This window comes from Vanellus vanellus (genome assembly GCF_965231255.1).
Source record: "Vanellus vanellus genome assembly, chromosome: 18".
Lineage (NCBI taxonomy): Eukaryota > Metazoa > Chordata > Aves > Charadriiformes > Charadriidae > Vanellus > Vanellus vanellus.
In genome coordinates this window covers 676,249-743,166 of record NC_138923.1, presented here as the reverse complement: position 1 = coordinate 743,166, position 66,918 = coordinate 676,249, and the positions used below count along the sequence as shown (strand labels likewise).

General features: G+C 60.2%; 5 protein-coding genes across 6 annotated transcripts; 4 read left to right on the top strand and 1 right to left on the bottom strand.

Annotated features, from left to right (window-relative positions):
- Window positions 1-13,595: 13,595 nt before the first annotated feature.
- On the top strand, window positions 13,596-16,838 carry AJM1 (apical junction component 1 homolog; the record flags this gene model as incomplete). The annotated part of the gene is made up of 1 exon (XM_082492631.1): window positions 13,596-16,838. The coding sequence occupies one exon, from the start codon at window positions 13,596-13,598 to the stop codon at window positions 16,836-16,838; it is 3,243 nt and encodes a 1,080-aa protein (XP_082348757.1).
- A 1,200-nt stretch (window positions 16,839-18,038) lies between these two features.
- Window positions 18,039-19,496, top strand: PHPT1 (phosphohistidine phosphatase 1). The gene is made up of 3 exons (XM_082492589.1): window positions 18,039-18,202; window positions 18,465-18,589; window positions 19,097-19,496. The coding sequence occupies exons 1-3, from the start codon at window positions 18,061-18,063 to the stop codon at window positions 19,187-19,189; spliced, it is 360 nt and encodes a 119-aa protein (XP_082348715.1). The 5' UTR covers window positions 18,039-18,060; the 3' UTR covers window positions 19,190-19,496.
- A 3,493-nt stretch (window positions 19,497-22,989) lies between these two features.
- MAMDC4 (MAM domain containing 4) lies at window positions 22,990-34,233 on the top strand (the record flags this gene model as incomplete). Its single annotated transcript, XM_082492437.1, has 29 exons — window positions 22,990-23,029; window positions 23,670-23,783; window positions 24,176-24,349; window positions 24,550-24,675; window positions 24,968-25,113; window positions 25,254-25,338; window positions 25,580-25,708; window positions 25,945-26,091; window positions 26,291-26,385; window positions 26,683-26,841; window positions 27,522-27,606; window positions 28,061-28,210; window positions 28,377-28,484; window positions 28,679-28,810; window positions 29,043-29,173; window positions 29,274-29,379; window positions 29,689-29,805; window positions 30,027-30,161; window positions 30,276-30,406; window positions 30,484-30,700; window positions 31,119-31,256; window positions 31,363-31,484; window positions 31,602-31,692; window positions 31,964-32,110; window positions 32,434-32,568; window positions 32,821-32,948; window positions 33,044-33,158; window positions 33,286-33,461; window positions 34,043-34,233. The coding sequence occupies 29 exons, from the start codon at window positions 22,990-22,992 to the stop codon at window positions 34,088-34,090; spliced, it is 3,627 nt and encodes a 1,208-aa protein (XP_082348563.1). The 3' UTR covers window positions 34,091-34,233.
- Window positions 34,234-35,528: 1,295 nt separating this feature from the next.
- Window positions 35,529-38,990, bottom strand: EDF1 (endothelial differentiation related factor 1). Its single transcript, XM_082492787.1, has 5 exons — window positions 38,858-38,990; window positions 38,626-38,677; window positions 37,404-37,564; window positions 36,677-36,770; window positions 35,529-36,101 (listed from the first exon to the last, which is right to left on the bottom strand). The coding sequence occupies exons 1-5, from the start codon at window positions 38,933-38,935 to the stop codon at window positions 36,040-36,042; spliced, it is 447 nt and encodes a 148-aa protein (XP_082348913.1). The 5' UTR covers window positions 38,936-38,990; the 3' UTR covers window positions 35,529-36,039.
- A 2,861-nt stretch (window positions 38,991-41,851) lies between these two features.
- TRAF2 (TNF receptor associated factor 2) lies at window positions 41,852-64,906 on the top strand. 2 transcript variants are annotated; one of them, XM_082492805.1, is made up of 10 exons: window positions 41,852-41,881; window positions 43,201-43,421; window positions 44,056-44,134; window positions 44,492-44,590; window positions 54,881-54,952; window positions 57,395-57,469; window positions 58,128-58,487; window positions 59,622-59,799; window positions 63,352-63,500; window positions 64,271-64,906. In XM_082492805.1, the coding sequence occupies exons 1-10, from the start codon at window positions 41,864-41,866 to the stop codon at window positions 64,487-64,489; spliced, it is 1,470 nt and encodes a 489-aa protein (XP_082348931.1). In that variant the 5' UTR covers window positions 41,852-41,863; the 3' UTR covers window positions 64,490-64,906. The 2 variants fall into 2 exon arrangements, with proteins under 2 accessions (XP_082348931.1, XP_082348932.1); XM_082492806.1 differs by lacking the exon at window positions 41,852-41,881 and adding an exon at window positions 42,642-42,647.
- The last annotated feature ends 2,012 nt before the right edge of the window (window positions 64,907-66,918 follow it).

The window sequence follows — 66,918 nt, the reverse complement described above, 5'->3', positions numbered from 1 at the left end:
GGTTTGCCTCCAAAACGAGCCTTCAGCATCTCAGGTGTGTCACACGTGCTGCTGGCCCTAGGGCGGCTCACCGTGAGTATCCAGTCTTCGTCTTTCGGCCACGTCGCAGGGAGGATGCTGAGCAAAGGGAAATAATCCCCTGGCACCTTCCCAGAGCCGTTGTGGCTGAACCCGGTGGGTCCCCGAGGCTCAGGCAGACGTTGGTGGGGTGAGATGTGGGGTAGTCGGCTAAAGCTGCGGGTTTAGGCACGGAGCAGCCTGTGGGAAACCGGGGCAGCGTTACGGGTTCAAGCAGGTGGTGTTACCTGTATGCACGTGTGCTCTGCTCCGAGCTGTGTGCGGGGCACTGCCGTGGGGCAGGTAGCCAGCCTGTGAACCTGTAAAACTCCTCCTTACCTCCAAATTGTCGGCAAGGCGGGAGCATGGAAGGGAAGCAGTGGTGTGGCTTTCCGTCACCGCAGAGGTGAGATGAGGGGAGGAGGAGGTGGTCTCCCAGTGGCAGGGGACACCTGAGAGATGCCGGTCTCCCCTCTTCCGTATGCCTCTCCCCGCTCCAAGGTAACGCGTGTCGGCTCTGGGAGCTCTGCCTGCACCTGAGGTTTGGCCGGGGTGGCAGCTGCAGATGGAGAGCGTGCTGGCGTCTGCAGGCTGGCTGCGGGAGGGAGCCAGCAGGCTGGGAAAAGAGCAGGCTTTTTCCCGGAGCTGGTAGGAGAAACACCCCTTCTTGTGCCATTGGCAGGAAACGGCTCCGTGGAAGGGCACGAGGTGGTGGGCTCCCACCCTGGCCTCGCTGCCTCGGGCGCTACCCAGAGTCGGGGTCACCAGCCCAGCCCTGGGGAGGTCGGTTCGTGCGTCACTGCGGGGGGCTGATGGCTTTGGGGGATCATAAGCGACCGGTACTGGCGTGTGGCATTGCTTGGGCAGGCTGGAGCGGTGCCTGGCAGCCCTGTCCCGCGCTGGTGCTGCCCGCTCTGCCTGGGCTGCTGCGGCACAGCTCCCACCGCCCGCCGGTGCTGCGTCCCACTGGCAGGGCATGGCTGAGACCCCTCCTTGCGGGCACCGTGGGGGGAGAGGGCACCTCATACAGGCGTCTTCTTGCCTCCGGCATGCCTGCAGGTCAGCAGATGGGTGCCCTGTGCTCAAGCTCAAGATTCGTTGCCTGCCAGCCTTTGGGGACCGACCCATCGTTCCCAAGGAGGCAGGCGGGAACGTGGGGGTTACAAACCCTCTTTACAGACGGGGCCCCTCAACCCAGCAGCTGCTTTACAGACTTCACGCTCGCCCTCTTCTGCCACCAAAACCGCTGGGGGCTCCAGCTCCCTCCCCAGCCCCTGGAGCGGGCAGCAGGGCCTGGCTTCTCCCTTGGTTCAGAGCTGGGGGAAGGGAGGCGATGCGAGGGAAAGAGGAGAGAAGCTGGAAGGAGGGGAGAGCCCCCCTGCACCCAGCCGGGCGTCACGCTGACGCCAGCCAGCTCGGCTGCTCCTCGCTGGGGGAAAATGTGAGCGTCGCCCCCAGAAAGGAGCTGCGGGTTACCCAGCGGGCAGGCAGGGCAGCAGCCAGCAGCCCAGTCCAGCCCAGCTCAGCCCTGCCTGCTCCCAGCTGTGGGATCCCCACGTTGCCTTGGAAACAGGGGATTTCGCAGCAGCTTGCAGTGGTGCTGCCTGCAGTGGGGTGGTGAGGGGAGAGGTCTTCCCTGTGCCCATGCCACTGTCTTGCCCTGTCCTGCCCTGTCCCCCCGGACCTGCCTGTGCTGCTCCCACCTCATCCCTTTCCCACGGGCAGGGGAGGGCGTGAAGGCTGCCAGCCACCGGCTTTGGCCACCCCAAAGCCGCTCTGCTGGCCCCGCAGCAGATATTCTGTTCCCCAACGGGCTGCGGTGCACTGCCCGCCTTGGCTGCCCACGCGGTGAGGATGGCAACCGGGGAATGATGAGCCCTGGGCGAAGGGAAGGTATCAAATATTAATCCCTGCTGTAAATTCTGCAGTGTGGGAGGGAGCGGGGGATCACGCAGCACGCCTGACGCCTTCCCAGTGCCATCCATGTCACATGCAGGTCCCCAGATGGGCTCTCCCCCGGGCCTCTGGGGGCATGGCAAGATGCTGGGTGCTCATCACCCCCGTTTCCCACGGCACGGATCCTGCATCGCCTCTCAATGCTCGGTATGGAAACCCGGTCTGCTCCTATAGCTGCACACTGGGGTCATGCGGATGTCTCTGCTGTGTCCGGGAAGCCAAGCGAGACCCAGAAGCCATCTCCTCGCCTGCCTCACCAGAGCTGCTCACGCTTGACTCGAGTTGTGCCCCGGCCCCGTTTCTCGCCGAGCTGTCACCCCGCGGGTGCAATCGCCCTGACGCTGGGCTCCGTCTCGCGGGTGGCCCCGAGGACAGGCTGGCGGCTGCTTGTGCCGCGCTGTCGCTTCCCATCGCAGTCCCCGTGCTGAGCTGCCCAGCCCGCGCTGGGGCTGCTCGCCTCTCCTCTCCTCTCCCTGCTGTGCCATCGGGGCCGCCCAGCCCTTCAACGACAAAACCGATGTGGGAATCTCCGTGCTAGGCAGCAGCATGTCCTGAGCTGGTGGCGGGGATCTGCCACGTCACACGCGCACCAAAGCCCAAAGCAGCCCATGGGGCAGGACCAGCCTGCCCTGTCCCCTGGGCTTGCAAGAGCAGCCCATGGGAGGGTGGCTTGGCTGCCATCTCCCCAGGCTGGGCATTTTTGGGACCTGCCAGCTGCTTGGCATCTCCCAGCCTGTTGTGTCTTGCTGAGCAGGTCCTAGAGCGGGACCAGCACTGGCCTGGCTGCCCAGTCCATAGGGATGAGCGAGTGGGTTTGCAGCATCAGCACAAGGCTGGGTGAGGATGCGCCATCTCTCAATAATTAGCCCAGCACGCGTGGCAGAGGTGAACATCATTTCTTTGTGGTTTACGTCCTTCAAATTATTTTTCCCCAGCTGATTTCTGAGCTCCTCTGAGGAATCAGCTCCGTTTGCTCCCTCGCAGTGGGCCATGCTGGATTCCCCTGACACCATCACACCAGTGCCCCAGTCCCGCTGCCAGCCTGGGGCCGGGAGGGTCCTGGAAAACCCCTTTATTGGATGCCTTCCCTCGCTGCGTGCCTCGTTCTGCCTGTACCTGCTTCCCCGGGGAGGCTCTGGCTGTCCTGGCTGAGTGATACAGCATTTTCCAAATGCCCAGAAAGGTCTCTCCAGCTTTGAAACTGCCCCATACTGGGGCAGACAGGGCTGTCATCCTCCACCCATGTGTGCGTGGTCCCCACCAGCCTCCACTGTCCCTTGCCACGTTGCTCTGGCTTGGCGAGTCCCCACTCCTGCGTGACAGCAGAGCTGGGGCCAGGAGGGCTCTTGGCCCAGCAGGTCCCAGGGTCAGCGTCCCCGGGACACGTGTGGGGGGACCCCACTTTGGGTGGCGCCTTCCTGCTCTGAGCTGCGCCAAGGGGCACGGGGGGCTGGCGTTTGGGAGGTTCGATATCCTGAGCCAGGTGGGTATTGAATCTCAGGAGCGAGTGGGGCGAAAGCAGGGCTCGGGATCGGGCAGGCGGCTGCTGAAACCAGCCAGCCCCAAAACCTTTGGGTTTTTTTCCATTTTCCTGCCAGGCAATGCTGGCGCTGGCTCACCCCGCTGCTGCTCCCCAGCTCCCATGGGGACATGCTGGTGGGAGAGAGGCACCGGTGAGGATGTGCGGGAGAGCCGGGGACAAAGCGGGGCTCTTGGTGACACCAGGACCGGCAGGACGGTGGTGAGGAGGTACCCAGCTCCGCTGCAGCTGCGGTGGGACGGGTGGCCTTCGAGGACAGGGGTGGTTGGTGGCCCACAGGCTCTCTCGTCAAGGGGACATCTCAATGACCACATGGCCTTGCACAGGGAGGGGAGGTACAGACCTCACGGGGCGGTGCTGGAAATGGGGGCTCTGAGCATCCTGTGTACAGCAGAGCAGGATGGGGGGGACAGGGGGACTCCATGGGTCCTACCCGCTGGACCAGTCCTTGGGGAGGCCTGGCGAGACCTCCCCCAGCCTCACAGGCTGTGCAGGACAGACGTGAGCCCCCATGTTCCTCCCCCAAGCTGAGGTCCATCCTGCTTTGGGGCTGGCCAAGAGCCCAGTGTCACCATGGACCCCCGGTGTGACCCATGGGCACGTTGTTCCTCTGTGCCTCAGTTTCTCTCTTGGCTGGGGCACGGCAGAGCTGAGTCTGTCACCCGCAAACACGGTGACCGGTGACACGCTGTATAGTGACAGGAGGTGCACAAACCAAGCCCTCAGCCCCAGCCTGGGCTGCCCACCCCCAGCCCCCCCAGCAGAGCCAGGGCACACCACAGCACCGCACGCACCGGCAGTCGGTGAATGATTAGCGTTAACAGCTACAGCTACAGCTGCCTGTGCAGCACAGGGGGGTTTCTCCCCGGCTGCCATCGTAGAATCATAGAGTGGTTTAGTTTGGAAGGGATCTTGAAGATCATCGAGTTCCAGCCCCCCTGCCATAGGCAGGGACACCTCCCACCAGCCCAGGTTGCCCAAGGCCACGTCCAGCCTGGACTTGAACACCTCCAGGGATGGGGCCTCAACAGCCTCTCTGGGCAACCTGGGCCAGTGCCGCATAGTGAAAAACTTCCTAATGTTCAATCTGAACCTGCCCTCTTCCAGTTTGGAGCCATTCCCCCTCGTCCTATCGCTACATGCCCCAGTAAAAAGTCCCTCCCCATCTCTCCTGTACACCCCCTTTAGGCACTGGAAGGCCACAATAAGATCTCCCCGGAGCCTTCTCTTCTCCAGGCTGAACAGCCCCAACTCTTTCAGCCTCTCCTCATAGGAGAGGTGCTCCAGCCCTCGGATCATCCTTGTGGCTCTCCTCTGGACACGCTCCAGCAGGTCCGTGTCCTTCTTATGTTGGGGACTCCCGAGCTGGATGCAGTACTCCAGGTGGGGTCTCACGAGAGTGGAGCAGAGGGGCAGAATCACCTCCTTTGACCTGCTGGCCACACTTCTGCTGATGCAGCCCAGGATACAGCAGGGACAGGGGCAGGACTGCGCTGCTGCTGGGGAAACTGAGTCACAGGGGTGCAGCACACAGCTCAGCTCCACTCCCCGTTGGGCCTGGGGGTGACCCAGCACCGAGCAGGTGGAAACCCCAGCAGAGGAGGGGGTTTGCCCCCACACCAGCCCAGTCTGGCTTCTCCTGGCCCCCAGTAGCGAGCAACAGCAGGGCAGCCAGGGCACGCACCCCGGACACTGGGACAGGACCTGCTCCTGCCTGGGGATGGGCACCAGGCTAGTGCTTTCCTCGCAGGGCTGCGGGAATGAGCCCTGGCTCATGTGGTCCCTCTGGCCACTCACTTGTCCCCTGACAGCAGGACAGGGGCCCCCGGCAGCTCGGCTGGGGACAAGCCCAGACCTGCACAGCCATGGCAGGGACCCAACCCCACCGTCCTCTGTGCAGGGGTAGGGGACAGTCCCACCCCTCCCCGTGGAGCCCTGCTGCCAGGGGCTGTGACAAGGATTCCCCTCCACCCGAGGGGCTGCCACCCCTGCGGGCAGTGGGCACAAAGCCAGGGGGCAGCCCCCCACCCCTGCCCAAGGGCCACCCCAAGGCTCCTCAGTGCCCGTGGGGCTGGGCTGGGGCTGTGCCCGCTCCCTGGGTGCCCCAGACTGGGTGCCCGGGGGTGCCACAGCCCAAAGCCGCAGCGTGCGCCGGTTGGTGCTCGGAGAAAGGTGTCAGCCGCTGCCAGACCCCCTCTGCCCGGCTCCCAGCGAGCCCTTAATGGCCAGTACAGCCACAGCCTCCCACTCCCACCTCCTCCCGGGGGATCTTCCCCTTCTCCTCTCCCCCAGGCTGCCCCTGGCTTGAGGAGGAGGAGGAGGAGGTGTCCACAGCCCTCCAGCATCCAGAGCCCCAGCACATGCCATGGCACTGCCATCTCCGGTGGCGCAAAGACATGCCCATGGTCCAGTTGGATCCCTCAGCGCTTTCCAACCTGAAATAGCAGCCACACGGGCGAAGCAGATGGTCCAACCATCCCTCGCCACAGGGCTCGGGGGGACACAGTCCAGCCCGCTCATCCCCTGCCCTTGGGCAGCCACAGAGCTCTGGGTGGGTGACCTCAGTCTACACAGGTGTCACCCAGGGCCACAGCTGCATGGACAGAGGGTGGCACCACGGGGAAGCCCTCAGGGCGGACATCTCTGTGCCCACCTGGTAGCAGCATCCTCTACACCAGGATGCCATGCGTTCCCTGGGCTCCTGCATCATTTGGGTGACTGTGCCCATGGGGGATGCTGAGCTCTGGCACACCCCGGGCAGCGAGCTGACCTGCCCCGTGCTCCCATGTGCATCACTCACCACGTCACGAGCCTTATCAGTGCTCAGCTCTGGCGCGGGGCTGGCTGGCATGGGGCCGGCAGCAGGCAGGGAGCAGATGGAGCAGCGCGGTGGGGGCTGCGGGGGCTGCAGGGGGAGGAAGCTGGGGGCAGCGGGAGCGGCCGAACCAGTAGCCCGATCACTGCATCCTGCAGGGAGGAAAATGGAAGCGCTGGAGGAGGACAGCAGGGCCTGGCTGAGAGTGGCCCCAGGACCTTGGGGGACTGCTCGCCCCCATCTGTGCAGCAGGGAGAAGCTGACCCCGCTCCCCGTCTCCCCCCCCTGCAGCCATCACATCCCGCTCATCTGTGCAATGAGTTCCTGGGGCTCAGCCCGGTCCCAGGGAGGGTGGGTGCTGCTGGCCCCAGTGGGCTCAGCTGTGCCCACAGCATCTCTGGGAGCAGGGGGGGCATTTCAGTGCAAAATGCATCAGCCCAGGCTGCGTTCCTGCAGGAGTCACAGCAACACCAGTGTGCTGCAGCCCCCGCCCTCACCCCGGCACTCCTCTGCCCAGTGCAGACACGGGAAGCTGCGGAAGGATGCTCCCGGTGCCACAGCGGAGGGAGGGAAGGGTCTTGGCTACAGAGGATTTTGAAATCAAGCAAATCGCGGTACACACCCGCCACGCAGACACACGGGGGACGGCCGACCTCAGCTCTGGGCTTGGAGCCATGTGAGCTCCCAGTGGGTCCTGGGTACCCGAGACCCCTTGCTGGGGCATCCTGCAGGTGTTGGGCCCCTCAAGCCACACTGGTGTTGCCTTTTGGGGCTGTGAGCAGTGGAGGTGGGCTCGAGGAGGTGGGAGATGGGGAAACCGAGGCAGAGATCCGGCTCATGTGCCAAGAGTCGGCAGACGCTGCCGTTGCCCGTCTCGGCGCGTTGCCCGTTGCATCGCTGAGCATCCCCCCGTGGGGCTCCGGCCACCACAGGCAGAGACAGCCCCGGCGCTTCTGGGAAAACGAGGCCACTCCATGGAGGAGCTTACCGGGGGATTTCGCTGCCCAGTTGGCCACAGCCGGGCAGGGCCGCGGTGATGTGCCAAGGTCAGGCGGGATGTGGTGCCGGCGGGGACGGGCCCGGGGGGCTGCCGGCACTGGGGGGGCTGCCGGCACTGGGCAGGGACCCACGGGGGCACGACTCCCTGCAGGGTGGTGGGCTCATGGTCCCCGACGTGGGGTTAACCCCCCCCGGCACCTCTCCGGGGGGCGTCGGTGCCTCGTCCGGGGACACCGGGGGTCCCGCGGGTGCGCACACGGGGTGCGGGGGGACTCCCCCGAGGGATGGCACCGGGAGAGGGGCACGGGGCGCCGGGGGTCCCCCAGACCCCGCCCGGGGGGTCCGGCAGTGGGCGGGAGATGCTGCGGGGGCGGGGATGGGGCCGGGGCCGAGCGCAGCCGGACCGGGGACCGGGGACCGGTGATGGGGACCGGGGCCGGGGGCGGTGCCGGTGGGTGGCTCCCGGTGCCGGCCCCGCCGGTAACTCCGCCTGCCGTATTTATGGGAAAACAAGCGGCGGCGGAGCCGGGCGGCCGCGGCGGAGCGTCGGGCCGGGCCGTGCCGTGCTGTGCCGTGCCGTGCCGTGCCGTGCCGTGCCGTGCCGTGCCGTGCCGTGCCGTGCCGTGCCGTGCCGTGCCGGATCGGGCGGAGCCGGGCCATGGCCACGGCCACGGCCACCGGGGCGGCGGCAGCCCGAGCCTAGCGCGGCGGTGGCGGCGGGGATGCGGCGGGGGGGCCGCCGGGGCGGCGGGCGCGGAGCAGGTAAGGGGGGCCCTGGGGCCTGTCATACTCCCGGGGCACCCAGAACGGGCCATCCCCCCGCCATCCCCGGCCCATCGCATCACATCCCAGCCCCCCATGCCCTTCCCCCGCCCCCGAGCCCTCATCTCATCCCCCCGCGTTCCACATCCCCATCCCCATCCCATCCTGCCGAGACGCTCCCATCCCATCCCCTCCCATCCCCCTATGCTCCCCCCATTTCCCCCCATCCCATCCCCCTGTGCCCCCTCATCCCATCCTTCCAGGCCCCCCGGAGCCATCCCCATCCCCTGCCCCCGGGCCGAGTCATCCCAACCCATCGCACCCCATCGCCCCGTGTCCCCCATCCCCATCGCCCCGTGTCCCCCATCCCACCCCGCCGCAGTGCCCGGGCCGGGCCATCTCGCCCCGGTTCCCGGCGATGCCGGCCCCAGTGCGGGCTCAGCGCCCTGCGCGGCCCAGCGGGCCCGGTGCCGCCCGGTGCCGGTGCGCAGCGTGGGGGGTGTCCGGGATCACCGCCCCCGGGGTCTGCGGGGCGCGGCGGCGGCGGCAGCGCCCGGGACAGCCCCGCTCCCCCCCGGGCACTGCAAACCCCCCCAGGGGTCCCCCGGCCCCGGGGTGCCCCCAGCCCCCCGACCTTGCCCGTTTGTGGGTGCCCCTCCAGGGTGAGGGGCCGGGGCCCGGCCGGCAGAGGGGGGGTCCTGGGGGTCGGGGTGTCCCTTACTGCCCCTGGGGTGCTGCTCACCTGGATGCCAGCACTGGGGGTACCCTCCTGGGCTGGGGGGGGGGGGGGAGGGGGCTGCTCACCCCGGCAGGATGAGCCCCTCCAGGGGTGCAGGCAGGGCAGGGGGGGTGCTGGGGCACACAGGGGGCTGTGGCCATGCAGCCGTGTGTGCAGGAAGCCCGGGGGGGCTCTGGGCAGGGGCTGCGGGGGGGTGCGGAGGGTGCCAGGGGCACAGGGCGGGGGGGGCACAGGGGGTGTGTGGAGGGGCAGTGAGATGTGCATGGGGGGGCATTGCCATGGGGGCACAGGGTACTGTGTGTGTTGGGGGGTGCCCTGGGGGTGGCACAGAGGGGGAAGTGTCTATGCCACATACACAGGGCAGGGGCTTGGGGGGCACTGGGTTCCCTTGCTGCAGGCAGTGCCCGGGCAGCACGTGCCCTCCTGGCACACACACGGAGCACACAGGCCTGTGCAGGGCCATGGGCTGGCAGTGCCCACGGCTCAGCGTGCGTGGGTACTGCACCCGTGGCAGTGCACCGGCGGTACCTTCAGCGTTGTCTGCACGAGCACGGTGGTCGCCGTGCATGCGAGATGCTGCCCTGGCCGTGTTCCCAGAACCGGGCACCGCCAGCATGCTCGGGGCAGTGCGGGTGCTGGCAGTGCCCGTGGGGCCGTGCGCAGGCAGTGCAGTGCAGTGCGCTGGGGCTGCCTGCGGTGTGGTGCAGTGGCAGCGTGCTCAGTGCACTGCATGTGTAGGCAGCGTGCTGGCGGCATACCCCGTGCAGTGCGCCCAGGCAGCAGGCAGGCAGGCAAGCAGCGCGCTGCCCGTCTGCTCGGTGGGATGTGTGCGGGCAGGGTGTGCAGCAATGCCCAGGTAGCGTGTGGGCAGCGTGCACGGGGCAGCGCAGCGGCAGTGTGACAGTGCCGGGTGTGCAGGCAGCGCCCTTGCTGTGTGCATGGAGCAGGCAGCGCCCAGGCAGTGCCCTGGCAGCGCGGGCAGGCTGTGTGGGGCAGCGCACTGGCAGGGCGGTGTGTGCACAGGCAGCGTGGGGACAGCGGGCTGCCAGTGCGTGGGGCAGTGCCCTGCCAGAGTTGTTCTGGGCAGCGCGCAGGCAGTGTGAGGGCAGCGTGCTGGCAGCACGTGGGGCAGCGCGTGGGGCAGTGCCCTGGCAGCGCTCAGTTCAGTGCGTGGGCAGCGTGCCCGGTGCAGTGTGTGCAGGCAGCGTGGCGGCAGGCTGCAGGCAGTGTCCTGGCAGAGCACTCGGTGCGGGGCGGGCAGGCAGCACCCTCGCCATGGGCATGGGGCAGGCAGCGGGGGAGCAGCACAGGCAGGGGTGCTGCAGTGCCCGGGCAGCGCAGTGTGCACTGGCAGGGCACTGCACAGCCCCACTGCACAGACCGCACGTGCCGCATGCAGGCAGCGACCCAGTTCCTGGCAGCCTCTCGTGGGCCCCTCCGGCAGCCCGGGGTCGTTCCCGGCCCCCGGCACCCTCGTGCTGCTCCCGCGGGATGAAGCTGCCGGAGGGCGGGTGCTCATGTGTGGCATGGCGGGAGCGGCGTGCCGGGCAGCATGGGGTGCCAGGCTGGGGGCGAGGGCAGCCCCCACTGCAGGCAGGGCCCCACGGGCAGCGGTGGGTGCAGGGCTGGGTGCTGAGTGGGGTGGGGATGCATGGGTGCCACCGGGCCCTGCAGCAGTGCCTGGTCAAGCTTGTGGGCTGGCGTGGGGTGTGGGGGGGGGTCCCTCTGGGTGCTCCCTGGCAACACTGTGGGTGTGCTGGAGGTGAGCTGCTGTGCCGGGGACAGGCTGTGCAGAGGTGTCCTTGTGTCCTGCCCAGCAGTGGGGGCACGGGGGTGCTCTGCAGCAAACCACCTGGGCCCTTCCTTGGGGTGGGGATGTGGGCACGGGGCTGGCTGTGTCCCCAGGGGCTGTGTGCCCCCAGGGCATCCCCCATGCAGGGAGCCCGGTGGGCACCGGCAGCCCTGAAAGCACTGCCAGCCAGTGTCAGCATCCCCAGGGTGACACAGTGCGGGACCCTGGGCAGGGAGACCGGTGGCCACCGAGAGCAGGCAGAGCTGGGGGTGAAGCGGTGCCCCCGGTGCCCACCAGCTGGGGGTAGGAGAGCAGAGGGGATGCCAAATCTTCTCCCTGCAGAGGGGACTCAGTGTCGGGGGCACGTGGGGTGTGGGAGCGTGGCGGCACCGGGCACCAGCAGTGTTGGTGAGGCCATCCCGGTTCTGCCCCCCCGATGAGCTGGGGGTGCCGGCAGCTTTGCGGGTGCTCCGCTCTCCCTGCGGTGCTGCAAAGCCCCGGCTCCCACGGCCCCCCGCAGCACCGCCGCCCCAGCAGCCTCCCCACGCACCCACGCTGTCCTCGAAGAGGAGGAATAATCGGGAGAAACCATGGCAACCCCGGGCGGCGCTGGGGATGCCAGCACTGCGCTGTCCCCAGGTCCCCCCGCTGCCACGGCCTCGCCTGGCTCTGCGGGTGGCAGGGTGCTGCCGGGCTGGGCGGGGGACATGCTGGTGCCCGTGGGATGCAGTGCCCACATCCCCCGGGCACAGGGATGCACACAGTGGCCTCGATGGGCTACAGTTTGGTTTGGCTCAGCAGGGCTGTATCTGTAGGGCCTCCTTGGGGTGTTTGATGTCCCCCCAAGGTAGCCCCGGCAGCCACCCCCCCGCCATGGCCGGGGGTTTTGCAGGACCCTCACGTGCCTCTTTTATTTTGCAGCGCTGGGATGGAGCCGTGGCGGCGCCCTCGGCCAGCTCAGCCCACCCACCCCCTCCCTGCTGCCGCCGGACCAGGTAGGACCGTGGGCCGCGGTTCCCTGCCCGCCAGCTGCCCCGACACCACAGTGATGGGCCTCCTAACGCCGCTGTTGGCATCGCCGCGGCGTGGGGTGCTGCCCTCCTGGATCTGGCCCAGCTCCCAAGTGTTGTAATGCAGCAGGGGCGATGCTGAGCCACAGCTATGGGTGCAAACCCGCCCCCCTGCCCCCGAGGCAATGGGATCCCCATCTCCTCCCGGCATCTGCCTCTCCCCGGCCACTGGCCTCCACAGCCCCGTCGGGGACAGACACCCCCCCCAACCTTCTGGCTTCACCTCAGCTTCGGCATCCATCCCCTCCAGCTTTGGGGTGAGACGGGGCTTTATCTGGGTAACGAGGGAGGACCCAAGCCCCCCCCCCCCATCTCTGTGTAGTCGATACTGCTTCTTGCCAAATAAAGTCTGTTCCTGCTCTCCCATCAACACATTCCCTGTGGTCCTCTGCTGCTGTTCAAAGCCAAATGCCTTTTCCTGGCCTTTGCCGCGCACCTTTACTGTTCCATGGAGCAGCTGGCACCCACATGCGCTCCCAGGCCCCTCGGCCAAGTGGCCAAAAAACTAAAAACCTCATAGGATGTGATGAGCATTAAAGCCAGCCGGGTGTCCCCGCTGTGGGCAAAGCCAGTTGAATGTCCGCTTGGTGCCAACAGCAGCCTGCAGCCGGCTCTCGATGGGCTGTCAGTGAAGATCAGTGCCACAACCCACCAGATCCTGTGGGCAAACCACCTCGTCTGCTCCTCCCGGTCACTCTGGGGCTTGTGCTGATGTCCCCCCTTGTCACAGAGCTGTGTCACGCATGTGGCCGGGGACTCTGGCCACCCGTGAAGCAGCATCCCAGAGCAGGTGGGGTGCACGGCTCTGGGTGCACAAGTGGGTCCCCCCATGTCCCATGGGAGCTGCAGCTGCTGTCCTGCTCGTTTGCCAGCCCAGGAGACACATCCTGGCCACAGGACATGGTAGAGGATGAAGTCGGTGGGCACTGAGCCAGCACAGCCCCTCCAGCATGGGGTTATTGTGGAAGGACCCCGGTCTGTCCTGCTCAGAGCCATGGGAAGTGATGGAGGGGTTGCTGCTGGCACACGGGGCTGGGGCACCCACCACAGCACCCCTCTTCCAGCCCCCGGTACCACCTGTGCCAGTCTGGAGGAGCCCTGGGCTGTTGGCACCCCACAGGGGGTGTTTGTGGGCCACAGTGGGTGCAGCCGCCATGGGGAGGGGGTATGGCTCCTGCCCGCCCAGAGCCCCAGAGCTGCGTGGTCTTCCTGGCCACCACGGTGCGTGCTCACAGTACCCATCCCCAGTTGACACTCCCGCCTGTGCTGCCTACGATGCTGGTGCTGGATGCAGCACGTGCCGGGACGTGGGCGTGCGCGGTCCCAGGAGACCCCGCAGGCACTTGGATGCTCGCAGTGGGGGGGGGCGGGCACACGTTCCCCATCCACTATCGAAAACCCTGGTGTCGAGTCCCCCCCCAGTCCCATCCAGAGCTGCCATTTCCCATGATACTGCAAGAGGGTCCCCACGTCCTGCACCCCAGGAACCGGGTCACAGCAGTTGGTGGCCTCCTTTCGCTGTGGTGAGGTGGCACCCCTCCCTGGCTACCCTGGTGCCTGGTGCCCCCATGGGTGCCCTGCCATCCGCTCCGTTATTTGCACCCCAGGTTTGGAACATTTACCAGCTTCTTCCCCCAGTTGGGATCTGACTCTTAGCAGCAGCGTAGGCTGGGATGACCCCGAAGCCCCGTTTCTGAAGAGGTGGCCAAACCCCTGCCCTGAGCTGGGAGAATTTATCCAGTGCCGTTGCGGCTCCCCGAGGTCCCCACCAGGATTTAGGTGCCTCATCTCTTCTCTTGCAGGGCCGGCTGCCTTCCTCTGAGGCTGTCTGAAGGGGAGCTGGAGGGAGAAGAGTCGCTTTTAAGATGACACGAACGGACCCACCTGACATCCTGGTGTCTACGGTGTACCAAGACATAAAAGTGGCCACCGCAGCCCCCGGGGATTCAATTGTCTGCCAGCCCCTGGCACAATGTGATGCCTCCATGTCCTCGTCCCTGCCCCGCGAGCCGCAGCCCTTCAACAAGCGCCATTGCAGGAGCTTTGACTTCCTCGAGTCGCTGGACGAGCAGCTGGGCACCCCCCCGGCCATGGAGCGCCCCTGCTCGCGCCCCGGCACCCCTGAGCTTACACCGGGGCCTCCGGGCAGACGGGCGCCACCAAAGCCGGACCCTTACGCCGGCAGAGCCCCGCCGCCAAGAAGCGAGCCAAAACGGCGTGCGCGCTCGAAGAGCGCACCGCGGGTGAAGTCGACCTTCACCCCGGTGCCCATTGCCGTCTCGGCATCGCCGCCGCCGGCCCGGCGCGGGCGGGAGGCACTGCGCGTGGCACGGGAGCCCTCCCGCCCCGAGCTCTCGCCGCGCCGCGAGAGCCAGGTTCCCCTGCGGGCACTGGCTAATGAGGTGCACCCCATCAAGCTGCAGCCGCAGCGCAGCAGCGTCAGCCGCATCTCCCCGCTCTGCCTGGGCAGCAACTGCTTCGAGGAGGGGCCGAGCGCCAAGGTGGGTGCCAGCCCTCACGTCAAGTGCCGGGTGGACATCAAGCCGGATGAGGCGGTGCTGGTGCACGCGGCGCGTAGCCTGCGGGCAGCCCAGAACCGGCAGGAACCACCGCGCTGGCCCCGTGCCCCCGGGGCTGCCCGCAGCCTGGCGGTACCAGGGAGCCGGCAGGCATCTGCATCCCGCACGCCCACCCCCAGCGACTCCTACAGCGGGGACCCCCCGCTCCTGCCCTACCCCGGCGATTTCTACGAGGCGGACCCCCGGGCACTGGCGTACCAGACAGTGCCGGTGCCGGCCTCACGGGACTTCAGGGAGTACCCCGAGAGGGGCTGCATGACCTTCTCGGCCCCCGGTGTCCCTGCCAAGTTCTTCTACGCGGAGGAGCCAGCGCGGTGCCCCAGCCCCGCCATGCCCCTCCGCAGCTCCGGCTACGCCAGCTACCCCTACCCTGCCCGCCACAGCATCCCCCAGCACTTTTACGCCGAGGACCCGGCCAAAGCTGCCGTCCACACGGTGCCACCCCGGACGTTGTACGTGGAGGAGGCACGGGGCTACCCGGTGCAGGAGGCACCCGCCCGCGCCTTCTATGGGGACGAGCCCCGCTTTTACGCCCCCCGCGGCACCCCTGTCAAAACCCTCTATGCTGAGGACGCCCGGACGTACCCGGCCCTCGGCTCCTCTGCCCGGGTGTTCTACGCTGAGGACTACGGGAAGTACCGGGAGCGGGAGGTGCTGTCACGGACAGTCCCGCCGCCCCGCAGCACACAGCCCTTGCACTTTGGCGACTGGTACTGCCCCGAACGAGGCGCACTGCCCTACCAGACCTTGCAGGTGTCACGCTTCACCCCGCAGCCGGCCGGGCGCGAGGCCATGCTCTCCTCCTGGCACGCCAGCTACGGCGTAACCCCCCCACGGCTGGGCCGAGAGAGCCAGCACTACTCCAAATCCTGGGATAACATCCTGGCGCCGGCGGCGCGCAGGGAGGAGGTCCTGCAGCGCGGACGCAGCTATGAGAACCTGCTCGCCCAGGAGCAGCACCGTGCCTTATCCCCCGAGGAGCGCCGGCAGCCGGTGGTGATCAACCTCTCGAGCTCACCCAAGCGCTACGCTGCCCTGTCTCTCTCGGAGAGCTCCATCCTCGAGAGGGTACACGCCGACGGTGGCCGTGGTCCCCCGGGCCGCTCCTGGTATGTCACGCCAGAGATCACCATCACCGATAATGACATTCGTGCCGATGGGCTGGGCAGGAGTGAGAGGCGCTCGGCCAGCTGGGACATGCTGGACGCAGGGCGGGAACGTGGCCCCTATGCCGTGCCCTGTGCCCCACAGCCTGTGCCCAGGGAGAGCGGCTCGGGGCGCCAGCGCAGCCTGGAGCAGCTGGATGAGCTCATCACCGACCTCGTCATCGACTACAAGCCGGCACCGGGCCACCGCGCTGGGGACAGGGACAGCCTCGCTGAGCAGCTCAAGCAGCTCCTGAGCAGCAGCGCTCCGGGGCCACCCCGGCGGGGTGAGGGCAGGAGGATCCCCCCCAGTGTGCCCGAGGGACCCCGACCCACAAAGGAGCAGCCGGGTCCCAGCTCCCGTGCCAGCGCGCCGCGCCCCGCGCCCGCCCCGCTGTCCGTCAGCCCCTTCGAGAAGTCACCGGAGAACTGCTCGCCCGACCTCAGTGCGGAGGAGGATGACATGATGATGTGCTCCAACGCCAAGTGCCGGAGGACGGAGACCATGTTCAATGCCTGCCTCTACTTCAAGTCATGCCACAGCTGCTACACCTACTACTGCTCCCGGCACTGCCGCCGCGAGGACTGGGACACGCACAAGGAGAGCTGTGTCTATGGGCGCGTGGGCAGCGTCTGCCGCCATGTCCTGCAGTTCTGCCGGGAGAACGCTGAGGTACACAAGGCCTTCTCACGCATCGCCAAGGTGGGCTACCTCTCCCGCGGCCGTGGTGTCCTCTTCCTGGGCTTCCCCAATGCCGGCTCGGCTGAGAACTTCCTCCAGTTTGGGCTGGAGAGCCTGCTAATGTCCCCCACCTACCTGTCCTTGCGGGAGCTGGAGAGCTACTCGGACAACCTGGGGGAGTACGCCCGGGAGCTGCGGGAGACCGGCAACCAGTACGACCCTGACGAATGTTTCCTCCTGAATGTAACCGTGGCCGTCACCCAAAAAGTGCCGGAGAGGCCATCACCAAAGATGCAGGTGCCGACTGTCAGGAAATACGCCAAGGTGGCCTTAGCCTCCTCCAGCCCCGAGAAGAAGATCCTGAAGAAGGAGCGGGACATGGAGACGTTGATCCTGACACCGCCGCCCGGCACAGCGGACATCGACAAGGAGGGGGAGGAGGGCCGCAAGGCGCGGGAGGTCTGCTTCATCAACATCCAGCGGGAGCTGCGCATCCGCGGCGTCTTCCTACGGCACGAGTTCCCCGCCGTCTATGAGCAGCTCTGCGACTTCGTGGAGAGCAACAAGCGCTTCACCCCCACCACCATCTACCCCATTGACAAGAGGACGGGCAAACAGTTCATGTGCATGATCATGGCAGCCTCTGAGCCCCGCACCCTCGACTGGGTGGCCAGCCCCAACCTCCTGGACGACATCATGTGAATGTGGGGTGGGGACCCCCCCGGCACTGCCGGGTCACCCTCCCTTTGTAGATAGGTGTTACCCTGTCAGCATGGTGGGACGGGGACCCCCTCTCGGTTGCAGCACCGCGGGGAGGAGGCTGCGATGGGCTGCGGGCAGCCGGTGTCGGCTGAGGGGGGGGCTGCAGCCAGAGTAGGGGGTGGGGGAAGGTGGGAGAGGCTGTGGGGTGACAGGAGGACAGGCTGAGGCGTGCCGTGGGGCACAGGTCCCAGCCAGCGTCCTGGCAAGCGCCTGCAGAGCCCCCTCGGGGTGAGCTGTGTTGGGCCAGGGCGGGGGCACCCCGGGCTCCCCCCGGCCTCTGCCCACCCGGCTGCCTGCACACCCAGAGCCCCCCCCTCCACGCACCCCCCAGCACCTGGCATCCTGCGGGGCCACTGAGGCTGTCCCAGGTCCGTGGGTGCTGCCGGTGGCCCTAGAGGGTCTGCGGCCGTGGTCCTATGCGCTTCGCGGGAGGGAGCTGGGTTGCACAAGGTTTCTGTTCCTATAGCGTCTGTGTCCTGAGCATGTCACTGTACGGTCGTTAGGTGCGGCGGGGACCCTGTAAGAGTGGCTGTAAGGCCCCCTTGGGTGCCCCCCGGGACCCCATAAGGTCTCTGGGTACAGGGTCCGGTCCCTGCGTGCGGGGTAGGGGCTGGGTGCTGACACGGGTGCAGGGCCGGGCCCCGCGCTGGGGCCTGGCCCAGGGGAGGGTGGTGGGCAGCCACGGTGCCACCGGGAAGCCCGGCCACGGTGCCATGGGCTCGGGGTGAAGGGCCTGCCCGGGGCTGGCACGGTGGGGGGGGTTCAACGGCGGCAGAGATGCGGGCGGCGGTACCTTTGGGGCTGCCCCGGGGGCGTCAGGGAAGGGGGAAGGAGGGGGGTGCAGAGCCAGGGGCAACGGCAACACCGGCACCACCACCGCTCGCCGCCGCCCCGGGGCTGCGCCATGGCCCGGCAGGGCGCCCAGCCAGGCCCCCCTCCCCGCCGCCGGAAGAAGCCGCCGGTGCCCGATACTCGGCGCTCGCCCCTGGGGCTTCCTAAGGAACAGGAACGCCTCGGCTCCGGGCACGGCTCCGCCCCCTCCGGCGGTAGGGGCGGTGGGCGGGGCCGGACGCTGGTTGGCCGGCGGGACGGAAGAGGCGGGGAAGGACGCTGGTTGGCCGGCGCGGCGGAAGGGGCGGGGCGCGGCGGCGAGGTGGGCGTGATGGCGGCGGCGGAGCTGTCGCGGGTAGCGGACGTGGAGATCGATGACGGCGGCGTCTTCAAGTACGTTCTGGTGCGGGTGCGTGCGGCCGGCGGGCCCGGGAAGGACGTCGTGCGCGGCCACGGCTGGGCCGAGTACCACGGTGAGGGGCGCGGGGCACCGGCACTGCCGGGCGGACGCGTGGGGGGGGCGGGCCGGGACTAGGCGTGGCGGAGAGGGGCGGGATCCCCGGTGGAGCCCCATCCCGCCCACCCCTGGGCACCGGGGGGAGCGGCCGGCAGCTGGCGAGGGGCCGCCCTGGTGGGGGCCCGTCCGTGAGCGGTGGCTCCGGCGGCGAGTCCCCGTGTCCCCCCACGGAGGGGTCCCCGTGCCCGCCCCCGCCCCACGGCTCCCTCCCCCCGCAGCCGACCTGTACGAGCGGACGGCACAGGAGCTGGCGCAGCAGGGCCTGGACTGCGAGTGCCTGGGGGGCGGCCGCCTCTCCCACCGCCCCGAGGAGAGGAAGATCCACGTCTACGGGTACTCGGTGGTAAGCCAGGCGCCGTAGGGGCGGCAGGGTGGGGGGACCCACCTGCGGGCGCGGCTTCTCCCTCCCGACCGCGACACAAGTGCCCCCGCCACTCCTGCCGCTCGTGGCCAAACCGGCACCGCATCCCTCGGGAGCAGAAGGGCCGAGCTGGAAGGCAGTGGCGCTGCCAGCCAGCCCTGGGGGTGCCCGTGTTCCCTCGGCGTCCCTCTGTGTGCACCCTGACACTGGTGCTGGCTTTCCCAGCTCCGGGCTGTCACCATCTGCCTGCCTGGGTGCCATTGTTATCTGGGAGCTGGACCCCAGCGGAGCTGCCTGTGGTCTGAGCCACTGCCACGGAAGGATTGGAGCCGGGCAGTATTTCATAGACACGGGCTCAGCGGCGTCTGCCACTGCCGGGGGCTGCTGCCAGAGCCTCAGGTTGCGGTGAGCCTCCCCAGGGGTTCACCGAGCTCTCCTGTGGGTCATAACCACACTGGCTCTCCTTTGGAACCCTCTCTCCTCTGCCAGGGCTTTGGGCGGGCGGACCACTCCGTGACTACAGAGAAGCTGAAAACCAAGTATCCGGACTACGAGATCACCTGGGCAGATGAAGGCTACTGAATCGCCTTGTCTGAGCAGCGGCATTGGCGCCAGCCTGGAGCTGATGCGGCCAAATCCGACGTTGGGGTGGTGGCAACAGGCTCCACGTGCTCAGCAGCGCTCTGGGCTCTCCTGGTTTTTCTTTCTGTTGAACTCGCCCATTCTCTGCTGTCACCGAACTGCCCACGTGCCGTGGGTGCTCCCCACCTCCCCGGCACAGCGCGGCAAAGCCTCGGTGAAGCTGGTGGGTGCCCTGCCCCAGCCTCGATGGTGGCAAGGGCATTTGTGCCACGCATCTACGTGAGAATTAAACACGTTGCGGAGCACAGCTGCTTGCGTGGTCATGCGTTCATGGCTCCCCTGGGTCTGGGTGGTACCCCCTTACAGTGGGAATGACCCCCCCAGTTTTCCAACCTGGTCCCAGCCCCATTTCACTTGTCAAGCTGCGATCCAGTGTGCTTCTGGCTCCTGCCTGGCTGTTTTGCCTGCTGCTGCCTCCCTGCCTTCACCTATTGCTGCCGGGGATGTGGGCTACCTAGACAGAAGATGGTTCCTCTGTGCCCGGAGCTGTGCATGGTTAGCTCGACCTGCTAGAGCTCAGCTCCTGTGCCTGGTGTCCTGCCCCAAACTCAAAAGGCAGATCATGATGGATGAGGGTGAGCTTTGTGGGCCAGGCTGGGGGTGCAGGGCCCACTACCCAGCTGGTGGCTCAGGGCTGGAGCTCTGTCTCCTGCGGAGGATGGTGCCCAAAGCCACCTCCAGCCTTGCAAGGTGGTGGAGGGGGAAGAAAGCTGAGGGCTAAGCCCAGGTACCCTGAACACACATGAGGTTGCAGTGGGCCACTAGAAAAATAGATCTACTGTGCTTAGACCTGACATCTTGCAAGGTGTTGTCCATCTCCCCTATGCTGGGGTGAATGTCACCCAATGATTGTGCATGCACTGAACACTGGTGGCTGTTAGGTGACAAACTCTGAGCGGGTAAGGGCTGAGTGCCTTGCATTGGTCGCATGGAGGAGCACAGCTTCTCTTTGAGTCATCAAATCACAGAGCTTGGAGGCAGCTTGGAGATGACCAGTCTATCCCCCTGCCCCAGCAGAGTCAGCCCCAGCAGGTTGCTCGGGGCTGTAGCTAGGTGGGTTTTGGGCATCTCCACAGCTGGCAACCCCACAGCAGCCTCGGAAACCTGCTCTGGTTTTGACAACCCTCACAGGAGAAAATTTTTTTTCTTATGATGAAGCGGCATTTAATGTTCTCGCTTTGTTCTTGTTATCTCTCGTCCCTTCACGGGGCGCTGGCTGCTCAGAAGAGGCCGCCTCCTTCCTTCTGCTCCCTTCCCGTCAGGGTCTTTGTACACGTGGGGGACATCCCCCTACGCCTTTTCCAAGCTGAGCAGCTCCAACGTTCTCAGCCTTTCCTTGTGGGATGTCCAGTCTCTTCCTCGTTGTCACGGCCCCGAGCTGGATCTGCTCCAGTATAGAATCATAGAATCATCTGGGTTGGAAGGGACCTTTAAGATCATCAAGTCCAACCATTAACCAAACACTGCCAAACCCACCACTAAACCACGTCCCTCAGCACCCCATCTACACGTCTGTTAAATCCCTCCAGGGATGGCGACTCCACCACTTCCCTGGGCAGCCTGTTCCAATGTTTGGCAACTCTTTCGGTGAAGAACTTTTTCCTGATATCCATCCTAAACTTCTCCTGGTGCAACTTGAGGTCATTTCCTCTTGTCCTATCGCCTGTTCCTTGGGAGAAGAGACCAACCCTGCCCTGCTACACCCTCTCTTCAGGGAGCTGTAGAGAGTAATAAGGTCTCCCCTCAGCCTCCTCTTCTGCAGGCTAAAAACCCCATTCCCTCAGCCGTTCTTCATAAGACTTCCTCTCTAGACCCCCTCACCAAGTTTGTTGCCCACGTCTTTCGTACTGGGGGCCCAGCATCCCCCAGTGTCTCCCCAGTGCAGAGAGGAGGGATCAGACCTGCTGGAGATGCTCTGCCTACGGCACTGGCTCCTGGTCAGCTTGGTGCCTACCAGGTGCCTGGGCAGCCGGGGAAGGGCAGGGCTCCTGCCTGCGGGCGCTGCTGGCCGCTGGGTGCCCAAGCTGGGAGGGCGCAGGGGTGCTGGCCTCCGCCTGTCCCAGCTCGCGCTGGGGGAAGGAGCTGAGCTCTGCGTTTTACTGCGCCTGATGCAATCCTGCTGCAATCTGCCGTCCAAGGCCACCAGGTAGGAGGGGAGAAACCTCCACACTCAGCCTTCAGCAGCGGGGGCCCAACTCCGGGCACAGGGACTGTCGGCAGCAGAGGCAGGAGAGCTCCCCTGGGGCAGTGCCAGCCCCACGGGCCCTGGCAGCAGCTTCCCCCTGCCCAGGTCGGGAAACTGAGGCAGGGTTGCCATCACCAGCTAGCTCCAGTGGTGCTGTGCGGGGGGGCTCTGGCTGCCGAGCCACACTACTTCCATGCTGAACAGCCTTTCCTGGGGCTCTGCTGGGCTTGATTTCCCCTAGGAGTGATGTGGTTGTGGCCATAGAGCTGTGCCCCTTTGCCCCGTGGTGGTCATGAGCGGGGTGCTGAGATTCTTCTGCCAGATGGAGTGCAGGCAGGGGTGAGGGCTGGCCCTGGCGATGGCACCTCCAGGTCCCCAGGGTCAGGGGCTGCCTGCTGGGGCTGGGGAAGCAGGTACGGGCTGGGGAGAGGCAGCCAGAGCCTGGGGACGGCGCACTGCAGGCAGCCCGCCAGGCTCTGCGCCAGGCCTGGGCACCCTCCCAAAGCGGCTGCTGCACAGACCGTGTGTGGCAGCGGCAGCACAGGGCCACCAGGCTGCTCTGCCCCGACCGGGCAGGCTGAGACCCCCCCCCCTCCTGCCTGCCGTCGGGGGGTCCCTGGGTTGGGCTGGAACCCCAGCTTTTGGCAAAGCCAGCGCAGCTGGGTGGTGGGACAGGCTGCTTCTCCTGCACGTCCTGCCTGTCCCTGCCTCCTCTCCCAGCCTGTCCCAAGTCTCCAGACAGACGGAGTTTTCTTCTGAATTCAAACCCCCACCATTTTTATGCCTAAACACCCCCAGTCCTAAAGATCCCTGCCTGCTGCAGCTCCCCATTGCCTGAGTGCATCATGCCCCATTTATACCTTTTATGCCTTGAGGGTCACTCCTTGCACCCCATTCCCACTGCCCCCCAGCACAGCTGCCCTCCCTGGCCAGGCTGCACCCTGCTGCCAGCCCATACCCTGCACCCAGAGCCTCTGCCCTGCGCCTAAAGGCTCTCCCACTGCTCCTTATGCTCGGGGACCGCTTCTCCCTGTGGCTAGGCATGATACAGCCCAGGCAGCTGGCACGGCACGGCCCCCACACCTCTGGCAGAGGTGCCAGCTTCTACCCAGGACTGGCAGCATGGCCAGTTGGGCAGGAAGAAGTGGCCTTTTCCCTCGTCGAGCTGGCATGTGCCACTGGACCATGTGAGCTGGCCCTGTCCTGGTTGGAGCAGCATCCAGCATCTCAGCACAGCTGGAAAATGAGGGGGGCTGAAGAAGCGGGGAAAAGCAGCTGAAGGTCTCCTGGGGACGCACAGCGGCCAGATGGCCACCTGTGATGGTGACAGTGGTGCCGGGCGGCAGGACCATGGGTGACCTGTCCCGGCCCGGCAAACTGCCTCGCCATAAACCCCACTGCCGAGACTGGGAAGCCGATAACGCCGGGGCTGAAGTCCACTGCGGGGCAGGTCCCGGGGAGCAGATTCCAGCCCTGGGCTCGCGGCGTGGCCTCCCCCACCAGCCCTGTACCTCTCCGGGCTCTGTTTTACCCTTGCTGTGGCCCGAGGACCGAGATGGCCGGGCAGGCGGTGTTCATCCTCTTGCTGCTGCTGGGTGAGCTCTCTGCCGATACGGGGATGGTGCTGCGGGGAGGGAAGGGGCTGCGGCGCTGGCTGCTCTGCTCTGTCCCTCCCTGGTGGGGGCTCCCATGGGGATCGCAGTGCTGTGGGGCTACACTTTCCGGGGGGGGGGGGGTGTCTGTAGCAGATATAGCCCAGGAAAACCCCCTTTGGGGGTCTGCTGGCAAAGGTCAGCCCAGAATTTCCTGGGGTGAGCGAGTGACGGAGATGCCAGCACCGGGCTGGGTATCGCCAACGGCTTTGCTCAGCGTGGGGAGGAAAATGCCTAAATTTTCCTGTTTCCCTCAAAATGGGAGCTGAGACCCGGAGCAGGGGTGTGATATACCGGGTGGGGGGTCAGTGCCCCAGCCCCGGCAGGGTCTGGCAACCCAAGGGTGCGCGGGAGCGGTGCTGGCAGTAGGTGACGGCAAAGGTGGAGATGTGGGAGATGTGGGATGGGGGGGTCCCATTCAAGGGGTGATGGCTGCTGAGAGCTCAGCGCAACCCCCACCAGGGTCCCAAACCGGGGAGCCCAGACAAATGTCACCTGCAGGCCACGTGTGCCCTCTGTCACCTGCTGCGGGCACCGTGCCCGGATCCTCGCGGGGTTTTCAGCCCCATTGTCTCTCCTGTAGCTGAGACTGTCCTCCCCGGTGGGTCTGTGGTCATCAACAGCTGCAGCAGTGCAGCCGAGCAGCTCTGCGACTTCGTCTGCGACTGCAGCGACTGCTCCGACGAGAACCAGTGTGGTGCGTGCCTGGCCCCACCGCTCCCACTCCCACCCCGGGGGCGAGAGCAGGCAATGGAGCTGGGGGCACCGTGGGTGCAGGTCCCTGGGGTGGGCATAGGTCTCCTGGGCTGGTGGCAGGTCCCTTGGGGTGGGTGCAGGTCTCCAGGCTGGTCGTCTGGGTGCATGTGGGTCCCCCCGGTGGGTGCAGCACCCCAGGGTGGGCGCAGGTCTCTGGGCTGGACACATGTCCCCTGGGTAGGTGCAGCTACCCAGGGTGGGTAGAGGACCCCAGGGTGGGTGCAGGTCCCTGGGGTCGGTGGAGGTCCCCAAGGTGGGTGCAGGTCCCTGGGGTGGGTGCAGGTCCCAGGGTAGACCCAGCCCTGCCCTGACGGCCTGTCTGCCCACCCTCAGGGTACCTGCGGGGCTCAGCGGTGCTGGGCACCCCCTTCACCTGCGATTTTGAGGAAGGCGATTGCGGTTGGCAGGACGTGAGCACCTCGGCTTACAGATGGGTGCGGGGCCGGGCCAGCCTGGCCGCCTGGGGCACGGGGCCCCACTCAGACCACACCGTGGGCACCGACCTGGGTAAGCAGGAGCTGCTCAGCTGGTGAGTGGGTTCTGGGCACCCACAGCACCGCGCCTCTGGGCCATGGGTGCTGGGACACCCAGCTTTGTAGGGTGCAGGGGGTGGAGCAGACCCATGGTGAGGCAGGAGCGGTGCTGGCCATCGCTCTGGTGCCATCCCATGGAGCTGCAGCCTCTGCTCTGCTCTCTGCCCTATCCAGGGTGGTTCATGGTGACCGTGTCCCCCCCGGCAAAGACCACGGCCACAGCCTGGCTCAAGTCACCGGTGATGCGGGAAGCAGCCGCCACATGCGAGATCAGGGCCTGGTACCACCTCTCGGGAAGCGGTGAGAGGGTGCCCACGGCAGGCATGGCCGGGTTTCGGGATACCGGGCACAGGGAACCGGTGATGGGGGCAGTGGGGAGGGATGGGACCATCTGCTCCCATGGCAGGGACAGAGCCACTGGCACCTCGAGGTGGATCTTTGCCATCCCACTCACCTCTCCATGCTCCGCAAGCAGAGCTGGCAGGACCCAGGAGTCCCAGCTCTGGTCCCCAGAGGCGGCAGGGCTCGCTTTGTCCCTGTGGGTACCCTGGGGTGCCCAGTGCCAAGGTCCGCATTTTGGGGCTCCTCACAGGGCTCAACCAGACGGAGCAGCCGGTGCTGCGACTGGCCATGGTGTACAGGGACGAGGTGGTGGGGCTGTGGCAGAGCCCCGAGCGCGGAGGCGAGGGCTGGCACCAGCTGGTTGCCTACCCAGGCCGGATCGCGGAGCAGTTCCAGGTGAGACAGGGCTGTGTCGGTACCCGGGCACTGGCCCGTGAGCCGGGCTGGAGGAGCCGGGTGATGCACCGGCAGCCGAGGATGCCTGGGCAGCTCGGACAGAAGCTCAGCTCATGCCATCCCTGGCATCTTGTTGGCAGCTCATCTTCTCCCTGACACAACCGCCGGCGTTTGGGGCAGAGCTGGCGCTTGATGACATCATCTTCAGGAACTGCGGCTTGCAGGGTGAGTCCCGCATTTGCTGGGATGAGACACGAGCCAGGATCCCTGGGGAAATTGGGTTGGGCGTTGCAGCTGGGGGAGCTCTCACACTGCCCACCGTGTCTAGGGTTCATCTGCCAGGGCAGGTAGCAGGTAGCAAACCCTGTCCCTCGAGCAACCCAGGGAGGAATGCGGGGGGAGCCCAGCATGTGCTGGGGTCCCCATGGGGCTGGCCAGGTGCTGACGGTGTGTCCCACCACCCCAGAGCCCGGGCAGCAGGTCTGTGGGACAGAGGAGAGCCGCTGCAACCGGGGCTTCTGCCTGGCACAGCACCGCTTCTGCGATGGCACTGATGACTGCGGGGACGGCTCGGATGAGAACACAACGCTGTGTGGTGAGTATGCCTGGCCCCGGGGAGGGGGTCCTGCCCACCGTCCCCCTGACCATACGGACGGGCTGAGGGTCTGCCCTGGCAGGGTAAAGCCAGGCTGTGGGGCTGGCGGGGATGACCCCAGCTCTGCCCCATGGCTGTGCAGCTGAAGGGGCAAAATCACTCTGAGGGTTTTGTGGAGAGGTCAAACCATCACGGGCACCTCCTTGTGTCATTCTGCTCTCCCTCCCTCCCTGCAGAATCCTTCACCCGCTGCTCCTTTGAGCAAGATCTCTGCAGCTGGAAGGCGGAGGTCGGGCAGCCCATGTGGGAGAGGAACACGAGCCTGAACCTGGGGAACATGTCCAGCATCCCCACCCGGGACCACAGCAATAACAGCAGGGCAGGTACGTGGTCAGGCACCAGCACCCCAGGGGAGCCTCACCGTGGGTTCCCAGGGCATCACTGGCCCCGGGGCAGACGTGCCCCCCGGCCCCTGGGGTAACACGTGCCTGGGCTCGGCTTAAGGCTGTGCCGGGAAAACAGCGTCTTGCACCAGCACACACGGCCCAGCACCACTCAGCCCCTTCCTGGCATCTCCTGCAGGTTTTTTCCTCCTCGTGGGCAGCACCTCAGCTGTGGCGGCCGGTGTCACGGCACGGCTCAGCAGTCCCACTTTCCAGCCCACCGACTCCTGCTCCGTGAGTCACAGCCGGGACCCCGTGTCACAGCCTGTGTGGGCACAGAGGGTTGTGGCAGAGGACTGGATCCCCAGCCGGGAGGAACCCTGCATGGGGCTGGGGCTGCGGTTGGCCCTTTGCTGGAGATGGGTGGAAGGTTTTTTGGGGTGTTTTGGTGGCATCTCCAGTGCTCGCTGGGAGCTCTGAGCTCCTCCAGCCCCACCTTTGTGAGCATCCCATGGGGCGGCAGCTGCACCGTAGGGCTGTGTACCCCTGTCCAGGGCTTCGGGGCTCACTCACCCCCCTCCCCGTCCCCAGCTCGTGCTGTACTGCCACCTCCATGGCTCGGCCGCCAGCAGACTCAGAATCTCCTATGTGACCAACTCCACCGAGCACCCAGTGAGGGAGAGGACGGGGGACCTGGGCAGCTTGTGGGTCCGGGAGAGAGTGGTCTTCAAAGTGACGGAGAGCTTCAAGGTGGGCTGGCGCTGTGCTGGGGCGAGCTGGGCTGTCTGCAGGGCGAAGGACACAGGGCCACCCCACAGAGGGCAGAGGGCCACCCCCAGTATGCCCCCGTGGGACCGGGGGTAAGGGTTGAACTGAGAACCAGATGGCAGAACTGAGCCTCCTGGTGCTGCCAGGTGCCACCCTCGTGTCCCTGTGCCCACACCTCCAAATCCCCCTACCGCCTCCCCCAGCCCAGGGACCACACCAACAGGAAGTGGGGTGGGAGGGTGTCTTCATTCATCTCATCTCACCCCGTGCCTTCCCACCATCCTATCTGCTGTCCCCCATGGCCACCCACACAACCCGACCCCCCCCAGCTGGCCCTGGAGGGCACCCAACAGCAGCCCTGGGCAGCCATAGGCCACGGCTCTGTGCAGGGGCAGCACCATCACCCCAAGCCCACTGTGGCCCTGCCAGCCCACCCCACGCACCCCTTCCAGCCGCAGCATCACCCCTGCTCCCACCGAGCCCCTTCCAAGGGGAAGCCGTGTCGGCCGATCACAGGAGCTGGGTTCCCCCCATTCTGCGGCTCCCTGGTGTCCCCCCATCCTGCGGCTCCCCGGTGTCCCCCCATGCCAGTGCCATTGCCTGTCCCCTCCGTACTGCGCAAGACGCCATGTTGATGTTGCTGGCATGGCGCTTCCCCGCAGGTGCTGATCGAGGGGATGGCCAGCGGCGCGGGGACCGTGGCCATCGATGACCTGATCCTGTCTCAGGGCTGCATGAAGACGCAGGGTGAGCTGGAGGGCGGCCATATCCCACCCCTGCTCCAGTGTGGGCAGTGGTCCCCAGGTGTCTTGTGTCCATGACACCCTCCCTAAAGGACCAACCGCAGGGTCTGCCCGGCCCTCTGCTCATCACGATGACCATCCTGGGCACAGCATGGCAAGCATTTGCCCTGGGGCCGGCAGCCCAGGTTGCCTGGTGTCCTCGTCCTCCAGCTGTGACACTCCATCCCCTGCGTCAAAACCTGCTGCCTGAGGCACGTCACGCAGGCAGCTACCATCAGCCCTCTCTGTCCCCTTCATCTGGTGGCAGCAGGCAGGGCAGGGCAGGAATGGGGCTGGGGTTGTGGGGAGCCATGGAGGTGGTCAGGGACAGGGGACTGCAGCTTGAAGGGGTGGTGGCGCCGGTGATGCTGCCAGTCCCTCTCACCACCGCTTTCCACCCCGGGGTGTTTCACCATCAGACAAACCTTCAACCACGCTGACGAGCCAGGGGCATCCCAGCCCCTGCACAGCCAACGAGGTGGCCTGCGACAGCGGGGAGTGCATCAGCGCGGAGCTGGCCTGCGACTTTGCCCAGACATGTGCCGATGGCTCCGACGAGAAGCGCTGCGGTGAGAGCCATGGGCGGGCACCTAGCTCCCTGGTAGCCAGGCAGCAGAGGGGACCAGGGCAGAGTGACCTGGGCACACCTTGGCTGGCATGGCTGGGGGACATGGGTGTCCACACAGCCCCCGGGAAACACAGTGACCCGGTGGAGCTGAGCCTGGGCTTTTGCAGGAGTGACCACCTTCGAGACGGGGGACGGGGGCTGGCATGACGTCAGCGTGGGGCGGCTGCGCTGGGGCGTGCAGAGGGCCACCGAGCTCACCAACACCATCCTCAAAGGTGAAGCTGTTCCCACTGCCGAGACGATGCTTTTTGGTCCCCAGCACCGCAGGGACTCCTAGGGTGCAGGGACCCCCTGCTCCCACCCGGCTGGGGGGTGGGGGGTGGGGGTGGGTGCCATCGTGGGAAGTGTGGGGGTGCTGCCAGGGACATGGGGCCCCTGCCCTGACCTCTCAGGGTGTTTCTGTGCCCAGGGGCTTTCCTGGCCCTCCAGGCAGGAGAAGGACAAGTGATGGCTGCTGCGAAGGCACGTACACCTCTGCTGGGTCCCTCCGGCCCCGCCTGCACCATGGAGATGAGCTACCGCATCCACGGAGGCCACAAAGGTAACCCCCTGCCCGCTCCCTGTCCCACCCTGGCACAGGGCAGTCCCCCACGCCTGCCCGCCTTTGCTGCCTCTCCCAGCCCAGCTCTATCCCACCACACCATCCTGGAGCTGGGGTGTCCCTGTCCCCTGCGACTGTGGGCTGGGTGGGTGCCCAGGCACCAGGAGGGTTCCCAGGGGGTGGCCGGGGACTGCTGGTCCCCACATCTTCTGCACTGCCTCTCACGCCCAAGGCTTCCTCGCCGTCAGCATCGTGGAGCACACCACTGGCACCACCCACCTGGCCTGGCACACACGGGGACACGGTGGCACGGCTGAGGGACACGTCCGTGTCCTGCTGGGGGAGAGGACACGACGCTTTCAGGTGCGCCCTGGGGCACAGGGACCAGCCTGGTTGGCTACTGGTAGGGCAGTGCCAGTGCTGCCGGGCACCCCGGGGCTCACTGCCACCACGCTGCCCCCAGGTTGAGCTGGTGGGGCTGGTGGATCTGCAGGACTCGGCGGGCGCTGCCATCGACAATGTGACGTTAGTGCAGTGCTACCCCAACGTGGTGCCACCAGGGGCTGCGGGTATGACCAAGGGAGCGTGGGCAGGGATGGTGGCCACGGGTGGGAGGGGGCCTCGCTGCCTGCAGAGATGGACGCTGCTCGCATGGGGGCTGGCTGGTGACTGTCACCCTGTCCCCAGCCCAGGGGCAGGATCATGGTGCAGAAGCCCTGGGGCCAGGGCTGAGCTCGCATCCTGCCCCAGGGCATCTGCATGGGGTGAACTTGGGAAGTGGGGCAGGGGAGCAAAGGGAAAGGGACATTTTGGGGACCTGTTTGCTTTTGGGGTGCCTAATCTCCACTCCATCGCCACGGTCACCTCTCTCTGGCCAGAGCTGTCCTGCAACTTTGAGACGGGCATGTGCGGCTGGTACCAAGATCACTCCAGTGACTTCAAATGGGTCCGCAGCACGGGGCAGGGGCAGGGCTCCGACCATACCACTGGCTCAGGTAAGGGGCTGGCTCCCGGGCAGCCCAGGGGACCCCACAGCCTCCTGTCCCCGGGGCCGGGATGTGCCTGGCTAACCCCAAGCAGCCCCATGCCTGCGGGGCAAGCTCAGCCAGGACAGCCCTGAGGCACCCGGATCTGGGATGGGGGTGCAGGTGGTGCTGGCGCAGCTCGGAGCACCCATGTCCGTGTCCCCTCTGCCCTGGCTGTCCCCAACACTCAGGCTACTTCTTGGCTGCGGATCCCTCTGCGCCGTGGAGCCGCGGGCAGCGGGCGCAGCTTGTCACCTACCGCCAGGAGTCCACCACCGCCCCGCGCTGCCTCTCCTTCTGGTACCGCCTGGCCGGCCCGCAGATCGGTACGCAGCCCCATGGCATCCTCCCAGGGATGCCCCAGCTGGGATCCACTCCCCTGGAGACTGCGGGGTCCCCGAGGGGTGCAGGACAGCTGCCCAATGCTCCCCTCTGCCCAGGCACCCTGAACCTCAAGCTGCGGCTGGAGGGAGCAGAGGAGAGGGTGCTGTGGACCCAGCGGGGGACCCAGGGCAGCATCTGGCACCGGGGACAGGCGACGCTGCCCGCCACGGGTCAGCGGCAGTACCGGGTGAGAGCTGGGTCCCCTCCATGCTCCTGGGTGGCAGCGGGGCATGTGGCCGTCTGACAGCGCTGTCTCGGTGGCAGGTGGTCTTCGAGGCCCTGCGGGATGGGTTCCTGGGGGACGTGGCACTGGACGACCTGGCGCTGACGGCGGGGCCCTGCGGGGCCGAGCTCTCCTGCTCCTTCGAGGCGGATGCCTGCGGGCTGGCAGCCAGTGAGCAGCGTACCTGGCTGCGGCAGAGCAACAGCACCGGCACCACTGCCGGCCCCTCGGCCGACCACACCACTGGCACTGCCATAGGTACCGGGGCCACGGCTTCCCGGGGCTCTGATGGAGCCCTGCTGCCTGCCCTGCGTGTCCTGCCTGCCTTCCCTGCCCTCCCTGCCTGCACTGACCAAGCACCCTGCCTGCCCTCCCTGCCTGTCCGAAGTGTTCTGCCTGTCCTCCATGCCTGCCCTGCCTGTCTGTCCGGTGTCCTGCCTGCCTTCCCTGCCCTCCCTGCCTGCACTGAGCATCCTGCCTGCCATCCCTGCCTGCTCTGCCCAGGATGTGCAGAGGGCGCTGCTGTACAGAGCTCCCCAAACCTGGGGCTCCCCAAACCTGGAGTTTCTCAGCCCCAGGACTCCCCAGCCTGGGAGGAACCCCAGCCCCAGCGGTCCCCTGGTGCCCCCAGCAGGGCCGGATGGGGGTCATGGCGTGGGGGCTTCTCTCTCCCCAGGCCATTACATGGTGGTGAGCACGGACAGGGGCTCCCTGCCTGCGGGGCACGCGGCTGCCCTCACCTCCCAGCCCTACCAGCCCTCCGCAACCGCCCAGTGCCTGGCCTTCTGGTACCAGCTGAGCACTGGGACCCCAGGTGAGTGCCATGACTCCCCCACGAGGCCCCTGGTGGCACCTCTGGACAGGTGGGGGTCCTGTGCAGCACAGTCCAGACCCCCCTCCATGGTGGGTGCCCTGGGCAGGATCTCTCAGAGTCTTCATGGAGCAAAGCGGGGTGCGGAAGAAGGTGATGAGCGTGAGCGCCATGGAGGGAGATGTCTGGCACCGCGGTCATGTCACTGTCCGGCCAGATAGGGACTGGCAGGTGAGACGGGGCAGGGTGCCGGGGACCTCGCGGTGGGGAGCAGGACAGGCCAGGGGTGACGAGGGGAGCATGGCGGCTGCCAGCCTCAGCGTGCCGCCCTGCCCACCCCTCCGGTAGGCGATATTTGAGGTGGTGGGAGCTGGGGGTGACCACGGGTACATCGCGCTGGACGACCTGCACGTGTCAGACGGAGCCTGCCCCAAGCCAGGTGAGAGCCCACCCCATGGGGGCACCATGGGCTGGCCAGGGGGGACAGGGCACCCCATGGGGGCACAGGGCTGTAGGGATGGGGACAGCCCATCCTTTCCATCTACCATGGCTGCCGGGCACCCAGCTCCTGCCCTGAGCTTGGCCTGGCCCAAAGCTGGGGGTGGTGGGGAGGGGACTGCTCCCCCTTGGATGCCTCATCTCCCACCAGGAAGCGCAGGGCAGTGGGTGCCTGCAGCGCTGGGTGCATCACAGCCCCCCTTTCCTCCCAGCGTCCTGTGACTTCGAGAGGGACATGTGCGGCTGGAGCAGCCCCTTGGACCCCCGCCTGCACAGCTTCGCCTGGGGCTGGAAGAACGGGGTCCCCCTTGCCAAGTACCCCGGCCCTGAGCAGGATCACACCCTGGGCACAAGGGACGGTAGGAGACACCCATCCCTCCCAGGGCACCCCGGCACATCTGGAGGGAGGAAGAGGAGCTAGGGATGGATGGGGTCATCCCATGAATGTCCCCCCCTCCCAGTACATCCCAGGGGGCCTGGCTCCACAGCATCCCCTTCTCCTCCTCACCCGGGAGGGACGGCTCAGTCCCAAAGGCCGCAGTGAGGAGCGGAGCTGAGAGGTGCAATCCTCCAGGCATGGTCTGGGCATTTTGTGGGGGAGCAGAACATGGTGCGGGGGGGTGTGGGGGGTGGGGGTGCATAGGTCAGGGGGACACCCTGTGCTCTGTTCCTACCCATCCAGGTCACTATGTGCACTTCGACACCAGCGTGCTGGGCCCGGGGAGCACCACCGCCAGGCTGGAGAGCCAGCACCTGCCTGCTGCTGCCGACTCCTGCCTGCGGTTCTGGTACCACATGGACATCCCAGAGCACCTCTGTAAGCCCTGCTGTCCCTGGGGAGGGCGTCATGAACCCACGACGGGAGCGGGGGGGCTTGGTCAGGGGCTGCAAACCCCCTCCCCACCCATGGGACCATGGACACTACAGTTCAGCTCCGGCTGGGCGGGGAGGGTGGCCCGTTCCTGCTGGGTGCTGCCATCCCAGGGGAGGATGGCACAGCTGGGAGGGCTGGGTGGCTCTCGGGGGGCTCCATGGATGCTGAGGCACCTGTCCCCTCTCTGCGTTGCAGCCTGTGGGGAGCTGCGGGTGACACTGCGTGGTGCAGCGGGGCAGCGCACAGTGTGGAGCGTGGCAGGGCACCAGAGCCGGGGCTGGCGAGGCGGCGTGGTGCCTGTGCGGAGCCCCGGCGAGTTCCAGGTGAGCAGGGCAGCCCTGGGGTGCAAAGTGCCCTCCAGGGGTGTGGAGTGCCCTCCCCAGGCATCACCCCCCCTGCATCCCATCTTCCCCTGCAGATCATCTTTGAGATCACCACGCGGAGGTGGCCGATGGAGGGGACGGTGGCGCTGGACGACATCGTGTACAGCACTGTGGGGGGCTGCCATTCCAGCCCGGAGTTGCCGATGGAAGGTGAGGGGACAGTTCTGGCTGTGGAAGGTCAACCCAGCACCGCTCAGGGTGCTGGCACTGAGGCTGGGGCTGGAGCCAGCTCTCCTGGGCGGTGAGTCGAGCCTGGGAGCATCTCTTCTCCCTGCAGAGAAATCCTCCGGCAGCTTTGTGGCAGAGGTGGTGCTCAGTCTTCTCCTGGCCATCATCGTCCTGGTGCTGGTGGTTGCTGGAGGCTGGTACTTGCTGAAGCGGCAAGGGCTGGCAAGCGGGACGCTGGCAGAGAGCGATGCTCCCCAGGGCTTTGACAACATCACCTTTCGAGATGTAAGGACAGGGGTGAAGGGCTCTCTTCCTTGCCCCAAAACAGCAATTTTCCTAAAAGCTCAGCAAATCCTGGCAGGTCCTCCCTGAGCCTGCACTCTGCCAACACGTCAGGGAGGTGCAAAGGGCTCGGCCTCTTATCTGGTTGCCTGCTAACAAGTGACCCCGAGCTGTAGGACTGACCTAGAAATGCTGCTGCTGCCATCAGGCAGTTGCTCCAGAAAGAGCTGAGGCTGCGATCCTCCTCCCCAGAGCCCTGCGAGGAGCAGGTCATGCAAACATTGCTCATCCTCTTCAAGCCAGCAACATAAAACCGCGAGCAGCAGCTTAAGCTACAGTTTCCTTTGAGGGGTTTGGTGTCACGTAGTCCCCAGAAGAGCCACCAGCTCCGGTCAGCCCAGGACTGACCCCCAAAGGGGACATGGAGCCCCCCCAGGCATGCTGGGGGGTTTGGTTCCTCTGCTGGGGTCATGGTGGGCTAGCACGTGGGTTCTCCCCACTGCAGCCTGGAAGAACTGCTTGTATTTCAAATTAGACACAGCCTGCGCTTACTGTAACCGATTCCCATTCACCTTTCTTTACAGGACAAGGTCATTATATCTCCAGAGCAAAAAGAGGGGGATGAGGTTTGAAACAATAAGCCAGCAGCAGCAATTGCCTACTCACGCCTGCGAGGCGTACGCAGGGCAGAGCATCCCTCCAGCAGGACCTCACACTCCAGCAGCCACCTCCATTTCTCAGCATCCAGCACCGGGGAGCTGCCAGGGGTGCTCACCCCAGGGGTGCCAGCCCCGCAGAGGGACATGCCGCTGCCTCCACTACCTCCATTGCTCGGGAAAAGCATTGTTTTTTTGTAACATGAATTTTCTGCTACATGACGTAGTGATGTGCTCACGATTTGACAAGCGCCGTCAGCAGCAGTTTCTTGCAGTGGCCGTCCTCGTCTGAGCAGGGTCCTGGCCGTGGCAAGGGGTGAAGCACACAGTCCTGCCGCCCCCAGGGCTGGGCAGATCAGCCGGTGCTGCACCAGGCACGAGCCCCTTCCCACTCCCAGGATTAAGCACAAGAGCTCGCATGGGGAGGAAGCCCAGTGCTTCTGCTGGGTTTAAAGGGAGAGTGGGAAAGGCTGGAGAGGTAGCCCAGAGGGCAGGGAGCAGCGCAGGGGCCACCACAAAACACAGCTGAGGGCAGAGAGCAGCCCTGACCCCGCTGTATAGGTGCCCACCTACTGCAGGACTGCCCACATGCCTTTCAAAGGGTTTTGATAATTTGCATTTAAAGGTCATTGGGAAGAAACATGTTGCTGAGGCGCAGGCTGGGCTCAGGGCGAGGGCACCCACACCTGCACCCAGGCCACCTTTAGCTCAGGACCCCTCTCTTTCCTCCCCAGCTTTCAAAACTTAACACTGTGCAGCCCCTACACAGCCCACAGCCAAACCTGCTGCCGAGCACAACAGCAACCAGACCAGTTCAGATCCCCATTAGTGGAACTAACTCAACTCCCTAAGCTTGTCCGGAGGGCATCAGGTTGCCCTGCCTTCCCAGATTGCGACCGAAGTGTGCTTTTCCTCTCACCCTGCCGCAAACAGCTCTCCCTTCAGCTCTGCCCCACTTCAGTTATGCCACACAGTCACGCCGAGCACCATCCCTACAGCTCCGCCGTAGCACTGGCCTGGCTGTGCCCTGCAGGAATGAGCCCCCAGCCAAGCTGTGCTCCTGGGAGATGGGTGAAGGTGGAGGCGAGAGATAAGAAGGGCTCTGGCTTCATGGAAAAGCCCAACTGAGTGTCTCCGCACCCACCTTGCTCTGTAGAACTCCACAGGCTCCACTCACCTCCACACAAGACAGAACCACAGGACTGATTTCATCTCTGGGCTGCAAGCCAAAGCCGCAGCACTCGCCGCCAGGGAAGGGAGCAGAGCAGCCAGGAAGGCTGCGACAACACCGGCTCTTACCCCAGACGCTCCAGGTAGTCCCACTAATTATGCTTCCAAAAGGAAGAGGGTGCTGCAGCTCCAGCCACACCCAAGAACAAAAATTTACTACCAGCTGGTAAACACGCAGCAAGTACCCTGTGCAACTGAAGGGTATCAAACTTTATTATAGATCTCTTTTAAAACAGGCTGGAAGGAACAAACGAAAATGTCATTGTGATGCAGTGACTGAGTCATCATTTCAAATGCAGACACTGATCAACCCCCAACTCTCCCAAATTATTTATACATAACATATCCCACCCGTCCCACAAATTATTTCCAATTAAATGATCACATTTCAGACAACCCCAAGTGTCTTAACATTAGCTGCTTCTAAACACCAAGATGCACATGTTTTTCAGATGTGGTATTTTTGGGGGTTTAGTTCCTCAATCTCTGGAAAGGAGGAAGGAAAAACAAAAATCAGGAAAATCGCTTCTTTAAGGTTGCCTTTTTACAGCAGGTACAGATTCAGCAGATTTCCCCCCCAAAAGCAAGTCTGAAACCCTCTTGTTCAGCTTGGCAATACAAAGAGAGATTCTGGTGGTTAAGGAGAACCAGCCAGACGAGATCAGTCTGGACAAACTGATTTCGAGGCTTTGTTGTCATTTCCCTTTGGGGCCAGTTTCCAGCGGTTTTCCAATATCCTTCCCACGCAGTTTAAGGCCTGGAATAACACAAAGGAGACAACCACCATCAGCACTCCATCATTCACCCGATAACTTTATTTCCTCAAATTTTTGCTATAAGGAAGAAAATATCTAAAAAAAGAGGGCAGGGAGCCAGAGTTAGGGAGAATCCTATTTTAGCTTCTATGAGGACCAGACTAGTTTCAGACAAAGCTCCAATTCTTGCTTGTGCACCACCTTCCTAGAAAATGTTATCTGAACCAGCCTAGGAACGTAACATCCACACTATCAGCTGCAAGATACTTTCCCAAGGATAACCAGGCCTTCATGGGTCTCAGTATCTCAATGATTTCTGGGGGGAAGCATACAGGGGTGGTCCCCAGGGCATGGCCCCACGCATGAAGATGAAGAACAAAAGAAAACAAGAGCTCTGAGTTCTGGTTTCAGTCAGCAGATCCAACTTTTATCAGAACGTGGCTTAATGACACCCACCACAACAGTTGCAGCCAGCAACTGTTCCAGACGTGGAAAATGTAACTGACGTAAACCAAAACATCCCTCCTGGGCACTGAAAGCATTGTCATTATTTTTGAAGTCTCCTTTCTCAACTTACCAATGGCTCTTTCGATCTTGCCCATAACCTGGTTATTGGGGATTGCTCTTCCTGATTCGTAGTCAGCAATAACTTGTGGTTTTTCATTGATTTTCTAAAAAGAGAGGATGCGTCTCAAACACTGGCTCCATACACAGCAAACACTTAGCACCAACCCCCCAGAACTCACACAGACAATTAAGAACAGCCTCTAATTTTGCCAGGATTGAAAGACAGAGTGCTACTTCGAAGCTTACTCCATCACCACTATCACCTCCCTCCACTAGTTGAGTGTCACAGCAATGGTGACACCCATCCTGGACAGACTTCAACCTCCCTCAGCCTCTCAGGAGGAGCAGTAACACTACGTATTGCTGTTCCTTAAGACAGCTGCGAGCTACTGAACGCTGCACCAGGCCCAGATGGTACAAAAAAAAACTCACGGCAGTGCTGAGTTGATGGGAGGAGGGGGGGGGTAAAAAAGCCTCCTACCAGCTCACCAGCCGCAGCAACACTCCGTCTCCAAGCAGGTGTTCAAGGACTGCACAGATAAATCCCTAAAACATCTCCTAGATAATTAATGTTGCCTGGAGATCAGACATCAAAGACGTTGCATTCACCAAACTTCCTCCTCATGACACCATCCCACTTCAGCTGCCCACCAGGGGACAGGAGAAGCGTCCACCTTCACCTCACGATGCCTAAACCCGCCTCAGGAGAGCAGGAGCAGGCCCCAGGCTATACTCACTGTGGCCAAGTCCTTCTGTGTCATGCCCTTGCTCTGTCGGCCCTGCTGGATCACTTTGCCCACCTCCAGCGGAACTCTGTCATGGTGCAGCTCTTCTGTTTCTCGGTCGAGTTTGGCTGTGTTCTTTGTAATGAAGTGTTGCTTGTTTTGGCCTGCTGCCCCTATCATTCAAAGCAAGAAAAAAAAAAAAAAAAAAAACTAACCAAGGACAAACAAAACAAGGCTCAGAGCTGTGCCAAAAAGTATCAAAGCGCTTTTTCTAACAACTCAGCTGCCCAGGATCCCAGGGACCTTTCAAGATTTCAACATGCCAACATCAGCACTAATCTCAACCAGATCCTGTCCACCAGGGAACATGTTATCTTAATCCTGCTAATGCTGATGTCTAAACACAGCCATGCAGGGCCCTCCCCTTTCTCTACTTCACATCTGAACTTCACTCCAGATAGGCAGGATCGTGCTATGGCTTGGGGATTTAATATTCAAACCACTCCAGACACACGTTCGTGCTACAACGTGTGAGGGGGGTTAATATTTGAATTTGTATCTTGTTTGCTCAGGTGTAAGGCAGCATGAATAAGTGGCTTTTAATGAATTTTCTGATGCCTTTTATAAGTAAATTCTAGCCCTACGTAGCTTTGCTGAAAGCCCAAGGTTCAAAAGCATGCTATTGATTTTGTCTCATTAAGTTACAACATTTAAGTCATGGTTTAAATCCTTTCTCTCACATTAGTCTCTTGATAAAGCTGACTAAACCTCGTGCAAGGATCATCTATTTATTTATTTGTTTCCAACCACCATAATCTCACCCCTACGGTGAGAGAATCTGAGAATTTACATTGGATGGAAAACAGCAAATTTTTAAAGAGCGATGCCACAGGAAGATAAGCAGTCACCGAAATCCTTAAGCATAGGTTATCAACAAGAGAAACAAGATGGAAAAACCGGGAGTTTAAGTTTTGTGACCATGAAAGCTCTTCCAAGAGCTCTGCAGACACTAGCCAGAGCTCAGCTCTGGGCAAACAGAAACCGGGAGCCAGCTACGAGATCGCTCCTCCTTCCCCGGGGTGCTGCACTCCCCGGTGGTCCTCAGCTCTAGGCAGCCCCTAACCGGGAACGACTTTGGGCTTAGCTAGGAAGGCTGTTCCCTTCTTCAACCCCCGCCTCTTCCAGGCGATCACCTCCCCCCGGCTGAGAGGGAGCCAGGCCACGGGATACCCACACTTCTTGGAGGTCTCCACGTCCTCTCCGCGCCGCTGGGCCGCCAAGATGGCCTGGGGAGGGGAAAAGGGGCCGAGGTGAGCGCTTCGCTACCCACAGTCGCCCCCTCAACATCAGAGGGGCCTCGGGCGCAGGCTCACCCGGGCCGAGCCACAGGCTCTGCCTGCGGCCTCGATCCGGGAGAACCTGCGGCCGCGGCCTGGACCGTTCCCCGCCGCCAGTCCCCCGCTGACCTGCTTGGACTTGGCCTGGGCCGCGCTGGGGCCCTTCTTGCGCAGCACCGTGACCGTGTCCCAGTCGCTCTCCGCCATGGCACCAGTACCGACCCCGCCCGCCGCCGCGCCCGCCGCTCAGGGGGAGCCTCCACAGCCCAACGCCCGCCCCCCGCGGGAGGCGGGGCCGGCCGCTGCGCCCGTCTATAGGGCGGCGCGCACGCCCTTCAGGAAAGAAGGCCTCTCATTAGCGGACGAGCCAGGAGTGACGCAGTTCCTCATAATAGGCACAGAAACCTAGCAATCAGCCTACTCGCTAGACGATTGGTTAGTGTGCACGCCAGGCTGGAGGCGGACGGGTGGGTTGTGCACTCTGAGAGGCTACTGTCGCTGCCAATAACCTGATACCGAGAAGCGATTGGGTTAGCCCACGGCGCTGTCAGAACCGCTGGCCAATAGGCGTGCCCGCCTGGGCAGAGCGGAGCATGCGCCTTAGCGGGGCTTCGCGGCGGGCGGGGCCGCCATGGCTGCTCGCGGTCTTCCGGCCTGGCTTTAGCTCTGCTCTCCTGCTCGCCACCTCGGGCGTCCCCGGGTGCTGAGGACGCGCCCGGGCGGCAGCTGGTGGGGGAGGGCGGTGTGGGCCTTCCCCGTACCTCGGGGCAGGGTGGGCCTGGGCCTGGGCCTGGGGCGGGGGCGGGGGCGGGAGCGGGAGGGGAAGGATTTCCACTGCTCGCGTGTGGGTAAGGCGGGTGTTTGCTGGAAGGCCCTTCCCTCCCGGGGACGGGGCTTCCCTGCGGGCCTCAACTAAGGCGGAACAGGCGGAGTCCGGCTCCCCGGGCAGCCCCGGCCCTCGGAGGGAGGGCAGCCGCTGCGGTGCCGGGTAGGGCGGGCGCGGCACTTGGCAATAAAGTTGACCAGTTTGTGTCCGTTTGGCAGGAAACCGGCGTGAGGCCGTGGGTGAGAGGGTTGGGCGGAGAAGGGATGGAGAGCAGCCCTGCCGAGAGGGACTTGTGGTGTGCTGATGGACGAAATGCTGGATGTGACCCATCAGTGTGTGCTCGCAGCCCTGAAAACCACTGCCATCCCGGGCTGCATCCCCAGCAGCGTGGCCAGCAGGGCGAGGGGGGGGGATTCTGCCCCTCTGTTCCACTCTGGGGAAACCCTTCTGCAGTGCTGCCTCCAGCTCGGGGGGGTCCCAACAGCGGAAGGACACAGAGCTGGTGGAGTGGGGCCAGAGGAGGCCACGAAGATGATCCAAGTGCTGGGGCCCCTCTGCAAGAAGGACAGGCTGGGAGAGTTGGGGCTGTTCAGCCTGGAGAAGAGAAGGCTCCGGGGACACCTTAAAGCCCCTTCCAGTCCCTAAATGGGCTACAGGAGAGCTGGGGAGGGACTCTTGATCAGGGAGTGAAGCGATGGGATGAGGGGGAACAGTTTTAAACTGAAAGAGGGCAGATTTAGAATAGATATCAGGAAGAAATTCTTTCCTGTGAGGGTGGTGAGCCCCTGGCACAGGTTGGCCAGAGAAGCTGTGGCTGCCCCATCCCTGGAGGTGTTCAAGGCCAAGTTAGATGGGGCTTGGAGCAACCTGGGCTGGTGGGAGGTGTCCCTGCCCAGGGCGGGGGGGTGGGACTGGATGATCTTTAAGGTTCTTTCCAAGCTAAACCATTCTGTGATTCTACGAAAGCTCTGTGTCTGAAAGCCACCAGTGTCCCTGCCCTTTCAGCTGGGAGACAATAAAATCCCTCAACTCTGTGTCTGAATCACTGAAAAAGTTCTGCAGTAGAGGTGGGAAAACCCGAACCACTTGCGCTCGTCATTTCTGAAATGAGGGGGGATGTGAGTTAACCCTCAGTGGTGTTTTTGCAGGTCCTCATAGTGAAACGTGGGAGGGGCGGCTGGGTGATGCGGGCGTTGCTCAGAAATGGGGTGCAGGGAGAGCGGGTGAGGGGGGGTTCCCCTCCACCCATTCAGTCAGTGGTGTCTGTCACTGCCACGCGCCCGGCTCTGGCTGTCAGTGCAACGGGAGAGAGCGGCTTTGGGATGGGGAGGTGGAAGGTTGATGAGATGCATTACTCTGCCTTCCAAGACTCGCTTCGCTGGCCGTGCCGTGGCAACCGGGCTGTTGCCGCAGCGGGTTTGTTCAGAGCAGCTCCGGGTGGTTGATGTTTTTTTCCTCTTTGGGCAGAGCACATCCTGTCCCAGCAGGGCCACCAGGGTCACAGGGAAGGGCTTTGTCTTCCCCAAATTACACCGACCAGCCAAGAAGTTTAGCAACGCAGAGGCTTTCATACTCTCTTTCCCTGTGCTGGGAAAAAGGGATGTTGCAGCGGAGTGAGGAAAGCATTGCCTGTCCTGGTGGTGCCACGTGCTTGGGGATGCACCTTGTTCCCCGGTCCCTGCAGCTGTCCCCACAGTCACTCGTACCAGCCCTGCAGGGAACATCTCGGCAGCCCGTGGACCCATGCAGGGGGCTCGGTGCCTCCCCGGGCTTGCCTGTGGTGGGCCACTGTGAGCCGTCCTGACTGGCCTCCCTGCTCTCCCCCTGGGGCCACCCTCGCAGTCGGGGTTCCCGGGAGAGACGCCACGGCTGCTCCGCTGGGGGTAGCACCCAACCAGCAGCCCCCAGTTCTGGCCGGGGAGGATTTCCCCGCCACCGGGTGAATTCCCCACGTGGTGAGAACCAGACTGTCGCAGCACGGGAGGCCGTGAAGCTCCCGAGCCCCCGCGCCACCCCATCGGGAGGGCTCTGGCAGCCCCCGGCGTGTGAGCTGGGCCAGGGGACACACGGGCTGGGGACCCCGAGTGACAAACCCTGCTGCTGTGACCTTTCTCCGGTGAGTTCCCCTGTGAAAAGCCCCTTGCGCTGACCTCACCACTGCAGCTGCATTCCCCCCCCGACGTCATCTTTGGGTTGGGTTTTTTGTTTTTTTTTTTTTTTTGATTAACGCTCAACCCGCCCACCGCCGCCCGTCCTTCCCCACGGCTCTGGCCTCCTCGTCCCTGCCGAGCGGGCGCTGCGGGGCGGCCATGGCGCTCTGTGCGCAGGTAAGTGGGTGCCCGGAGCCACCTGAAATGGCCAAATGTGCCTTAAAAAAGTGTGGGGGTCCCGGGGTGGGGGTGCCAGCGCTGCTGTCCTTCCAGGTCCCCCACTGGTGAGAGGGGGGCAAAGGGGTCCCGGGGGGCTGAGGCGGGGGTACGGGGGCACAGGGGGGAGAGGTGACATTGAGGGTGGGGGTGATGGGGGATGACTGTGAGGGGGTGACATGTGGGTGGTGACACTGTGGCTGGCGGTGACAGGGAGGTGATGCTGGGGGGGTAACTGGGGGGTGATGGGGAAGTAATGCTGGGGGGGTGTCTGAGGGGTGACAGGGGGAAGTGACGCTGTTGGGGGGGGTGGCTGGGGAGTGCTGAGGGGACATGACAGTGTGTGTGGGTGTCTGAGGGGTGACACTGGGGAGTGTGACTGAGGGAGAGGTGACGGTGGGGTGGCTGGGGGTGATGGGGGGTGACAGGGACAGGTGACACTGTGGGGGTGTCCAGGCGTGACAGGGGTAGGTGGCAGTGTGGGGGTGTGCAGGGGTGACAGGGGTAGGGGACAGTGTAGGGGGCCGGAGGGGGCGGTGACATCGGAGGCCTCTGGCCCCGCCCCTTGCCGCTGGCCCCGCCCCGTCCCGTCTCCAGGCGGGGCCGTTGCTAGGTGCCGGCGCGGCCGGGGACAGGGGGCGTGGCCCGGCGGGGCGGGGCGTGCTACACGTGTCCGGGGGCGTGGCCTGGGGGCGCTTCCGGTGCGGGGCGCGGACGGAGGCGGCCGGTGAGTGCGGAACCGGGACGGCGCGGGGGGATAGGGGGGCCGCGGAGGAGGTGGGCGGGGCCGCCCTTCACCCGTACCGCCTCCGCGGCCCCGTGCGGCGGCGTCCCCGGCCTCCCTCCGCCTTGAGGGCCGACCGGGCCGCGGCCTCTCCTCACGGGCCGTGCAGGCCGGGCCGTACCGGCGGGGTGGAGCAGTCTCCCGCCAACGCGGGGGGCGGGCCCGGCTCCCCGCGGGTCACGCTGGTGCGGGGAGGCTCCGCCGCCGCCGCCTCGCAGCCCGGGAGACGTTCCTCCCCGTACGGGCAGTGGCTGGAGCCGGGACCGGCGGCGGGAGTCGCCGGTAGGGGGGCTTTCCAGAGCCCGGAGGTTTCCCCGGGACCGGGCTGGCTTAAAACTAACTGTAAAGTTTCTTTCCGTATTTTTAACACATCTATGTGTTTACCTGTGTTGTTGGGGTTTGGGTGCCAGTGTAATATTCCGTGAGTAATACAGTTGATGTGAAAAATTACCACCCCCCGGTTATAACCAAACAGGGAAAATGTTTTTCATTTCAGGCTCTGGAGCTACAGCCAGAATTTTTCGTTCACATGGCAGCAGCAAACTCTGCTCTACCTGCCTCTTTGGATCTAAACCAGCCTGGCTTTGCGAAGGAGATCCTGGGAACTAAGCTGGAGGTCAAATACCTCTGCTCCGATTGCAAGAACATATTGAGGAGGCCGTTTCAAGCTCAGTGCGGACATCGCTACTGTTCCTATTGCCTGAAGAAAATCATAAGGTAACGTTTGTGGCTTCAGTCTGAAGACAAAAATGCTTGGAAAAGCGTTTTCAAGCAAACAAAGGCGAGAAAAGTCTCGTTTTCAGGGCCTTCTCAGCGAGGGAGCTGTGTTTAATCGTTGAGGTTTGGCATCAGGTCGTCTTTAAGGGAATATGCAATCTCTGACTCGCTTTTATTGTTCTGGGGGTTGCTTCAAAGTTCCCTTCTCCAGAATCTTCCGCACTGTTTTTGCCGTTCAGGTGGCAATCCAGGTGGATCACCCATCTCCTTCAGAGAGCTTCATCACAGCTACTGAAGGAACTTCCTCCTAAAAGTCATCGTATGGTTGTCGTGCCAAAATGTGAGAAATTGAAGCACACACTGGCTTCCAGAAAAGTTTCCTCGTGTTCTGCCTCACTCTTGCCTTTAAGTGAGGGAAGTTGAATAGAGCTGTTAATCGGGAGAAGAAAAAAAAAAAAGTGAGAATCAGAAATGGGCATCAAAAATACAGATGAGCAAAGGCTCAATGCATTGTTTTGAAAATAAGAAAATGCTTTAATACCAGAAATGCTTTTAGTACCAGAAATCCTTTTGTCATTAAATCATAAGTCAGTCTCTTTTTGTTGTGTTTGATGATTATTTTTCTGTCTGCTAGTGCTGGACCTCAAAAGTGTGCCAGCTGTATTCAGGAAGGAATATATGAAGAAGGAATTTCTATTTTGGAATCAAACTCGGTAAGTAAAAATGCATTTTAGAAAGTAAAGAAGCTGACTGATGTCATTAATACCACTTGCAGTTTCTGTTTACAACACAAGTCCCGAGAATCCCTTTTTCCGAGGAAAGGTTCTGTTCAGTAGTGAGAGTTATGATTAATGTGGTGGACTTCCCAGCTTCTAAAATCCAGGTTATGTTAATATAGCGGTGGCCTACTTAAATGTTGTAATAACGATTTGTTTGCCATTAACACACCTCTGAGGATGTGATGTGGCAACTGGCCTGGGAGGAGTCTTAATAAAGAATTAGGAGACTGGACTAAAACTGTAACTCCTCAGTAATTTTTGTGGTTTGCTTGATTTTTTTTTCTATTTTAGGCTTTCCCAGACAACGCAGCTCGTCGGGAGGTGGAAAGTCTGCCCGCTGTGTGTATTAACAGTGGCTGCACTTGGAAGGGGACCATTAAAGAATATGAGGTAAAGATCAAAGCAAGGCTTTCCATGTCTGCGTCCTCTTTCTTCCCTCTGCGTTTGGGGAAGGCTCAGGTGGTTTTCCTCCTCCGCTGACACTGGCAGTGGTGGTGGGAGCTTTCACCTCCTGGGACTTCGCTGTAAGCTGGAGAGATTTCTTGGCCGAGCTAGGTTAGCCTGCCCTGCTGAGGGCACAGGCTGAACCGAAACAATTTCACGCTTCCTTGTGATTGCGAGCACCAAGCACATCCCTCCTGTGGTGGGAACCACCCGCTCTCCCTCCAACCCCTTTCCGCTATAAAAGACAAGCGAACTGTCAAGAAACCGTGCTGTGCCACGAACTTGTTGTGAAGTTCTCTGTGTTACGTGAACCTAAAATCTTCTTCAGACCCACGAGCTTGGGGAAAGCAGCCTGGCCGCGGTGCTATTTCCAGCCAGCTGCCCCCATAGCTGTCAGGGCAGCGGGACTGCCTTTTACTCCCTACCTGGCCACCCCTTGCTCCGAGCTCTTCTGGGCCACAGGCCTGCTGGACAGAATGGTTTTTCCCAGCCCTGTTCTTCCTGAGAAGCCCATCAGCTCTTTAATCCAGGCCTTCTTTTCGTGCCCCTGGGCATTTGGTCTTTAGCATGTACACGGCTTAACACGGCTCATGGGAGACGTGTTCTTGCTGAGGCTGGCAGTGGGCCGCGTGCTTCCCCATGCTTTCCAACAAATCCACTCTGTTGTGGTGATTTGCAGCATTAAAATGCATTGGCAGGTGGTCGTGAACGTAGATTCACCTGTGAAGCTTTGGTACTCTTGGAGGACAGCTTTGTCATCCCTCTTGGAATGGAAGAACCACCATGTGGGGGGCCTGAGCTAAGAGCAATAAATTTTATTTCCCTCTAACACTCGCCCTAGGTAAGGATTGTAGCCCTGTGGTTCGTGGAGCTTTGGTAGTGACTGAGAAGTGTGTCGGAAAAAGGTTTAACCTCCGTCTGTCTAGACTAACGTTGGGATTCTCTTTGCAATGCCGCTGCAAGGTGGCAGGAAGAAACAGCAGCTGTGGATCACGCCTGAGTTTTCTGCCTAGCGTGCTGAGCCTGTTAACAGAGGGATGCTTCTGCGCCCCTTCTTTGTGGTCCTGCTGTCTGGAACCTTCCGCTTCCTTATGCCAAAAGTTCATCCCGAAGGATGAGGGGATGGAGGGTGCTAAGTGGTTCTTCTGCTGTGAAACCCTCGTTCATAGATCTGAAAGTGGCTCATGGTGTGGCTGTATGACTGGATAAATGTCAAGTTAAAAGCTTCACACTGGTGCAGCAGAGAGAGTTTGGGAGTTGCATTTCAGGGTACGGTGTGTATTATTGAGGTGGCAGGTTCACGCTGTGCTTTTGGTGCCTGCAGATTGACCCACGCTTTAATTTCTGCTGATGACCAGGGACTAGAAGTCTGATGCCCACTGCAGTGTTCTGAACGTTGATTATAGTAGGTGAGCTCATCTCCATCAGACTAAACAAAATTCTATTTGTCAGCAGCTTCCAATACTATTGATTGTGCTGTGACTGATGAGCTCTTCTGAACTTTTTCTCCTGGGTTTAAAAAAAAAATTAAAGAGTTTCTGCAGGGCTCAGCAAAAATAATCAGCTGCCAAAGGTCCTCCCTGTGTGGTCTTACAAGTGTTTGAACATGGGCTTGAGTCCAACCAGGGCTTGCAGTAGAAGTTCAAAAGGGCAATAAGTCTGTCTTCTTGCTAGGCTGTGTGTGTGTGTGCGTGATGCTCTGGGATCTTACGCACAACCGCTTAAGAGCATCTGAACTGTTAAGGCTGTGCCTCTCTTCTACTCTCCACCTAATCTTCAAAAGGTCCTGTGACTCTGTTTTAGCAGAACACCTGTGTTTCATAGCGGTGCGGCTCTGGAGTGCTCGGGCTGCAGGTCTGCAGCGCTGATCGTGACCGTCATGGTTTTTGTTAGTCTCGGGGCAATCTCGTGAGACGAAAGAGAGCGGGGATTTCGAGCAGTGCTAGTCGGTTCGTCTCGGGGTTGAGCTTGCCTCTCCTGCCTACCGCAGGCATTCGGTCTACCGGGGGTGAGGGTGTTTTGTGCCCTCTCGGGAAAAGCTGATTCTTTCCTGGGAACGGGTGGGAGGAGGCAAGGTCTGGCTTGTGTTATCTCTCCTCCCAGCTGCCTGCCAAAGAGCTGCGGCATTTAATCGGGCCTGGCTGTCCTCGGGAGGTCGGAGCTTAGGAGATGGTATGTGTGGCTGAGGAGGGCTGATGAAAGGAGGCGTCAAAGGACCGCGTTAGCCCGGAGTCTGGTCTTGGTACCGTGGACTTACGGGTAGGCTGGTTAGTTTAGTGCTGCAACGTAGAGTTTGCCTCATGTGGTACGGTTGCATCTGTAGCCAGCAATGTGTGTAACGTCCTGCAGCAGCTCAGTGCTCCCACTATGGAAAGTCCCTTGCTGCGCTATTTCCGACGGGACATGGAAAGTCCCTAAGAGCGAATTCATTGTTTGCTAATTTAAAATTCGTGTGTTCGTACTGCGAGAGACTTACTCAGCTGCTATCCACTTACATATCAAGAGATACTGTCACTTCTGGTTTGCTAATCTTATCAGGGCACGAACGAGAGAAAAAATGTTCTGCAGCTGAAAAGCTCTAGTTCTTAAAAAAAAAAAAAATTAATAAAACTGATTTCAGTTTTGCTTTCTGTTCAGGCGGACCAAATTTCAAGTCTCAAAGGGACATACAAAACTGAAAGAGTAAAGTCTGCTTGGACACGACTTGCACTTCTGCTTAAAGCTGTGGGAGGCATATAAAACGTTTAAGTGCTTAGAACATGTCTGGATTTATAAATGCATTTTTCTGACTTTGTAAATATTTAGTGGCGTTTGGATAAAGCAGTTCGTGGTGGGGCTGCAGGGTTTTTCCTTTTAATCGGTAACCTCTTTTTCTCATATAGATTTCCTGATGAGTCTGCCGGAATGTACACACAGAAAAGCAGGTTGTGGGCAGGAGCCTTTAGATTCAGGTGGAAAGTCTGAGGAGAATTGCAGAAACTAAAACTAGCCTGTTAGAGCAAAAGGGAAGACCAAGAAAACATGCTCTGCGATATCCAGGTAGAGGGAGTTTGTGGTTTCTCAGCCCCGGAGCGTTTCTTTCCTCGCCTTGCGGTACCTCCACTTGCCTACGTCTCTCTTCTGTTTTATAAACATATCTTCAGTTCTCATATATCTTTTGTTTATGCTTTTCCTACTGCCAGCTCCCTTTCTTTGCCCCCCCATCAGGACTGGGATGGGAGGAGGGGGCTGCAGAGGGGTGTTCACATGGTCAGCCTTGGCATTTCCATTTGTTACCCAGACGGAGGTTTTAACTATACCCTGGTCATCTCGGGAGATAGAGAATTATTTGAGACGTAAGGAAATTACATTGTCTAAGTTTTGGAAGGAGAACTAAGTTTTAAGCTTAATCCCGACAGTAGTATTTAAGCTAAGTTGGGAGGGGTGGTTTCTAGGAAAATGGATGAGCTCAGCTGATGAGGATGGGCGACTGTCATCTGCGGCGATAACCCATCCTAATCTGAACTGGAGGGGATGGGTTTTCCTCGTGGCCAGTTGGCACCATGGTTTTGAAGAGTTCACTTCAACTGAAGCCTGGAAGGCTGCGGAAGATGCAAAACTCAGAACTTAAAAGTGATACTACTCCAAAGCCCATGGTGTTGGAGAGCATGTCTGCATCTCCTTCTGGGCTACACAGCTTCCTGGGGCCCGGAGGACAAGGTGACTGGGCCAGCGTTCCTAGTGGGAGATGCTGGAGAAGCACTGCTACACCTCATGTAGAGAAAACTGCCTCTCATCCAAAATGCTGCTGGGTGCCCTGAGCCGGGGGAACGGTCTGCTTCGTGATGCTTCACCATTTCATGCCCACCCCCTTTCCATCTGCGCTCCAGGAATGCCCTGAGAGTTTTTTGGTGGTGATTTTCAGCTTAGGCTGAAAGCTTCAGCTTCAGGCTTTTGCACATTGCTTAGAACAGAGCTGCTGGTCTTTGAACCCACTTCACCTGGCTCCTGTTGCCTCCAAAGGGTACTTCTGAGTGTTTTATAGCGGTGTTGTCTGCATGGCATTACGGCATTTTAAGCGCTGTGGCAAGCACGCTCGATGATGCTGTAGCAGGGCAACCAGTCTTCCTTTTAAAATCAGGTAGAGCGTTTATTGTCTTTTTCTGAAGGTTTTGGCTCCGAGTCACGCTGTGGTGTTGAAGTGCGGTTTGCAGCCAGCTCCAGTCTGATCAGCAGTTTGCCCCAGGACCAGATCACTTTCTTGTGGGAGGATCCCTGACTTCCACATGCAGATGACCAAAAAGGACCTCTTGCTTTGGTAAAAGGCTTCTGACACACCTTTACTTTCCAGAGCCGTAGCTGAGGTCCCCAAACAAAACCTGGCCTCCCTTACAGTCCCTGAAGTAGAGTTTATGTAGCTGGCTGCCCAGACACGAGGCAGTTTCCCGTCCAAGCCCGTGGTGGGAGGTAAGCCACGGGGAGTGCCGGAGAGCGCGCGTGGGAGGGAGTTGGAAAGCCCCGGCTGTAGAGGGTCTGCTCTTAGCTTCTAAAAACAGCTCAGCCTTCTTGTGGTGGCCCACCTAATTAACAGTTTTGGCATCTGCCCCTTGGAAAATGAAAGGCTGTAAGTCACGAGCTTTGAAGCTGAAGTGAGTGCTGTGTGTCCCTTTTAAGCCACGGTGAAACCCCTCAGCGTGAACGCGGCTCTGGAGGTTGTGTGGCAGCACTTCACACCCAGGGAGATGTTCCTTAGGCTCCAGGTATCCATCAGGAGCCAAAGCCATGATCACGCGCCCTTGGGGAACAGAACCACTTCCAATGGTCTGACAACTTCGAGAGATCAGGTCTTGAAATCAAGCAGCTCACCGCAGGCTCAGCTTCTCCAGCACGTGAAAGACACCCATCCCAGTTGTGATTTTGATTTCATCTCCCCTTTTCTGGGTGCCAGTGGTGTTCTCCGCCTCGTGCTGTAAGAGCCCTTCTGTTCGCAGCCTGTACCTCCATGCTGCCTGCGAGGCAAAGGAGTCGACCGTGCCCCTGCCCACCATCTGCAGCTCGCAGAGCTTGACCAGTATCAACATCGCCCTTTCTAATGTGAAGGTCAGGCAGAGCACAGAGAGGCTGTCCCTTTTGATCTGGGCGCTTAAGGTGAAGCTTCATGCGCTGGTGAAAGTGCTGCTGGAAGGGAGGGATATCTCTCCAGGAGTGTTGTCCAGGAGACCTGGTTGGCACGGGCAGTGTGCTTAGAGCACAGCCGTCAACACCGCAGCTAACCACAGCGGTCAGCTCTCAGAAATAACTATTGGAGGTGAATCCAGATCAATGTTAAGAACGTGCTGGCGCCTGGCATCAGTAGTGTGATGGTGTGATTGCTGTTTGCTCCCCAGTGACAGGTTGTTCTCGAGCAGTGACCTCATTAGCTATGAACAGCACATCTTGGGCATTTTTCACATGACTATGACTATAACTATTAATTGTAGCCTAGAAGACCTGCGGAGTTATCGCTGATCAGATGTTCCCAATTGCTTTGAACCTCCCTTACATGTCAGCCAGCTGTTTATGGAGACTCGGTGTAGCCCAACGCCATAATTTTTTATTTCCTTGGCAAGCGGATTTAGTCGTCTTGTTTTGCAATGCAGCTAGCCGCGTCTGAGGCGAAGGACGGCGGTGCACGGGCTTCAGCTAGCCGTGGGGCCAGGTCAGGTTCAGACTCAGGCTTCTCTAAAATGCTCTGGGGGTCCGTTTCAGACTAGAGTCTCCCTAGGAAAATCCTTTCTCTGGGATGATGGAGGGATTTGGAAGAAACATCCTGGAGTGTCCCACTGCCTTGGGCTCATGTAGTTCAAAGCAACCAGGGAAAGGCAGAGCCTTCGGAAATGGCAGAAAAGCTGCTATTGCTTTCAGATGCTTCTTGTACCTTCAGCCTTCTTCAGAACCTCCTCTTGCTTTCACATCTGTCATCAATGCAAGAAATGCTGCCTTGGTGTCCCTCTACCGATAAATCCCAAATCAAATGTCTGTCTAATCAGCTTTAAAAGCCGATGAACAAAAGCATAGAAAGCTGAAAGCCAAGGTTGCCCTGCTGGTTCTGAAAAGAGGCATGAGCGAGGCCCCCGGGAACCCCTGACATCTCTTCTGCCTATTTTTGGCCTCGACTCAGATGGATGCGGTGGCGTTGGACAGCAGAGTAAAGGCGGTGCTGGTTTCCTGTGCCATCACTGCCATACGTGTGCCCAACTAAATCCACAAACAGTTACTGATGGGAACTTAATCTTTGGTTTTGGCATTAAACCTAAAAGGAAGTGTCAAGTGAACTTGCTTGGATCTGTGTCACCAGCATGTCCCAGCAAAGGGAGCAGTTTGTGTCTGGCACCAGGTGATGTGACGGTCTCAGAAAGCTCGCGTTCCCGGTTGGCACTGTGAATTACAGACTGGGCTCCTGCTTTCCAACCCTGTCTTGCTGAGCTCCGTGCAACAGCACGAGGACCATGTGTGTGGTAGCCCAGCCCTCCTCTGTGGGGAAAGCTTCATGCAGGCATGGCTTAAAACCAGCTTTAGAACCCCCCTGATGAGGAGGAGGTGCAGCACGGAAGGGCAGGTTGACTTCAGAGGAGCAGGACATCCCAAAGTACCTGCGTTGTGTGGCACGTTCCCGTCTCGGAGGCTCTGGAGCCCCTGGGGACCAGGCAAAGGTGCACAAAGCAACTCATCCTTCTTGGTTGCGTGGGATTCAGTTTCCCTCGAAACCTAGGGAGGCGTCTCTTTTTACACTGGAGACCCATTTTCGGTGTTTTTTCTACAATTCTGTGGGCCCACCCTCTTTCTTATAGCCGGGGTGAGATGCCAAAGGAGCCCTGACAGTGCCCCGCTGCGCCCTGTGCCACTTCAGCTGGCTTTCCTCTGCCGTCCTGCTCATTTTCCTTCCTTTTCCTTGCTCCCTTCCTGCTGCCAAGCCTTTCAGCTTTGTGCTTATGTTACCGTGCTCGGAGGGGACTAACGGACTAATTTCCAAAGAGTGTTCGCAAAAGAGCTGCGGTGGGCAGCTCGCACCAAACCCGTTCTTCTGCGCCTCGTCTCTCTGCCAACCCTGCCCGCTGCGATAACCTTCCTGCGGGGCTGCGGCGGAGGCAGCGCGCAGCAGTTGTATCAAAGGCTGCTTTCCTCAGCCGCCCGCCTTGCCTCGTAGCCGGCGGAGGAGCGTTGTGTCACGCTGATGGATTTCCCAACGCGGCTGCAAGACCTCCGTAAAAACGGACTTGTGCTGATATGGCAGGTTCTGAGCAGGGCAGCTGGGGAACAGGTACACCTCCTGCTCCGCCACCACGATACGGGATAACAGCGTTCGGCAGTGGCCTCTTCTGCAGCTCAAGGGAAGTTTAGCAAAGCCATGAGAGGCGAAACAGCAATCGGATTAAACTGCAGTTTTCCCTTTTGTCTTACGCAGGCGTAGCAGAGCAGCTCATCCTGGCCTTCCTTAGGAAACGATCGTTGTGTCCTGCAGGGATCAGCCGCTGTTATTAAATCCCGCTTTTTCCCTGCGTGTGCCCGCGCTTTTCCGCAGGGCCGCATTGAAACGTGCTGCCCTTGCTGTGCCGGAGCGGCCGGGAAGGGAACTGCCCCTTCCCGCTGGTTGTGCGCGAGGGGTGTAGGGGGATGATCCCGACAGTGCCCTGGGAGAAACCTCAACTGCAAATACTGCGAATGGCTTTTCTACTTTCCTGATACTGAGGTAGGAGAGTTATGGCGTGCGCGTAGGCAGCTCTGTCCGCCGGCAGGCGAGGGGCGGAGGGCTCAGCACCTCCCTCGCAGCCCGTCGGGCGCTGGAGGGCTGAGCGGCCGCAGCGGTAACCCAGGAGCGCTCGTAGGCTGCCCTGGTCCTTCCGAAGGCGGCGGTGGTGTCTGATTTTTCTAGTCTCCCAGGTGGGCTCCCAAAGAATCGCCTGTTCTGATGGTGGCGTGTGATGTCCAGGCTGCTGCTGGCTTGTCTCGCTGTTTATTTTTAAGGAATGAAATTGATGTGCAGATTAATTGGCGGTTTTGGTTTTAACTGAGTGGGAAGAGCAAGGTGTAGCTGTGCAGGCTGTTATCTCTGCCCAGTTTGGTTTTCCTACTCGGGGATGCTGCAGGCCGGTCTGTGCCTCGGTTTACGGCTGGTGGGTGAGAAGCTGAGGGAACTGGAGAGTAGTCCTGAAGGTCTGAGCCAGAACATTGTGTTCCAACCCCGCTTTAATTCTTCTATTGCCGTCTCCTCTCTCCGACCCCCGTCTAACTTGATTTCCACGACAGGCTCACTCTGGGAGAGTGGCTCTGCTCTGACCTAGCCCTCTTCCCGGTGATGGCTTTCCCAAGTTGCCTAAAATGAAATTGGCAAATGCCCGAATGTCAGAGATGCTCGTCCCTGCTGCAGAAGCTCAGGGATGTGGGTTTGGGAAAGGTGTAAACAGGAGGATTGCCCCATTCCTGGGGGAGTGGAGTGTGGCAGATCAGGCTGGAATGCCAACCCCGGCTCTTCGGCTTCTGGGTGGGGTGGATTTCTTCCAGCGGCAATTCCATCCATCTCTGTTTAGACACCTGTGTAGAGGGGGAAGGAACAGGGGATTCCAGAAGAGCCTGAAACTGTTTACACAAAACTCTTTGTCTAGAGGTTTGGAGCTGTGCTGGTTAAAGCCAATGCTTCTGGGTTTCTCAGTTTACGTACGGAGCAGTTGTACTTTGAGCTTGGCTGCGCGGGGCTGGTTTCCCTTCTCCTGCTGCAGGCTGGGCACGCTTTGCAGGGCTGCCTGCGTGTTGGGTGTTATAGCGTGGCGTAGCGTGGAGTCGGGGTGGAAGATAAACGCTGGGAGGTGTGGAGTGCAGAGGGGGCGGTAGTTTCACGCCTAGCCCATTGGCACGGGAGAACGTCAGTTTTAAATACTCCCTTTTTAAATAGCTGTCTCTACAGTGAAGTTTCCTTCCTTCAGCCAGACCGTCTGTTCTTATGCCAGCGTTTTGTGGGTCGCGGGGAAGATGCTATCTGGTGTTTCTAGAACATGAGAGCAGAAGGTGGGTAGAAGAAAGGGTTCAGCCCCTCTGAGCGAGTGGGTTGAAGGAAGGTGCTCTGCCTCCTCCGCCGCCGCCTCTGCGGGCAGCGCCGCCCAGTCGAACCACAGAGGCCGGCCGGTCGCTTTTCCAGGGACAGTGCAGCGAGGCTTTGAGTCTGATTACTCATTTGAAGTATAAAAAGGAGAGAGTAACTAAGAAGTCAAAGTTGAGCCACTAATGGGTTTCACTTTCCAGTTTCTGATGTGGTGACAGTATTTAAGTTTGCGTGTTTCCCCCCTCAGATAGTAATTTGTTTTAATAAAGAATAAATGTGACCCAAGTTCTCAAAGCATCTGCTTTTCACATGACTACTTTACAAATGCTTCCATTTTTTCCCCCTGTTACTGCCGTGGCACGATACTTCAGTGCACTTATCTTTTCATCTGAATTTTGAACTGCATATTCATGGCGTTTCCAATGCCTGGTTTCAACTGGTTGATGTGTAAAGAGAGGGTTTAAGGAGTGCGGAGACGACACAGAAAGCAGAGGCACGTTCTTGCATTCCCAATTCAGCCAGTATCACTGGACCTAGTGTCTGCTGAGGACAGAGTATCACATCGCCCTGATCATTTGTTCAGCTCCTCTGGCCGCCAAACAAACTGTGTGTGCTCTTGCTGCAGGGGTGGGTGCTATGCCGGGGCGATGAAACGAAACAGTTTTAAAATGTTTTTCTTTCTGGTTGAAAAATGGTTTTCTGATTCAAATGTGAAGATACTATCGGACGGCTCAGCCCAGCGTGTGATGAGTAGGCTATGGGTTCATACTTCAGCTGACTGATAACCATTACAGTGGAAAAATTACACAAATTATCTTGCTGAGATAGTGGCTTACTTCACTCAACCTGCCTGAACGTGTGTTTTCCTGGCAGAGCCATAAATGGAGCTTCCGCTTAATTATCTTCTCCATCAAAGCAGTAATCTCTTTTTTTTAAAAAAAAAAATAAAATATTATAGCAGCTTTTAAATTGAGGCTGAGGCTACGTAGGCACCCAAAATTCTGGTAGCCTGGGGATCACACAAATGAGTCAGCATGACCAAGATTTCAGTATAGGTTGGAAGATACAGCGCTCTTCTGTAATAAAGTGTAGAACTACCCCTGTTGAATTGTACTCATCGTATAACCTCGTTGGAGCTTTTATTTAGAGCACCAAATATTCTCCTGTCCATTCTTTTACAGGCTCATGGCGAAGTGTGCCCTGAATTTCCGCTGACTTGCGAAGGCTGTGGGAAGAAGATTCCGAGGGAGAAGGTGACTGTCGGTGAACCGTGTGCCGCAGTGGCGGTTGGGGTCCCGATGGGCGTTCTTGGAACAGGGAGGAAAACCAAAGACTGTTAGAAAGTGGAGTGGGGAAAACAATTAAGTGGCAGCTGTTAGTACAGACGTGACCTCTCCATAAGGCTCAAAACACTGGTAGGGTGCGACTGAAGGTGACTCATTGGCACTTGTAGTTTTGCGTTGGCGCTGCCGACACCACCTCCCTTTTTAGCAGTGCGTTTGGGTGCAGAGCCTCCAGGGGAAAAGCACGCCCGTGGGTTAAAGGGTACTTATGTCCTATGCCGTATCGACCACTGCTGCAGTTATGGAAAGGGAACCCATCTCCAGCTAAATTAATTTATTTCTAATTAACTGTGTAATGGAATCCATGTCTATAGGGCCTCCATGCTGCTGGGGAAAGGCTCGGAAGTCTAAACGCCAAAGTTTTGGGAAACATCTTCAAAAAGCACGTTCCTCTGAAACTGTCTTGCCTGCTACGGGCAAATATTTTTAGTAGCCCTGTTGCAAAAGGCCCTTGTAGCAGGAGAGGGGGGGCAGAAGTATCAAAAAGATGAGCAAAGGGCTCTTCAGAATGGGCAGGGTGATGAAGGACGTCGTGCTGGGATCTCGGGATACAGATCTGCTTGTCTGCAGGCTGAAGCTGGAGCCCAGCAGAGAACAGGCTTGTAGGATTCCCATAGGTGCTCTATCCTTTGTTTAAATGTTAACCCCCTTTTTTATCTCTCCCCAAACTTTTCTTGATCAGTTGCAGCCGTTGTAACTGCGTAACCTGACTCATTAAGCAAGCCAGATGGATCTAGGAGCATTTTAAAAAGTGGTTTAAAAACAGTTTTAATCGACATCTGTCGTAGCAGATGTAGGTGTTAAATGTGGAATATGGTTGTTGAGAACAGACCACTGATATCTGATGATGCGAGGTGTATCAAAAACAAGATGATACTGTGCCAGTGCTTCTTAGCATTAATCATGCACTGTGTGGGAACCCAAACGAGTCATCTCGGCGGCTGGGCGGTTAGTGGCACTTCTCTTTAGAAATATCCATCGTTCAGTTCCAGTATAGGATGGGGAGCTACCTGTTAGAGAGCAGTGTAGAGGAAAGGGACCTGGGGGTCCTGGTGGACAGCAGGATGACCATGAGCCAGCGCTGTGCCCTTGTGGCCAAGAAGGCCAATGGCATCCTGGGCTGTATTAGAAGGGGGGTGGTTAGCAGATCGAGAGAGGTCCTCCTTCCCCTCTACTCTGCCCTGGTGAGACCGCATCTGGAATATTGTGTCCAGTTCTGGGCCCCTCAGTTCAAGAAGGACAGAGAGCTGCTGGAGAGAGTCCAGCGTAGGGCAACTAAGATGATTAAGGGAGTGGAGCATCTCCCTTATGAGGAAAGACTGAGGGAGCTGGGTCTCTTGAGTTTGGAGAAGAGGAGACTGAGGGGTGATCTTATTAGCGTTTATAAATATATAAAGGGGGAATGTCATGAGGATGGAGCCAGGCTCTTCTCAGTAGCAACCAATGATAGGACAAGGGGTAATGGATTCAAGCTGGAACACAAGAGGTTCCACTTAAATTTGAGAAGAAACTTCTTCTCAGTGAGGGTGACAGAGCACTGGAACAGGCTGCCCAGGGAGGTTGTGGAGTCTCCTTCTCTGGAGACATTCAAAACTCACCTGGACGCCTTCCTGTGCAACCTCATCTAGGTGTTCCTGCTCCGACAGGGGGATTGGACTAGATGATCTTTTGAGGTCCCTTCCAATCCCTAGCATACTGTGATACTGTGTGATCGTTGGCCTTGGTTCTTCATGGCAGCTGCCAGACGAGAGGTGGCTGAGGTGCGGCATCATTCGGCACCGCGGCGAGGGGATGCTGCACCCAGCAGAGCATCCTCCCTTGCACAGGCGGACCTGCCGGAACCGCTTAAATACTCGGGCAGGACCACCGGGAAGCTTTTTGTTTTCAGATTTGTAATGTTTAGCTGGAAGTCAAAATACTGAGCTGTGGTACGTCCCGACCAGGGTTACACGAAATGCACAAAATTAAATGGCTCGCTGTTTCGTGGGGTCGATCCTCATGCCTCCCCTTCCTCCGCCCTCAGAGAAGCTTGCTGCTCGGCATCCGTAGCACGTACCTGGGCTGGTTGCTTTTTCTTTCTTGCATATGCAGGTGAGAAGAGAGACCTCCTAGCCATCAAGAGAAAGAGAAACAAAACTTCCTTCTCAAGGTGTCAGTGCTATTATTTATATTAAAGTGAAAGTCACGCCTGATGGTAGGCAGTGCCCAGGTTTAACCACGCGCTTTGGCAGCTGGTGATGAGCCATGGCTTGGGCGTTCTTGACATCGTCTTCAGTTTAATAGACGTCAGCGAGATGGAAAGGGAGCTACTGGGAACACATAAGATCTAACATTGCCTGCCTTCCTTTCTAGTTTCGGGACCATGTGAAGACTTGTGGCAGATCTAAAGTGCCTTGCAGATTTGAGGTTGTCGGATGTGCTGAGGTGGTAAGGGCTTGTTTCTTGATGTTTATCTTGGGACTTGTTTTCAGTTCCAGTGTTGGAGTTAACCTGCAAACTGCTGTCGCCCAACCTGTTACAGATGTTTGCGTTCAGATATTTGGACAAAGTGGTGTTTCAAACCCTTTGCAAATGGAGCTTAGCGTCGTCTGCTGTCCAGAGTTTGGGCATCCAGGGAACGAGCTTAATGTGGAAGGAAACTTTCTCTTCCTTGAGGAACACCCTGAGGCTCTGGTGGTTCTGCTGCTTTCAGCTGTAAGCACAGCTCCTGCTAGAGCTTGAGCCGGGCCGTGTTTCTCCATGTGGTTTAGTTTTCCCAGCTCCTACTGGTGATGTTCGTATACATCCTTCCTTGGGGGGATTACGTGAGGCTTTGTCCTTTGGCGCTGAAGACAGAGTAGAACAGCGTACAGCTGGGGAAACGTTAAGCATCTGCCATTGTATGTGATTTGCAGCATTTCTGAAACAAACACCACCACCACCCCCCCACCCATCCCCAAACCATTTTTTTTAACTATCTTTCTTTGGTTTTTCTCCTTTGTAATTTAAAGCTAACTTTGTGACTTCAAGAGGAGGAATTTGTTCTGTGGATGGTGACAGCGTAGATTGAGCTTGCTGAAAGGGGGATGTATTTCTCTTCATGTAGGTGGAAAATGAAAAGCTATCAGAACATGAAAGCAAGTGTTTGGCGGAGCATCTCTACATGCTACTGAGTTTTGTGCTCAGCCTCAAGGCTGGGTCTGGAGACCTGAAGCCCCTTCCTACCCTTTCCTCATCACAAAACAACTCACCGGGACTGGCAGCAAACTCTCTGTGCTCGGAGTCGGAGCTCTCCAGGTCCCTGGAGCTCTTGGGAAGATGTGAGGCTCTTGAGAGGAAAACAGTGACCTTTGAGAACATTGTTTGCGTGCTCAATCGTGAGGTGGAAAGAGTGTCTCTAACAGCCGAAGCCTACAGTCGGCAGCATCGACTAGACCAGGAGAAAATTGAAACACTGAGTAACAAGGTGTGTAACCACTGGCTCGGGCTTTCCAGCACTCTGAGCGGAGACTTTTTTCCGATTTCCTTTCCATGTTGTTAGCTAGCAAAGCTTCACCGCCTAGCCCTGAAACTCCACAGATCTACAATGTCATTTCTGCCCGTGCCCAACCCTCACAAGCTTCCTGGGGAAAGATGGGAATTAAACTGACATGCGTAAAGCGTTGAGATCTCTGTTAGCAATCAAGTTATGCAGACACCGCGGTGCTGTTCCTTGGTTCCAATGAGAGACCGAGCACTCAGCATCTCCCTGCATCTCTCCGAATCCGTGGGGCTGCCCATCCTCTAGATCTTTCAAAAGGAGTGTAATCACTGATGCTGTGCTACAGCATTGTGCCAAGCACCGTCTGGCGCTGTGAAGAAGCTGTGTCCCCCCCCCAGTACGCTCCAGCGCGGTCCCTGCTGAGCACTGCAGCTGGGAGTCGCGCAGTTTGCAGCGTACCTGTGCGCTCTCAGCAAGGGAGCTGCCAAAACTGGTGTGACCCGAGGTTAGCTAGCAGTGATTAACCCTCTGGAGACCTTGTTGGCTGGGTGTAGGTTCTTCTCTTTCTCAATTTAGTTCTGTCACAATGCTGAGTTGTTTTTTTCGCCCCCCATCCTCACTTCTTGTGCTGCCAACATAACAGAGCTGCTCGTTGGGAGGATTTTTCCATTCGCTGTGGGAAAGTGCTCGAGCACCGAATTGTATCGATGTATAATGACAGGGTTCAAAAGGAACCTTCAGTGAATTGGTTTACGATGTTAAATTTCTCCCTCCTGTGACCCCTGTCAGTTCTGGAGAATGTCTCTCACTAAAGAGTCATCCTGAAGGGGATGCTGGTGTCTCTGCTGGTGTCTCTGCTGGTGTCTCTGCTGGTGTCTCTGCTGGTGTCTCTGCTGGTGTCTCTGCTGGTGTCTCTGCTGGTGTCTCTGCTGGTGTCTCTGCTGGTGTCTCTGCTGGTGTCTCTGCTGGTGTCTCTGCTGGTGTCTCTGCTGGTGTCTCTGCTGGTGTCTCTGCTGGTGTCTCTGCTGGTGTCTCTGCTGGTGTCTCTGCTGGTGTCTCTGCTGGTGTCACAGCAGTACGTGTTTCTAACCAGACTGCACCGTGTGTCCCACTGAGCAGGTCCGGCAGCTGGAAAGGAGCATTGGGCTCAAAGATCTGGCCATGGCTGAGATGGAGGAAAAGATCCGCAACATGGAAGCTTCCACCTACGATGGTGTTTTCATCTGGAAGATAACAGAATTTGCCAGGAAGCGTCAGGAGGCGATAACAGGCCGCTCTCCTGCGATCTTCTCTCCAGGTTATTGCCCACAAATTTGCAAAATAGCAAAAGCCTTTTGCGTCTCGGCTGGGTGTGGGGTTTGTAGTGGTGCCCTTAGCAGGGGAGATGCTGGTCTGTCAGGTGTATTTCTGTTCTCTCCCCCTTTCCTCGTGGAGGCTGAAACACTTTTTTATTATTTGTTTTTTCTTTAGCATTGGGCTGAATGAAACTGCTGCTGAAAGAGGTGCTGTTTTGATTGCAGAAGACCTTTTTAATTTCTCATAAAGGAGAATGTAACCCCCTTAGCTCTGGAACAGCCCTGCATAATCCTTTAGTTAGAATTAAAGTACTCTGAGACCATAAAACCAGCAATAAAATAGTTAAGGAAGGGAAGAAATATATATTGGAACTGCAGAAATACATTTTGGTGCCTTAAACTCTGATGGCGCAAGAGGAAATTTCTAAATAAAGCCCAAACCATTCCTAGGGAAGTGCTTGAATGTCTGTTAGAGGAAGGGGCTCTCCTCGCAGAACTGCCCCGGCCCAGCACTGTTCTTCCTGTTCTTAAAAGAGCCGGTGTCGGACAGCGAGCAGTAGGTTAAGATTTGGCTTGTTTGCTTACGAAAGCACTTCCCAGGCTTGCCGCTGTAAGATGAAACCACCCCTCCGCAGGATTTCGTTGCTCGGTGAGACGCTCACCTCGCAACGAAATGGTTGAGGGAGAGGAGTTTGGGTTTGCCTGAGCAGGATTCGCTTGGGTCGGAGCGTGCTGGAGAGCTTTTTGCACAGCGCCCAAAGCTGCGTGCCCAGAGCAGGTACCTCCCGCCTGCTTCCTGGTGCTGGGGAAAAAGCAGACTGTGGCTGGGCCACAGTTGAATTTTTAAAACTACTTTCAAATCTGTTTTCTGGATGAAAGCTGTCCTTTTTTTCTCTTGAAAAACTGAAAGGGGGGGAAAAAAAAATAAAAAAGGATTCCCCACCTTGAGGGAAACTAAGCTGCTACTGAAACTGTGTGCGTGCAATTAGCATTTCCTTTTAAAAGTGAGCAGCAGCCGTGGAAAACCCCCGCTCTCCGTCCCCTTCGGGAAGGGCAGCGCTTCCTTCCTTTTCCCAAAGCCGACAAATCTGCTTCAAATCTATTTTGTTTAGCTTAGAGAGGAGCTTAAATCTCGCGTCCTGTGCGTCTCCCGCACCCTGCTCGAGAGCTGCTTGACCCGAATGTCTCCAGGGACTGCGCTTTGGAGGGAGGTTCTGGACAGAGCTGACTCTCATCCTCTGGCCACGGGCGTCCCGGCTCGCTGTGCCCCAGCTCGGGGGCTCCTCCAGCCCCTCCGTGGGCTGATGCCGCCCGGGGGTCCTTGGTGGGGTTGAGGGGGGGGGTGGTGTGAGATTTGTTTTTCTAGGTTGGAGAATCGAGGCAGCTGGTGGAGGGATGAGTCAGCCCAAGGGAGGGAAAGGGGTGAAACCTCTCCAAATGCGAGAGGCTTCGTACGCCTTAACATTTGATCAGCTGTGCTCCTCCTGGAAGGGGCAGCTCATGGTTGCTGGTGTCTCCTCCTCCATGCTGCGTGCTGGCTCCTCTCCATCGCCTGCCTGGCAGCGGCGGCAGGGCAGCGGCGGCAGGGCTCAGGGCTTTTGCGAACTGTTTCATCAAAGGAAAAACTACTTTGCGGGCCAGCAGACTGTGTTTTGTCTTGCCGGTTGGTCTCTGCAATCTGCTCGTGAGCACCTTGTGCGTGGCTGGAAGGACTGGAAGGTGAGGGCTGCTCCTGCCTAATGCCGGGACTGCTTCTGGAAAAGGCAGGACTTTTTTTTTTTTTTTTTTTTTTTTAATCTTACAAGTGCAAAGTACAAGGCCTTGTTTCCTACAGTACTCAGGTGTGTCATTTGGATGAGAGACTCATTCCTGGTGCTGCTTTAGCTGAGAAACAAATGTTTCCTGTGGAGGCAGGTTTTTTTTTTTTTTATCTTGGAAAGTGAAGCAAATAGACCAGTGCTGTTCAGTCTGGGAAGGAGAGAGCTGAGAGGAGAGAGGTCTGGGTTGTGAATGGGATGAAAATTCAAAAAGGGAAATCAGTATAATTGTTTGGTTTGCATTTAAACATAAAGGTGAGGAAATACCAAATGAAATCGGTGTTAAAGAGACGGAAGCAGAGTTACCACTGACTTGCGTTGTGGGAAGACGACGACTGCCACAGAATTTTGGAAAGGGCGTAATCGGAGTTCAAAAAGGCAAATCCGCACAAGAAAGGTTCTTTAGGGCTGTGACCCAGGACAGTCCGAAGCGAAGCTGTCCCTGGAAAGCCGCCCGCTGCTGGCCGTCAGATGCCGGGGGCGGCTCGCTGGGCTCTTGCTTCCCTTCCGACGCGCTTTGCCTTTGCTCGGGCCGGTGGGAAGCGGGATGCCCAGTTCTCCGCTCTGAGCTGGCGGCGCGGTGCACAGGGCGTTTAGCACTCTGCCTGCCTGGTGCCTTTTGCTGGGTACTCCCACCGCTCTGGGGCCGTCCTTCCTGCAGTTCCCCACTTGGTTTTACATTCACGGGGTCACAGGAGCGCTGAGAAGCCGCAGATGGGCGGTGAGGATGTGCTGCTTGGGCTAGCAGAGGGCGGCATCTGCCCCCGATAGCCTTTGGGTGGAGAAGAAGGAGTAGAGCAAACAAGCTGGGGAGTGCCAGGAGGGAAACGGGAGACAAGGCTCTGATCTCTTCTTGCTCCTTGCCCTGTGGGAGTGCACGGCAGCTTGGCTGCCCGTTCATAAAAGCGCACTGAGTCCCGCAGTAAAACGCCGGCTCTGACCTCCTGCCCCGTGCCCTGAGGCCTCGCCAGACCTGAGGCACGTAACTGTGCCGCTGTGAGAGGGCGGTTTGCGACAGGTCCCCTTCCGAGACGTGTTTCTGTGGCCCTGCACGGGTCTGGTATCACAACACGGGCATTCCCAGAATTGCTGGAGAAGGAGAGGGCCTGAGATCCCAGAGCCCGTGCCCGTGCCGTGTGGAGGGGCTGGGATCCTAACGGCAGAGTGACGCTCGCTCGCTTGAGCCTCTGCCCTCATCCGAGGCCACCAGCTTGCGGAGAGGGTGCAGCAAGTACTGGGAAGGGTCTACCCCCGGACAGGTTGGGGTTGGTTTTTTTTTTTTTTGGGGGGGGGCATCATTTTCTTCCCGCTTGTCAGTGTTATTGCCGTGAACTGCAGCTCCTTCAGCAGTCGTGTGCAGCGCAGCGGGCAGGTCCGCGGGGGGAAGCGCCCGGATCCTGGGCTCCAGCTTCAGGCTGTGCCCGGGGCGCTCGTACCTGCGATGGCGGGTGGGGAGAGCCCCGGGGGCCGGCTGGTGCCCTGCTCTGTGCCGCAGCGCTCTGCGTCTCAGCTAGACCAGGGGCTTGTGACTGCCTGTCTCCAGGCCGGTCCAAGGTGGTCTGTTATTTGTTCCTGGTGGCTTTCCAGAGCATCTCCGTGGTGCAGGTGTTTTAAGACCCAGATCTGGTTTCTTCCAGGATCCAAACTTTAGATTTCTCAAGAGTTCGAAGCAACCTGCCGCTGCCAGGCTTTGCTGGGGTTGGCACTCACTGTGTCTGTTCTGCATCTCTTTGATAGCTTTCTACACGAGCAAGTACGGCTACAAGATGTGTCTGCGCGTTTACCTGAATGGGGACGGCACTGGGCGCGGGACCCATCTGTCTTTGTTCTTTGTGGTGATGAAAGGACCCAACGACGCGCTTCTGCGGTGGCCCTTCAACCAGAAGGTAGGTTTGGGACGAAGCCTGCTGTGCCCAGCAATGTGCCTCTCTGGTTTTGCAGCTACTTGAGCTTCTAGGCATTGTTGGTCTGGCCTACTTAGCAAGCAGAAGAAGAAGGAAGGACTTTGATATGTCGCCGTCCTGGGGATTCCCCAGTCGCGCTGAGAGCACCGAGTGTGCTACAGGGCAGGGGCACGAGACGGCAGAGGCTGCGGCAGGAGAGCAGCAGCGCGTTTGGAAAGCGAGCGGAGCCTCTGCGTGAATTCAGGGTGAGGGAAGGTTGTTGTGGCCTCAGTATTTGGGGTGCAGCTGATGCTGACTCGGCGTCGGAAGCTCAGATTGCCGTTCCCAGACGTGGCAGGTTTGCAAAAAACCTTCAAGGCTGAGCGGACAAAGTACTGATGCAGAGAGAGGGGACACCTTTTTTCGCAGGGGGACAGCATCTCTGTGACTTAATGAAATACCTGCCTGGGGTACTGGTGTTGGGAGCGAACGCCACGCCGGCCAGTTGTAGGTTTTCAGAGTCAGACTGACAGTCCCGTGCTGCCCCACGGAAGTTTCCAGTGACAGGGCAGGATGTGGGAAGGTTTCTACAAAATGTCAGCAGAGAACGTCATCTCGGTGACCCTACTTACAGGCATTTCTCAGATTTGTAGGCACACGATGTGGCTGTGGTTGCACTGGTTTCACAGATTTCAAGGGAGCAGGGCACCGGGCTGGGTTTCCACGTGCCTTTGATTTCAGCCGCTATTGTATATTTTCATGTTTCCCCACAGGTAACCCTGATGCTCCTGGATCAGAACAACCGGGAGCACATCATCGATGCCTTCCGACCCGACGTGACCTCCTCCTCTTTCCAGCGACCCATCACGGAAATGAACATTGCCAGCGGCTGTCCACTGTTCTGTCCCGTCTCCGTGATGGAAGCCAAGAACTCCTACGTGCGTGATGACGCCATCTTTATTAAAGCCATCGTTGATCTCACGGGCCTCTAACCCTCCTCACCTCTGGGAGCAGTGAACGCAGAGCCAGCCCCGAGTGGGGTATCCCCCTCCTGCGCTGCACTTCAGGCAGGTCTCGGAGCGAGGAGGGGGCAAAAAGCAGAAGGGGAAAAGCCCTTCCCAAAAAGGGACCTTCGCTCTGAGTGGAAACGAGGTGTCTGGTGGGAACCCTCTTCCCTGGTGTCAGAGAGACCTTCCATGAGAAGAGGTTTGGGTGGACATTCACAGTCTGCAGGGTACAAGATCTCCTGCAGGGACTTGAGTGTCTGAACTGCTGCTCTCTGGGCTCCCAGTGGAAACCAGTGCAGCTCTTGCTTTACCAGTTTAGTGCTCTGTAGTAAAACAAGGGTTTGGCCTGCCCGAGCACCACCTCGCGTGGATGTTTGGCTCAGCCATCTAGGATTTTCTTCAGAGATCTCTGTGTTCCTGGAAGTTTTGCGTGCTGCAACGGTACTGTTGCTCTGTGCTGCCGGCTGGTCTGTGCCTCGGTGGACGGGAAGGATGCGTGGCAGACTCGGTGCGAGCCGGGCAAGAAGCGCGAACTGTTTTGTCGCTGTTCTGATGCCATCAGTGTCTGTAGAGAGCAGTGCTGAACCGAGCTGTGCGGCGGGTGGGGGAGCAGTACCTCACGTCTGTGTGTCTGGTGGGTGGTTTGTGCTCTGAGCAGAGTGCTGGGAGCGCGGGACGGGGCAGGCAGTGCCCGCTGCCAGGGAGAGAACGTGGGGCAGCACCAGGGATGCCAGCTGTGAAAGAGGAGTGAATTTTCCCTGGAGACTGCCTGTCCTGTCCCGGGAGAACGTGGTGACGCAGGGCTCAGTGCAGGACTTCAGCCCCATGAACCCTAGGAGCCTCAGGCGGGTTTTTAGCCAGACCCTGCCATTTTCTGCCTGCCTGCACTTGAGCAGCACTGGGTGGGATGGTGGCAGTGCTGGAAGCTGTCCTTACTCACACACAGGTGCTCCTGACCTGGCTTTCAGCCCCGTCACGGGGCCGCTGCAGCAGCACGGGCACACCAGCCTTCCCAGGGCCCCCTCCAGCTGCCGAGCACGTACGCTGCAGCTCTGCTGCCGTCTGCGCCTGTGCTGCCGCCGTCCGTCTGCACAGGCGCTCTCACCTCTGTGGCTGCGGCACTGACTGATGTGGCATGTCTCTCGTCCGCTGGCACGGTGGGCAGCTGCTGGCCAGCCCCTGCCCTCCCTGAGGGCCTGCCGTACCCACCAGCAGCAGCTTTCTCCCATCCTTCCCTCGGCTCTGGGTAGCCCAGCGTGCCTGCCGGAGCCTGGGCATCGCACAGTGGAGCAATCTCTCTGTTTGGCCCTTTATTGAGCCTGCAGCCACCTGGGTAGGACCTGGGGTCGCTGGAGAAGTCCACAAGTGAAGCTTGCTGTCCTCTTTTTGTCCCTGGGTTCCTGGCAGTGCTTCCTTCTGGGCGGCGAGTGTTCAGCAGCTGTGAGAAGGTCTCTGTATTCGTGGAGAAGAAACTGCTGCCCTGTCCCTGCGTTGTGGCTGGCTGGTCCCTCTGGAGTTGTTTAGTTGTGGCCATGAGTAGCTCTGGGCAGGCAGTCGGCCAGGCTGGACTGCTGAGGCTGTGCTGCCTTCTCTGTGCTCCCCTCACCTGGGGTCAGTGTCCAAAACTGTCCCAGGAGAGGTTTTGTTGGTCACAGGAGCCGGTGCTGAGCCCACCTTGCTATAACAGACCAGGACCCTGCCGGGAGGGTGGGCAGCAAGGCTGGAGGGTGGTCTCTCCTTGCTCATGGCCGCCATGGACCACCCTCGGTGGGGAGTGGTGGAGGAGGACCCAAAGCCCCTCTCTGCCGGCAGCTCCCTGCCTGGTGCCCAGCCCGATGGGTGCAGAGCCCTCCTTGCTTGTGTTCTCCTTCCACCTCTGCTCTGGCACAGCCACACAGCCGCCCCAGTGGGGTCAGGGATGCTGTCAGTGGAGGTGAGTTGTCACCCAGCCAGCGCTGGCTGTCCCCCTGCTGCCTGCCCCGTGGCAGTGCCCTGACTGCTCCTGGGGTGGTTTGGGGTATCCCCGCTGCTGCCTGGTGAGCTCAACCGGTGCCTGATGTCCTTCTCCAGGCTGGCAAGTAGCTGAGCCGGACCCTGAGCCATGCTGAACCTCCTGCACCCAAGGGTGCTGCGCTGGCCGGGGGGCTCTCCCTGCCTGTGGATGGGCGCTGGGACAACCTTTGAGCCCCCCGATAACGTCTCTGTGTGGATCTTGGCATACCTGTTACGTGCAGGGGCTGTGGCTGGAGGCAGATGCTGCTGTTTCAGCAGGCGGAGGGGGACAGGAGCCTGTGCCAGCGTGGCTGCATTCAGTGCAGCAGTGGGGGGCACGGGTCAGGCAGGGTGGGCTGGGAAAGCTCCTGGCATGGCTGCCACGCTGTGCAAAGGCGAGGGCAGACAGGGCAGCGGGTATG

Coding starts and splice junctions, on each gene's coding strand:
- PHPT1 (XM_082492589.1), top strand. CDS start 18,061: ATGGCGGCGGCGGAGCTGTCGCGGGTAGCGGACGTGGAGATCGATGAC. Junction 18,203..18,464: donor CGGCTGGGCCGAGTACCACG/GTGAGGGGCGCG, acceptor CTCCCCCCGCAG/CCGACCTGTACGAGCGGACG. Junction 18,590..19,096: donor ACGTCTACGGGTACTCGGTG/GTAAGCCAGGCG, acceptor CTCCTCTGCCAG/GGCTTTGGGCGGGCGGACCA.
- EDF1 (XM_082492787.1), bottom strand. CDS start 38,935: ATGGCGGAGAGCGACTGGGACACGGTCACGGTGCTGCGCAAGAAGGGC. Junction 37,565..38,625: donor CGTGGAGACCTCCAAGAAGT/GTGGGTATCCCG, acceptor TTTGAATGATAG/GGGCAGCAGGCCAAAACAAG. Junction 36,102..36,676: donor CAAGATCGAAAGAGCCATTG/GTAAGTTGAGAA, acceptor GTGTTATTCCAG/GCCTTAAACTGCGTGGGAAG.
- TRAF2 (XM_082492805.1), top strand. Junction 44,135..44,491: donor CTATTTTGGAATCAAACTCG/GTAAGTAAAAAT, acceptor TTTCTATTTTAG/GCTTTCCCAGACAACGCAGC. Junction 59,800..63,351: donor TCCTGCGATCTTCTCTCCAG/GTTATTGCCCAC, acceptor TCTCTTTGATAG/CTTTCTACACGAGCAAGTAC.